Source organism: Palaemon carinicauda, chromosome 14 (genome assembly GCF_036898095.1).
Source record: "Palaemon carinicauda isolate YSFRI2023 chromosome 14, ASM3689809v2, whole genome shotgun sequence".
NCBI lineage: Eukaryota > Metazoa > Arthropoda > Malacostraca > Decapoda > Palaemonidae > Palaemon > Palaemon carinicauda.
In genome coordinates, this window is record NC_090738.1 from 136,087,372 (window position 1) to 136,148,319 (window position 60,948).

The following is a 60,948-nucleotide window of genomic DNA, read 5'->3' on the forward strand; positions in this document are numbered from 1 at the left end:
CTCCTGCATGATAATTATCCAATATTTTTATCATTACTTAAGCTACAAGCATAGTTGGAAAAGCCAGATGATATAAGCCCAAGGGCTCCAATAAGGAAAATAGCCCAACGAGGAGAGAAAATAAAGAATTGGATAGAATAGTGTGCCTGAGTGTACTCCATAAGAGAACTAAATGGATCTTAGCAAACTGCAAGGCCTTTTTATTTCACACTCAAAGTACCGCAGGGTCCACCAGGTCCCAAAGGACACCTACGAGAGTCCCACCAGCAAATGCAATGTTGATTGATTAGCCACAAGAAATTAAAAACTTGCAAGCAAACCTGTCTGTTGAATTCATCAGATCCTTTGGGACTTAAGCCCCTTCCACATTGGGTGTAAATGCAGGTCGGGGGACTCCTGATTTATCGTTAATTTTCCCACTTTGAAACAGTGTTAACAGATCAAACAATCCAAGGCAGGTTGTCGGCACAGGCAGGCAAACGTATGACTTGGGCCAGACACCGGGCAGAGTGCAGTCAGAATTGTGTCAAGCAATAGTCAGGCATCCATCCACTGCCTCAAAAACAGGCACTTCAATGGTTTTCCCGTGGTTTCCTCGTCTATGGCATCATCTACAAACGTGACAGCCATCCATTTTACAAAATTGATAAGTGTTTGCCCCTCGTGTAACAGGGCCTTTAGTAGATCGACTGTCCTCGCAAAATGCAAAGCAGAAATGTCACTTGAGGCCTTTTGGGTTATGGAGGAGGTCGATAAATTGCTGGCTGCAATCATGCCAGTGGCAGATACACATGGGAATTCTGCACATGCAACTCAATTGCATTCCTGCCTTCCAGCATGCATTAGACTATAGGTTCACCAATGACCAGTGGTTTATCAGATTATGAGTCTTTGAATACAATTAGAAAACTAGTAATATGGACATCCAAAAGAGCACTATAATGGTATGAGTTCTTTAACACTACTCAGGGACACAAGGAGTCCATTAGTGACTTATTTTGAAGAGCAATAAAAAAAAAAAGTTGTGTGAATTTCTGCATTCAGAGGACCCAACAGAATCAAAGTTGTTACCAAAATTTGTGCTTTGACAATCTTCATGACAGTTTCTTTGCATTTCAAGCCGTATGACAAAGCTTTGATGACGAGAACAGATGAACCTCAGCCATTGTACGGCAGGTACATTGGTGGTACGCGAAAGAAACACCCTTGGTGAGTGGTAGGGGAGATTTCTGTCCTGCTGAAGCAATTACATACAATACTAGTAAATAGGTCATTTATAAAGCTCTTGTAGAAGATATAAGAAACAGTAAAATGGCAATGAGGTGGCAACAATGTTGCTTGCTATGTTGATAAAAATGAGCAACCTTCCACTCAGATATCTGTGGAATGGTAAAATGTAAGTGTCAGGGCAGTGCCAGATACAAGTGCACAAGTACTGTACAGTACTGTCTACATAGCAGGTACCTCAGTACAGTAGCATCCTCCATAAATTTACGAGAGAATCAATCACAATGTTGCACAGGCATATGTGATGTTGCAAACTTACAATTGAAGTGCATAGATTTTGCTAATGTGCAAATAACACACACAAAACTGATAACGACACAGGAGTATTTTCTTAGTTCAGCCAAAAAGGTTTTTGTGTTGTTATCCACTTACAAAGAACTTTGTTTAGAGCACAAAGATTTCACATACCAAGCTCTCATGGTGGATGCAGTGAATGAAGACAACTGTTGCCCTCCTGGCAACATCAAAGCAAATGTGTGAAAGACAAACACCAGACCAAAAGAATCATCTGGACTTATATGATTAATGTCTAGGGGTCATCACTCTCCTCATGAATAAAGATTGGTTGGGTTTTTCTGCCTTCTCGATTGTCGTAGCAACCTCTGTAGAAGGAGAGAGTTGGGAAGTCAACAACATTCAAATTTCGTAGGTATAACGCATCTTTGCGAGACAACTGTTTAGAACACTGAGCCAATACAGCATCTCTGCAATAAAGGATACAGTTTTCAGAGTCGAAGAAAGAGGTGAAGGTGGTAATTTTTACAATATACTAGATCATAAAGATTTTTCAGCAGCTGAGACTTGTTTGCTAAAAAGATCCAGGGTATCGCGGGCCTAGTATGACAATGATACATCAAATCAATGCTTAGTACTGTGAGACTGGGGAAAGATGGCATCTACAGCATAGCACCTGCTCGTAACTTGGAGGCATACGGAGGGTATCTAGGCTGTCTAGACGGCAGATAAGGCTCATCACTTTGAGGAAATGGGATGTATCTGACGCAGACGTCGGAACTTCAAGAGGGGATACATCGGCGGAAATGGTGCTCGCACCGTTCCCGTAGCAGAATCCAGGGAGTCATCTATAACAATGGACGAAGCGTCATCTTGTGTAGGCTCCTGATTAGGAGTAACATGGCGAGGTTCCTTTTAAGGATTGATATCAGGAGGAAGGCCAAGGTTAGAGTGGATGGATGGAGTGAAGAAAGCTCTGGGTGATAGAAGTATAGATGTGAGAGGGGCAAGAGAGCGTGCTAGAAATAGGAATGAATGGCGAGCAATTGTGACACAGTTCAGGTAGGCCCTGCTGCTTCCTCCGGTGCCTTAGATGACCGCGGAGGTTGCAGCAGTAGGGGATTCAGCGTTATGAAGCTTCATCTGAGGTGGATAACGGGGGAGGGTGGGCTGTGGCACCCTAGCAGCACTAGCCAAACTCAGTTAAGTCCTTTGTCAGGCCGGGAGGAACGTAGAGAGGAGAGGTCCTCTTTTTGTTTCATTGTTTGATGTGGGCTACTCCCCAAAATTGGGGGAAGTGCCTTGGTATATATATGTATCATTAAGATTCAATCTTTCCATGTGTGTCCTTGCATTCCTGTCTATGATGTGAATACTAAGCCAAGGATACTGAAATAAAATGAGAGGAGATATGTTCACTCCAGCGATAAGAACGAGATGGTATAGCAGTACAGTAGTGTCTTTCAGAGCTAGACCTCTGTGAGGTAAAAGATCTTTCAGAAGTCCACCTGGAATATGTTTTGGGAAGCAGCCTGAAATGGTGGGGAAGCATGTCTACGGTGCCTTTTCAATGATACAGCAATCAGTGTGGGGGATAGTACCACCCGAGGAAAAGGGATAAGGGTTCCATCAGCCTTTTCCTTTCCGGCCTCTGAAAAGAAGAAACATCTAAAACAGAAACTACTGCTCTCTTGGCAGCGCTTGATACATTGGATACTCTGTCAATAGCATAAGGAATAATAGTTAAGATAGCAATATTTGTCCATGCAGACCTAGGTCAAATATTAGGTTTATTATTTTCTTTAAAAGACAGGTTAAGCTCAGAACGAGTTGGAGCTCGTGAGCTTGAATCCATATGATGATCAACCAAAGTTCCACATGGGCAGCCTTCACGGACGAGGCAATTCACATATGTACCTTAAAATCAACTCATAATAAACAAATCACTGAAAAGTAAAAGTGCCGAGAAGAATAACCCAGTACGGAGTTGTGATCGTAGCAAAGGATGGAGATCCGTCTCGGACGACAATCAGGAATAGTGGGTGAGCCTCGCATTAGCTCAAGTGCCCTGTCCAGTCTTGGAGTTACCCAGGAACTTTATCTAGCTACCGGTTAGGTTACATTTTCATTTATTATGGTTGTAGTAAATTGACTTAGGCATAAAACCCGCATAAATGAGTCAGAAGTTTGTATCTACATAGGAACAAATCATTTTTTCTTAGATTAACATAATAGAACCTCTTTAAAAATCCAAAGCTCTCACACTTTGTGATGATAATATTGAGTATTTAGCCATATTCCTGTAAGGGTAGTTAGCAACAAATTTTCTTTTTTCAACCCTATTAGTACAGTACCACTGCATAGTCAGGTCAACTGCTCAATTGGACTTTCTCCATATATTTCTTTATGAACTATGAATAGCCACACATTTCTTTTGTCCTTGCCTATATTTCCCAACAGCAAAATGTACTGCATACAATCGAAGTTCTTCGATCATACTGCACAGTATTTTATAACTACAGGTGGACAAAACAGTAAAGATTTTGTGGCAAACTTCATAGACCACCAGTTTAACAATATTATCTCATCCAATAAAGGATGTAGAGCAAAGTAAGATCAATTTTCATAATTTATTTTCCATTAATAGAAAGAAAAAAATAAGTTACTGACATGTACAATGATATTGTATCGCTCACTGAGAGATCAGCTATTTACATATTGGTACTTCATCCTAAAAAAAAAACATCCAAAATTTTACGGGAATGAAAAACAAGAGGTAGGCGAGTGACGACATTACTCCTTCTTTTTGGGGAATGACATGTCGTAGAAGAAGCTCAGGCACATGAAGAGGCCCACTGCATTCAAGCCGGCAGTCGCTGCGAACAATAGGGTGTCGACGGGACCACCTTTCAGGTGAATTGGAACGCCGTTGTTAATCTGGAAGATATTGAAAAACATCACTTTCTTCATCAACTAACAGTCTTGCCTTCATCACAAGGCTCAATACTACACAGTATTCTATAAGTTTTATTACAGCTATGACCAGATTTGTGGAATGATCTGCTAAAACAGCAGTGATATCGTTGGATGTTCAGAAGTTTAAACTTGCAGCTAATATTTTTAAGCTGAACAGGCTGACAAAAAGTCTCTCTTCGTAGTTTACGTACAAAGTTTTTATAGTTTATAAAGTGATATTTATTTCAATGTTGTTGCTCTTCTTAAAATATTTTATTTTTCCTTGTTCCCTTTCCTCACTGAGCTATTTTCCCTGTTGGAGCCCATGGGCTTTTAGCATCCTGATTTTCTAACTAGGTTTGTAGCTTAGCAAGTAATAATAATATAGTCTATGTTCATTATTCAAAATTCTAGATTAATACTACATAGTACGTATGTCACTTAAATCTAAATACCAATGTATCATTATTTTCTTTCTTAAACATGAACTATTAAAATAAAATTCAACCCTTCAAAAGCCGGATTAAACACCTCCCAGAAAAAAGAATTACATAATCATAAAAATGTATTACCGTCATCATTATCACTGGCTAAGCTACAACACTGGGTGGAAAAGCTGGATGCTGTAAGTAAATGGACTCCAACAGGGAAAAATAGCCCGAAAAGGAAATAATGATATACACTAAATGAGAAGTAACAAAGAAAGTGCAGGAAGGGAGGCTGAGATGGTATGGAAACCTGATGAGGAGAGATGAGGACCATGTTGGGAGACATACTATGGAAGAAGAAGAAGAAGAAGAGGGACACCAAGAAAGAGATGGAGGGACTGTGTGAGAGGAGACTTACAGGAGAAGGGGATTGATGAGGCAGAAGCGCATAATAGAAAAAGATGGAAACGGCTCATCCGCAACGGCGACCCCATATAAAAATGGGAACCAGCTGGGAAGAAGAAAGACTAAATGAAAAGTAACAAATAAAGAACGTAAAGCATCTTAATATCAGTAACAATGTTAAAATTGATCTGTCATATATAAACTATGATGAGAGATTTATCTCAGCATGTTCAACATCAAAACATAAAACAATACTGTATTATACAATTCAATGCCGTAAGCGAGACATTTTCATTACGAAACGGGACTAATTGTTCACTTTTGCAGCTGAAAATCCGTAGGCAAGTGACTTAGGTGAAGCCGTCCCCGGAACAAAATCTAATAAAATCAAACTTTCAAACAGCTTCTTAGAACTTAGTTCATAAGTTGAGGGCTTTCTGTATAATAATATGACAAATTTGAAGATAATTTGTATTTTTCCTAACCATACAAACCTTAGCTATTTACAAAGGGTATTACTTTTAGCGTAGCTGAAATGGCGAGCCATTAGAATTTAACGAGGGTGTATTACCCCCGCGCTAGTTAGCGGGGGGGTAGGGGAGTGGTAGCTAGCTACCCCTCCTCCCCCTCACACACAGGTGAATACTCACTTTCACTTAGAGGTAGGACTTGTCTTGGGGGACAGGGCTGGCGGGCAAATATGTGTAAATAGCTAAGGTTTGTATGGTTAGGAAAAATACAAATTATCTTCAAATTTGTCATTTGTTCCGTAACCGAAATACAAACCACGCTATTTACAAAGGGTGACTTATCCCTTAGGAAGGGTGGAAAGTCCCCAGCCATACTGGCTTTGGCTTTACCCGGGGACTCAGAATCCGAGTGAGTCGCACTCGAGAAAAGGAGTCCCTGCACCTCACAAGTTCCTTGCACCGCAAGGAACCATGTGGCCTACGTAAGCTTGTGTGTGAAGGAAGAAGTGTGACCCGTCTTAGGCAGTTGACCTGGAGTTCCAGAAGGAACTCTGGGTTAAGACGTTCCCAATACCACCTCGTCAGGGTATGGGGGACGCGACAGTATTGACTCAATACTCGGAACACAAGGAAGCATGGTTTACCTGCAGAGGTTCGAGGTCAGCTATGCAGAGACCAGGATGCTGCTTCCCCGTAGAGGGGATGATGAAGAAAGAAGTAAGGGCCAGACATACTTCTTTCGTTCATGCAGACTAAAACCTGATAACAATGCCCTCAACCTTCTGCTACCTGTCCAAAAAGGAGCCTGAGGTTAGACCAGCTGTTGTGTAGCCACCACAGAGCGATAGAAAACGTATCGAGACTCCTGTGGGTCACGCCCTGCAGGAAGCGGGCTGCGAAGGTCATCAGACGCTTCCAGACTCCAGCTTGTAGCACCTGCGTCACAGAGTAGTATTACTCGAAGGCGAGGGACGTTGCGATGTATCCAACATCGTGCTGTAGGGCGACGTGACGGGGGAGGGTCTGAAGACAGGTCGAGATGAATGTCCTTGAGTCCGGGCTGAAGAGGTATACTGGTGACTCTCCCCCCATGTCCTCCTTGTGTTCCCAAATCGGCTGCAACTGAGGCCAAACTGCAGCTGTTCCCAGCGCTAACCTCTCGATTCCTGTACTGGCAAGAAAGAGAAGGTCTTGGGACATCAGACACAGAATGGAGACTCAAAATCTTGAATGAATCGGACCGAAGGGTCGGGACCCTCAGATTCTGAGTCTAGCCAACAACTCAGGAGCGAGCCTGAATGTTGCCTTCCCCTCTTCCTTAGAAAGGGGGGGAGTAGTAAGAGACCAAGAAGATTGCTCACACACTGGCCGTGGCCAGAGTGAGCAGAAGACCCAGGGCGGAATACAATCCGAGGCCTGTCGTAAAAGGGTCTTGAGAAGATCTCTTAAAGGACTAAAAGTCCGAGCCATGCTCCAAGTTGGAGGTCTTCCTCCGACTAGGGCAGGGACGATCGTAGCTTCGCATGAGCGAGGATAGATCCAGCGGGCAGGAAAAAGTTATTCCTTTAAGCCTGAAGGTCAGGGAAAGGCTGAGCGACAGGCTTCATTGCCAAGAGCGGAAAGGAGTTTCCTCCCGCCGAAAGGCAATAAGACCGTTATTGCTGGAGAAGAGGCCTCACGGGAAGAAGTATATCTCCCACGGCACCAACCACCTTAGACTCTTCACTTTGCCTGGGAGACCCCTGTGGATGACTATCGCAGATGACGCGACCTCCGTACCGCGACTGTAGCGGGTTGTCTCTTCTAGAGGAGGAAGCGTAGTGTCTCCAGGCATGAAGCCGAAGCGACGCCCCGGTTCGGGAGAGATGTCGCAGTGTGGTTGCTTGAGTAGTCTGCGCCGTGGGAGAAGCTCTCCCGGGAGTTCCGTCAGGGGAAGCAGAGGGTCCAGAAACCGTTCTGCACATAGTCCCAGTGGAGCTCTCCCATTGAAAGGTTGACAGACAACCTGGTTTTGTTGAGACCCATTGTCCGCAGACAAAAAGGAGGGAAGACGCAGGCGTCGAAGTTGTCCCACCATCACCGGAATGCATCTTGCCAGAGTCTCGGGGTCTGAGACTGGGGGGAAAACTAGCGGAAGCTTGAGGTTCCAAGCTGTCGCGATCAGGTCCCCCAGACCAACACTTGCTGGTTACCCAAGGTCAAAGACCCCTAGGTACACTCTCTCTATGAGGCTCTGCTCGGATAGTCTGAGAGAGACATTCCCCTGCCTGGAATGAGAGAGCCGATGGTGGAATTGAGAGAATCTCAATCATCCCGATATCTCTACTGCAAGATGTGAAGGTGTGAAAATGCGTCCCCTGCTGGTTAGCATGAAGTCGACACGCAACGGGGCGACTTGGCAGGAGCGGTAGGATCTGAAGAGGGGCCAGACTAAGGCCCTTAAGCCTGCCTGAATGATGGAGAGGTATCCTTCAGGTCTTGACCATAGGCCTGGACCGGAACATGCCCCCCCCCCCCTTTCCTTTGACGAGTCCGAGAACCGCATCAAGAATGTGGGGAAAGGACGAGAATATCCACTACCATCAAGAGGCTCCATAGGTCAACACCCATTGCAGGTTTAATAGTTCCGCTGGTCCCATAGGGCCAGGGAGTCCGGTTAAACATTGCCTGAAGCCACCGGAACTTGGATCGCCCCACATGGAACTTATCCTGAGGCGACCGTTCGGACTATAAACGGGTCAATGAGGAAAGAAGAACTAGGAAACGTTCCAAGGTAGGGCTGAAAACTCTGCTTGACTGAGAACAGGTACTGCGACTCTCCTCAGTCTTGCCACGGTGAACCGAAAGGAAGGCTCGGAGGATGTGGTAACAGAATCTGGCGTCCCCAGGTGGTCACCCATCCAAGTACCGACGTTGCTTAACCTCGCTGGACGGACGAGAAGCGGGGTTTCCAACGTGGTAAGGCGGTTGACTCAATATCATGGCCAGATACTCCAGATGTTGAGGCAGAGGAAGAGAAGGCTCCAAGCAAAATACCATGAGCCCACACTCATGGTCAGCATTCGGAAGCTTTTCCCGGCGCTGAATCAGGTCGAAACCCGAGCCTACCGGAGTTGACCAGCCCTCCAAACAGCAGAGGAGGCGGAAGTCTGCACCTGAGCGGCCAAGAGGAAGGCAGGGAGAGTTCTCTGGGGAAACAAACCTGCTATGCCACGGCGGGATAGCCACACTGCATCATAAGCAGGAATACTTGCAGTTTAGGCTGAATTCGACGAGCACCCTGGAAGATGGATGGAATGGAAACTGAAAGTACCCGTCCTTCCGATCCAGGGTTAAAGGAGTCCTGTCGCCTCGTTACCAGTCTGATCGATTCTGCTGGTCTACGCTGGCCGAAGTTTGTTCGACAAACTTGATCAGGGCTGAGAGGTCGACTATGGACGTCCCCTCTCAGATCCTTCCTTACAAGAAAGGATCGACTGAGGGGGCCGGGGGTGAAGCCGTCGATGATCCTAAGGAAGACCTTCGCCTAAGGTATGGATCATTCTGCCCAACCGGGCAACTCTGCTGATGCTATGGCATAGAGGTTCAGAGACACTGAATTCGCTGACAGAGACGGCAGGCGCGATATCCTTGGCTACTCACAGAGATTGTGCGGGAATGGGCATCGGGAAGCTGTCATTCGGATGAGTAACCTTAAGCATCCTCCCGGCGAAAAAACCTGCAATCCTAGAGTTCGTGAACTCCTTTTAGGACTATGCCCCCCCCGGGGGAGTCTCCCGTGCCATCTGTTCCTGACAGGAGGAAACTGCAATTGGACACCTTGTCCCAGTTGTCGTAGCCGATAACTTAGGCCGACGTGGTTGAAAGAAAAGGGAGCTGGAGCCCTGCAGAGTCTGGAAGAAAGCGCCTTGGAGGAGTGAAACCGGAAGTCGATTTACTCCGCACAGCAGATGTTTAAGTCTCTGTCCTTGGGCAAAGACAAAACTCTTCTCAAGGATGGAAGGGTGTCTGAGGTCGTTGACCTCCACAGATGAGACACCCGAAGGAAGCCTTCAGTCAGTGCGTCCAGATGGTACAACATCGAGCTTGTCCGCAAGTAGATACTTAACGACGAAAGGCCAAGGTGCCTGAGCTCGAGAGGAGGAAAGTACCCTTGATCTTCCTGTAGCTTCCTTGAACCAAACCTCGGGCCGTAACCGAGGAGGGAAAGAACCTGGTAAGCTCCCAGAGGAAGAGGTAAGCAGTCACCCCTTGTCCGATGGAGAAATCTTCAACGGAAAGCCCCCCCGCCAAAAATCCTTCCAGGGCGGGAGAAGGAGAGAGTACTAGTGCAGGAGAGGGGACCCTCGAGACCGACCTCTTGGGAACCAACTTCGCCCTGGGGGAAGTCACCACGAAGTCCACTCCTCTCTTTCTCTTCAGCGTAGGAGAGACAGCCGCTGGTTTGTTACCCTGGCCGGTGAGTGCTGGTTTCATAAACCTCATTAACGCCCGTGCCAGCGGATCAAACCATGTCTGCTGCTCCAAGGACACAGAGTCCGAAATCCTCGCTAAGGTGAAAGGGATCGGGCGATCCTTTGGAGAGGACACGACGGTTCCTGCCTGAAAAGAAGGTGGGAAGAATGCTGTACTGACCTGTCTTCGTCCTGCACTACCAACCTGTGCTTGGATGGAGGTGATCCCGAGTGCCGCCTAGGAGCACGCGTCCCTGCTGCTACCACCGGCTGTGGAATTCGCCGCGAACTATGGTCGCGCGAGGGCGAACGGTCGCGCAAAGGCGAATGGTCGCGCGGGCGCACAGGCGAGTGGTCGCGCGGGCGCGCAGGCGAGCGGTCGTGAGGGCGCGCAGGCGAGCGGTCGCGAGGGCGTGCAGGCGAGCGATCGCGCGGGCGCGCAGGCGAGCGATCGCGCGGGCGCGCAGGCGAGCGATCGCGCGGGCGCGCAGGCGAATGGGCGTGACGGCGAGGGATCGTGCTGCCGCGTAGGTGAAGAAGATCGCTGGCGGTAAGCGATGGCGAGCAGCATGTGTAGGTGAATGATCGCGTGATAGGGTGCGATGGTGATCAGCATCCGCAAGAGGGCGATCGTTCAGGGTTGTGCGATGAGGAGCAGCATGCGAAGCGGGCAATCGTTCAGGGTTGTGCGATGGCGAGCAGCATGCGCAGGTGAATGATCGCGTGAAAGGGTGCGATGGTGATCAGCATCCGCAAGAGGGCGATCGTTCAGGGTTGTGCGATGAGGAGCAGCATGCGAAGCGGGCAATCGTTCAGGGTTGTGCGATGGCGAGCAGCATCCGCAGTTGAGGGTCGCGCGATGGCGATCAGCATCCGCAGTTGAGGGTCGCGCGATGGCGATCAGCATCCGCAGTTGAGGGTCGCGCGATGGCGATCAGCATCCGCAGTTGAGGGTCGCGCGATGGCGATCAGCATCCGCAGTTGAGGGTCGCGCGATGGCGATCAGCATCCGCAGTTGAGGGTCGCGCGATGGCGATCAGCATCCGCAGTTGAGGGTCGCGCGATGGCGATCAGCATCCGCAGTTGAGGGTCGCGCGATGGCGATCAGCATCCGCAGTTGAGGGTCGCGCGATGGCGATCAGCATCCGCAGTTGAGGGTCGCGCGATGGCGATCAGCATCCGCAGTTGAGGGTCGCGCGATGGCGATCAGCATCTGCAGTTGAGGGTCGCGCGATGGCGATCAGCATCCGCAGTTGAGCTAGTAGCTGGCGAACCATGTTCCTTCAGAAGTGTTGGAGAACGTTGGCGTGCCAGCTGTAACACACGTGGGCGATCCGGAGATCGCTGGCGAGCTGATGATCGCTGACGAGCTGACGATCGCTGACGAGCTGATGATCGCTGACGAGCTGATGATCGCTGACGAGCTGATGATCGCTGACGAGCTGATGATCGCTGACGAGCAGAAGGCTACGCGTGGAAGCCCGCGCAAAGAAGAAGAGTCCTTGACCCCGACCTGAACCTAAGTTCTAGATCGCGAGGGCGAACGTGGGCGCACAGGGCACGTAACAGGAACTGCAGGGAAGATCATCTGAAAGCGCTGACGAACAGGAGAGCGCTGACGAACAGAAGGGCGCGCAGGGAAACCCTGACACGCAAGGGAAGAACCCCCGTGGGGGCAACCCTTTGCCCCGAAGGGATCGTTGTCCGCCGGGAGACTGATGTCCGTCGGAAGACCGCTGTCCGTCGGGAAGACCGTTGTCCGTCGGGAAGACCGTTGCCCGTCGGAAGACGAGATTAGACTGCTGTCCATCTGCACCAAGACGGAAGATCGAGAAAAAGAAGTTGTAGGCTGCAAACGGAGATTCAAAAAGGCGCCTCAAACACCCTTATAGGGAGATGAGAGGCCCTTACGACGAGGCGGACGGAGGGCCTTACGGCGAGGGAGGCCAACAGCAACAGCAACAGAAGAAACCTCCGAAGAGGAGTCTCTATGAGTGTACTCTCTCGCGAACGAAAGAGAAACACTTCGTGGAAGAGACTGGTCAGCCAGTGACCTAAAAGGGGCAATCCTCCGAAGAGGAGCTCCTGCAGTTGCCCAGCCCCTTGAGCGAAACTGCAGGTGCGACCGCTCAGCACCAAGAGCATAGTCGCACGAAAAAAAAAAAAAGGCAAGAGAAGAACCCCCCAAAAGAGGAAAAGCTCAAGCCTGGACAGGAAAAAACTTCCCTCGGAAGGAAAGTTATCCGCCCAAGGAGGCAAGCCTCCTGACTGTTCTAAAATGAACTGGAGAGCTGTCCGTCGACACGGGAGTACTACCAGTAGAAGGAGACACGCCCCTGACGACAATACAAGGGGGAGGCAGCAACAGCCGAATCCCCAGGACTCAACCAGACAGCTCACACCGTTGCTATATTACAGAAACGAACTAGATCGGTAACTGTAAAAAATAAAACAAATAATATTAGTACACATTCATTCCCCCGGGAAGGCTCCGAAGAGGAATCCCGAGGAAAAGGAACAAGAATTACACAATAGGCACGTGCCCTCACAACCACTTACACTCGCGGAAGGAGAGCTGTAACCAAAACAGAATTATAACAATTATAATTATGTAACTATGTAATTATGTAATTTAAAAATGAATGAACACTAAAGAAAAAAACGAAAACCCCGAAAGGAATCGTTCTACAAGCTGAAAAATTAACAACTACAATTAGATTCATAAACTAATTGAGACAAAATGTACGGCGTAGCAACCCCACCCACACGGGAAGGAAGCTACAAGGGCGTAGTAAAACATAGTAAAAGGGTGAACGACCTCAAGAGAGAGAGAGAGAGAAAGACCGAAGTCAAACTCGATCGCAACCCATAAAATTAGGCCGTGGTGGCCTAACTGCCGAGGCCTCCACGTAGATATCGTACACTACACCCACACATCTGAAAAGGAAACTTACTTATTTCTATACTCAAATATATATACAAACATGAAAACATGTTTACATATATATTGAGTAAAAGAAAAGTAAGCGATTAAGTAAAGACAAAACAGACAATGGCTGCCAAGCGAGGACCAAGACAGAGACGTCTGTCACAGTCCGAGCCAAAAGTGAAAGTGAGTATTCACCTGTGTGTGAGGGGGAGGAGGGGTAGCTAGCTACCACTCCCCTACCCCCCCGCTAACTAGCGCGGGGGTAATACACCCTCGTTAAATTCTAATGGCTCGCCATTTCAGCTACGCTAAAAGTAATACCCTTTGTAAATAGCGTGGTTTGTATTTCGGTTACGGAACAAAGACAATTTGCATACAAAGTTCTTCACTGAGACTAGGGTAAGATACAGTAAAAGTAACGTACATAAAACACGAACACTAATTACCTGGAAGTATTGCATCTTGGAACGGATTTTGGAATAGCCCCCGTGGACCTCGGTCCTTCCCTGACGAGCAACTGTGGTGCTCAGAGTGCGCACGAGAGCCTGTAAGAGTCGAGAGAGAATATGAGAACGATAACGAAGATTTTAAAGGTTCTTCAAACTTACATCAGTACAAAAAGTAAACAACTTGCCATGTTTTGTTATGTCAGGTGCTGGCTTACCACAATATTTTTACCCGTATATATTAAGATATAGGTATCATTTAATAGTTACCAAACATTTACACTTTAAAATTTTAACCCTTTTACCCCCAAAAGGACGTACTGGTACGTTTCACAAAAGCCACCCCTTTACCCCCATGGACGTACCGGTACGTCTTTGCAAAAGAATGCTATAAAAATTTTCCTTTTTCATATTTTTGATAATTTTGAGAAAATTCAGGCCTTTTCCAAGAGAATGAGACCAACCTGACCTCTCTATGACAAAAATTAAGGCTGTTAGAGCAATTTAAAAAAAATATACTGCAAAATGTGCTGGGAAAAAAATAACCCCTTGGGGGTTAAGGTTTGGAAATTTCCAAATAGCCTGGGGGTAAAAGGGTTAATATAAACAGCATTTTCTTAACCTCATTGTTACAAAAATATTTTTTCACCCTGATGATAATGAGATATTAATTCAACTCATTTCCAAAACTCCCTTTTGCCCTAGGAAGCAAAAGTAGTTTATGGGCAGGTACTCTTGTTATTTCAAATAGGCACACGTTATGGTGTCTTGGGTAAGGACAGAAACTGAGGCCAGGGGTATATGGACATTAGGAAGGGCAATTTTTCTTATACAATATCTTAGTTGGGTTGTTGAAGCTGTAACTAAAAAAAATTTTAATTAAAAACTTACACGAAAATAAAATATATATAGTCAATTTTTTTTAGTGAGGCATATTTGAACAGACTCGCAAGGCCGCCCTTTTAGCTCGGATCAGTTTCCTGATCGCTGATTGGTTGGACAAGATAATTCTAACCAATCAGCGATCAGAAAACTTTTCCGAGCTAAAAGGGCACCGCTCCGAGTCGGTGCAAATCTGCCTCATTAAAATAAATTGAGTATAGTGTAAGTTGTTGCTGTAAATTTGGCGTATTAAATATCAAAATCCATCCAATCTGAATAATACAACTGTAGAATTAATAGCAATACACAGCAAGATATAGTATTTCAATTTCTTGCCAAATACTCTTAGAATATTTTTTCCCTTGTTTCCTTTCCTCACTGGGCTATTTTCCCTGTTGGGGCCCCTGGGCTTATAGCATCCTGCTTTTTCAACTAGAGTTGTAGCTTAGCAGTTAATAATAATAATATATTTTTTCAATTGGATATCTTATCCATTATTCATTTTAAATGCTCTATTCTGCATGTCTTTTAAACCAACTATTTTGAATACCATAATCTATAGTTAACAGCTGCTCCTAACCTTGATATCTATTTGCATTAAAAATTCCCTTGGACTCGAACCATTCTGTATTTAACTAAAGTTTATACTTTTGTGTCTCTTTTCTTGCCCAGTCTCCTACCTCCACATCTACTAACCCAAGGTATGTCCCCAACAAAAACCAATTCTAAACTGTACTACTATACCTTGATACTCATTTTAGAGATTTGCTTATTACGATCATACCATACAAATGGTCATTTCCAAACTAGAGGGAATAAGAAGTATATATTTATGGGAGTTTTGAACGGTTTAGGGAACTCTTGTAGTTAGTTGGGAAAGACTGGGTATATATTTAAGGGATTTTGAACTGTTTAGGGAACTTTTATAGTTAGTTGGGACAGACTGGGTGTAAAATTAATACTGAAAAATCACACTTTAAAATGGAAAGAAAACACAAGACATCATCTAACCTAGGGTTCGCAACCTAACCTAACATAGGAGCCATATTGCGACCCCCCTTAGACCGCCATATCCTTAGCTTACCCTAAGACCGAGTCTCGTTTCAAAACTGGTTTCACTATTAGCATATTAACACTAAATTATAAAACTAGCTTCATAGGGTGATTAAAAAAGAATAACCTTATTTTATGATAAAAAAATATTTCGTAAGTAAATGTATGAATGGGAATGAGGGAGTGGGTGTTTGAAAGATCACATTTCCCAGTTTTTTTTATAATTGTCACGTGACGCTAACAGACCCTGCAAAAAAAAAATGGCATCACAGTTTGTGATTATTTTCTCTGGGGGTTTGTAAAAGGTAAAGTCTTTGTTCCGCCATTACCAATTGACCTGGAAAACCTAAAACACTGAATAACAACAGCGATCAATTCAGTTGATCCTGCTGTGCTTCAACGTGTTTGGTAAGAATTCTCATATATTGATGTTTTTCATGCTGCAAGGGGGCCCCATATTGAGCACTTGTAACATGTGAAATAAAAATTCTCATATCGTATTGATGCTGTTCGTACTGCAAGGGGAGGGGGGAGGGCATATTGAGCACTTGTAACATGTGAAATAAAACTTGACTGTTAGTAGAATACTTGTATTATAAGGTTCATTTTTTTCTATTTTTCCTTCATAAAATATTTAATCATGAAATAGGGTCATTCTTTTTTAATCACCCAGTATTTCAGACATTATAATAAACTGCCAACTGAAATGAAGGACCTAAAGGGAGCAATTGAATTTAAGAAGAAACTAAAGACATTACTTTTCACAAGATCATATGATTTGGAAGATGCTACAATCAAAGAATTGTATAAGATATAATGAAAATGTTTCGTTAGATAATTGATATGGACCCGCCCGAGAAGTAGTTCACTCGACTTCAGTGGAGGGTTGGATTTAAACCCAAAACAAGTAAACAAGTACAGTAATATGAAAGTCTATGCCTCTCCTCACGAACTACATTAATCCTCGCCTATGATGAAATTGATACAGAAAAACTTACTTTTCAAGGTTAACAAACTAGGAAATAGGTCCTAAAAACCAAGTTTCCGAAGGAAAACCGGTTACGACTTACTTTATAGTTTAAGCTAAGGTCCCTTCAATAGGGATTGAAGGATAAAGATAAGAATCGTAGATCAGGTCACGTGGGGAACCTTGGCTCGGGTTGTAAACTTGTTCAAATAACTTTTCAAAACTAGTTTTACAATTGCAACTTATATTATTAAAATGAGATTAACCAGCCCAATGAGTCAAAGCTCGACTCCATTGTAACTTAAAGAATTTTAAAACTATAATTTGAAAATTAAAGATTTTGAGAAGTGTGTAATTGGTTGGGTCGCAGATTTTTTTGTACGCCAATATACTCAAACTCGGCTAACACGCGAAGCACAATGTACCACTTCCCAGAACAGCGGAGTAATAAAATAAAGTTTAAATGCAAGTGTAGCGAGCCATGGCAGAGTGAATAATTAGCGTTAGTTCGTTTAACCAACACACTCGTAGATACAAAAAAAGGAGCCTTTGTATATCAGCGGCCAGTTCCTCACACTGATTATAAAATGGATATAAACTAACTTAAACTTTCCCCCCTAAACTAACCTACATGCCGTGTCCTTACCTACTTACCTAACGAGGGGGGAGGCTGACGCCCCGTGACCCCCCCTTACACTGCCGTATTCTATGTTAGCTGTAATAATACATACAGGTGGCCGCTATCGTACATACACCCCCAAAAAAATAAGGGTGACAACGGACACAAATAGGGAGAATTCTCGTTTTCTATGCGAGCACCAGGCCTGGTGAATCAATGATCTACACACGTACCCGGATTTCAACCAAATATTTATCAGAAATACCAAAAGTACCTACAAATACAGTACAGTCCACCAAAAGTTAATATTACAGTAGGGTCCCACCTAGCGCCATTACATAGGAGCTTAATGTTTTTATTTTATCACGAAAGCGAGCGCACGGCGGAGCAAGAACTATTAGATTCCGGTAATATTCCAATAGAGTTTTTGCTCGGCATTGTGCGAGCGAAAAAGAAAAATTATCAAGCTACTATGTACAGTAGTGGCAAGCAGTAATGGCGCTGGGTGGGACTCTACCGAAATATTACCCACCAAAAAAACCATCTTCATTAGGGTTACTATACTATAACTTTCCTGAAACCTGAACCTAGCGCATATATAGAAATACAGTTTGAATAATGGTTTGAGCGTTTCATTTCAATAGTTAAGTTTCATTGACGGCAAAGTGGAGTAAAATTTCAATCCCGAGACCAGGACTCTTTAAAATTTTAAATGATCTCTAAACCCTCAAAACAAAATTTGATATATCAATGCTAATAGGCTACGCTGACACCATGCAACCTTAATTTCAATGGTTTTAGTGTTATAGAAAAATATCCCACACAAAATGACCAGCATCAACGCCTTCCGCTGTCCTGTAGCCTATAGAGGGATAGTTATTGTTATTATTATTATTATTCGGCTCCTCACCTATCCCTCTCCTTATATTCCTAGACTGGGTTAAGTCTGTTAGGGGTGCAGACATCTAAGGTTATCTACTGATACGTCCCTGATTATACACGATATCTTAGGATAGACGTTCCAGGGGTTAGAACCCCGTGATGCCTGACGGTAATTCTCTTGTAATATCACTCGCAGAAATATTATACAGTAGGAAGCTGCCGGAAGGAACTTCCATCAGGACATGGTTATGTCACCCAAAAATAGATTTATCCTACATCAAAATCCGTTTATTACTTGCTAAGCTACAACCCTAGTTGGATATGCAGAATGCTATAAGGTCCAGGGGGTCCAACATGGAAAACAGCCCAGTGAGGAAAGGAAACAAGGAAAATTAAAATATCTTAAGGAGAGAAATGGACAGAACATTTTACTTAGTAAATAAATATATATAAAAAAAACGCTAAATTACTGACACTACTTAGTAAATATATAGAAAAAAACCTAAATTACTCGTAAAATCAGACTAAATAAGACTCAATGATAATTAAGAAAGACCAAATTGGTATTCTCGTCTGCCTAGCCACCGTAAAACCGAGCTTCTAGGCATTATAAATAATGTAATCTGAACGTCAAATATGAACAATAGATGTAATTAGATTATATCAAAGAGCCTAAAGGCTTTAAATAAGAAATAATTGATTTTTAAGCAAGGTATATTGAGCCGGGGTTTAGGGAATCAGCTGATTGCATCACCGAAATCACTACGCCACCCAAAACAATTTAGGTCAAATGACGTTTATAAAACCTGTGGAATAATTAAATGCTTAATATTTAGATAGAATAAACCATTTTCTTTCTTGTGATATGATAAAAACTTGATAATTCTCACCCGAGTGGCGTTCATGATGATAAATTTGGTCGGGATCTCGAGCGAACGGTGGGCCTGAATGTGGAAAGTGCCTGGTTCCGTTCAGGAAGTGTTTATAGCTCACAAAGTTACAAGGTGACGAACTTGTTCGGGTGTTATAGCCTCTGGCTTTGGATTCAATAAATAGCTAAATTAATTCTAAAAGACATCTTTCAGAGTTTTAAATGCATAATTTTTAATTAAAAATAAATATAATTTATAATTTAAACACAACACTACTCTTTTACAAAGTTATACTTATTAGAATTTTTATAATAGAAGTCAATAAAACAGAATAAAAAAGCTTACAGGGTGACAAACTTGTTCGGGTGTTATAGCCTCTGGCTTTGTCTTCGATATATTATTAATTAATTCTAAAAAACATATTTCAGACTTGAAAATGCATAATTTTTAATTAAAAATACGTATTATTTATAATTTAAACACAATATTACTCTTTTACAAACTTATAATTATTAGAATTTTTATAATAGAAGTCAATAAAACAGAATAAATTAATATGTTCTGAACATCAAACCCATTCCACAAATTTAGACAGTTTCTGAACATACCCCATAAATAGTCAAGCTAGCATTACTAATATCATTGCAAGAATATTCTTTCTTCAAATATTGAATATTTAAATACAAATATATATAAAATAATATAATATTTAAGTATTATACAACACTTTGAGTTTATTTTACCTTAATATGAGGAATTATTTTATACAAAATATAGTTTCTTCTCTAATCCTTTGACCTAAAATTTTTAAGGCCATATTTTTTATATCATTTATCGCTCTGAATATTTCAATAAAATAAAAATCCTAAATCTGAATGTTCAATACACATTTTCACCTATTTTTACTCGTCTTAACTTTATCATTACTATGGGGTAGTAGGTTGGCCAGCGCACCAGCCACCCGTTGAGATACTATCGATAGAGTTACGGGGTCCTTTGACTGGCCAGACAGTACTACATTGGATCCTTCTCTCTGGTTACGGTTCATTTTCTCTTTACCTACATATACGCCGAATAGTCTGGCCTATTCTCTCTCTCTCTCTCTCTCTCTCTCTCTCTCTCTCTCTCTCTCTCTCTCTCTCTCTCTCTCTCTATATATATATATATATATATATATATATATATATATATATATATATATATATATATATATATATATATATATATATATATACTCCTCTGTCCTCATACACCTAACAACACTGAAATTACCAAACAAATTTCTTCTCTCAAGAGGTTAACTGTTCCACTGTAATTATTATTGTTATTATTATTATTATTATTATTATTATCATTAATTGCTAAACTACAACCCTAGTTGGAAAAGCAGGATGCTATAAGCCCAGTGGCTCCAACAGGGAAAATAGCCTAGTGAGGAAAGGAAACAAGGAAAAATTAGATATTTCAAGAACAGTAACATTAAAATAAATGTCCTATATAAGCTATAAAAACTTTAACAAAACAAGAGGAAGAGAAATAAACTTAAGGAATATTCTTTTAATGTTATTATTATTATTACTATTACTAGCCAAGCTACAACCCTGGTTGGAAAAGCAAAATGCTATAAGCCCAGGGGCTCCAGTAGAGAAAATTGCCCAGTGAGGAAAGGAAATAAGGAAATAAATGAATGATGAGAACAAATTAACAATAACTCATTCTAAGAACAGTAACAACGTCAAAACAGATGGTTAGGGGAGACGCTTCAGACATTATTATTATTATTATTATTATTATTATTATTACTATCCAAGCTACAACCCTAATTGGAAAAGCAAAATGCTATAAGCCCAGGGGCTCCAATAGGAAAAAATAGCCCGGTGAGGAAAGGAAATAAGGATATAAATCAATGATGAGAACAAATTAACAATAACTCACCCTAGTTGGAAAAGCAAGATGCTCTAAGCCCAAGGGCTCCAGTAGAGAAAAATAGCCCAGTGAGGAAAGAAAATAAGGAAATAAATGAGAACAAATTAACAATAACTCCTTCTAAGAACAGTAACAACGTCAAAACAGACTGCTTTTTGATGAGAATAATTTAACAATAACTCATTCTAAGAACAGTAAAAACAGACTGTTCTTGGATTCCTTACTCGCTGTTCTGCCCAGCAGCAGTTTGGGCTTCTAGGACCCACCAAAAGAATTCCTTTGCTCAATGTCGGCACAGGACTCTGTGGCTCATTTCCTTCATGATTTGTCTATAATGGAATTCTGATGGTGACATTTTTGGGCTGCATGAGACGAAGAGAAAAAGTCTTGAAGAAATTGCAGACGAATTCTATGGTTCCTGTTTTCCTCTGGAAGGGGTCACTTGTGAAAATCTCTTTTCTGTCAAAGATGAACGGGAGGGAAGGGCTGAAGGGAGAGAATAAAGTAGAAGAAGGTTATTGTCAAAATCTAATTTTTTTCGTTATCCTCTTATGAGATGAAAACCAAGTCTAGAAAAAGAGCAGTTTATTGGCTAAAACTTTATAATCAATTTAAGAATAACGAATTTCTTATCCCTATTCAAAATAAGCTGTTAAAGAATGCTACCTTCTGGATATGAAATCTCTTTCTACCTGACTATTTTTAGTCCTATGTTACTTTCCTTATATTTTATTTGCTACTCATAATGCAACAGTGGGCATTACATGTATGATATGAATATTGATGTAGAGATATTCATCCTTGGTAGTTAAAATTGATACATATGCGTCCATATGTATGATTTTCATGGATGATTTTTCAGTAAATTTTCGTATTTTCCCAAACGATCTTCAAATATCAGAATTTTTACCTATGATTGAAGTGGATGCAAAAGGTATTATTTTTTTTTTTATTTATTAAATAAAACTAAGATAATACATTGTTTTTTTAATGAAGACGATAAATATTTATTTAAATAGAAAATTACTAATGAGTTAGAGTTCTCTTGCTTGAGGGTACACTCGGGCACACTATTCTATCTAATTTCTCTTCTTGTTTTGTTAAAGTTTTTATAATTTATATAGGAAATATTTATTCTAATGTTTTTACTGTTCTTAATATTTTATTTTCCTTGTTCATTTCCTCACTGGGCTATTTTCCCTGTTGGGGCCCCTGGGCTTATAGCATCTTGCTTTTCCAATTAGGGTTGTAGCTTAGCAAATAATAATAATAATAATAATAATAATAATATAATCAGCACCCAATCCTCCTCTCCCTCTAACCTATGACCAAGGTGGGCCAGGCAATGGCTGCTGATGTCTCAGCAGATAGACCTATAGGCTCCCCCAACACCACATTCTTAACTCACAAGGAGGGTGAGGTTGCAACGACCAAAGAAACTATCGTGTTTGAGCAGGACTCGAACCCCAGTCTGGTGTTCAACAGACAGGGACGTGTTCAGTAGGCCATGGTAGCTACGTATTTTGTTAATATGAAAAGTATATAATTAAATAATAATTAAATTGTTCAAAAGTATTTTTTTTTCTTTTTAGAAAAATATACACAAAGTTAATAACTTAGAAAAATATACACAAAGTTAATAACTTAGAAAAATATACACAAAGTTAATAACTTAGAAAAATATACACAAAGTTAATAACTTAGAAAAATATACACAAAGTTAATAACTTAGAAAAATATACACAAAGTTAATAACTTAGAAAAATATACACAAAGTTAATAACTTAGAAAAATATACACAAAGTTAATAACTTACAAAAATATACACAAAGTTAATAACTTAGAAAAATATACACAAAGTTAATAACTTCATGTAATAACTATAGCATGTTTGTAACAAATCATGAAATAGAAGGAAATTAATTTGCTAGCACATTCGACTATCGTTTTTATACTCACACAATTAAATAGATTACATTTATCATTACTTCTAACTGAAAAGAATCAAATATCTTGAAATAAAGAAAATATATTGAGTCACTGACCTATATTTAGCAGTAGACTTAAAGCAAAAATTTGAGGGAAAAATGTTCTGACATTTAAGCAGACTACTACGTTGGAGAGAGAGAGAGAGAGAGAGAGAGAGAGAGAGAGGTCTTCTATTGCTATAGGATTCTAACAACAAATGATAATCTGTAGAAATTTCAAGAAAAACTAATCTCATATTTTAGCAGATATTACGTTCAGAGAGAGAGAGAGAGAGAGAGAGAGAGAGAGAGAGAGAGAGATCTTTCTCTATTATTTTAAGAATATTTTAACAACAGATGTTATTAAAGCTGTAAAAATGTAAAGCAAAATATATTATAACTTTTTCAGCAGACACTACCTTGGCTGAAGAGAGAGAGAGAGAGAGAGAGAGAGAGAGAGAGAGAGAAAGAGAGAGAGAGAGAGCTCTTTCTCTATTATTTTAAGAAGATTTTAACAACAGATGTTATTAAAGCTGTAAAAAAGACACTACCTTGGCTAAAGAGAGAGAGAGAGAGAGAGAGAGAGAGAGAGAGAGAGAATTTAAGCCCTCTATTATTTCAACGTTAACCACAAGCTGGGCTCCACAAGGCACTAGAATAGTTGGAAAACCTAGGCCTACATGGCTGAGGACTATGAAGCCTGAAGTAGGAGATGATGAATGGAGAAGTATTGAATTAAAAAGGTTAAAATAGAGATAACTGGTGAAATCTAACCGAGGCCCTTTGCGTCAATTTTGGGAAAATTATAGCAGTCTTCACCAAGACTTCTTCGCTGGTTTTAAAGGGGCATTTGCGTTCTCTCTCTCTCTCTCTCTCTCTCTCTCTCTCTCTCTGGGGTTGTGAACATAATGTTGCTTTACATATCGTTCAACAATCCTTACTTCTCTCTCTAGGGTGCGGGCATATATATTTCATTATTTATCGTTCATAAATCTCTCTCTCTCTCTCTCTCTCTCTCTCTCTCTCTCTCTGGGGTTGTGAACATAATGTTGCTTTACATATCGTTCATAAATCCTTACTTCTCTCTCTAGGGTACGGGCATATATATTTCATCATTTATCGTTCATAAATCTCTCTCTCTCTCTCTCTCTCTCTCTCTCTCTCTCTCATGCATATTGTATCGTTTCGTTCACATGACAAATTCGTCATGTTTCTCATATTAAGATATGAATAATGACTTTCATTCTTTCTTTCTTTATCGCTTATTCTTTTATACTTCCTTTTTTTCTGTGATTTATCTGTTATTCCACTCTTTCTGCTTTTATTAATCTCATTACTTATTCCGTTCCATCAGCTTCAATTGCATATTCTATTAGTTACAATAGATTTTTTTTAATTGCAAAAGAGAAAGATTTATTTTCAGCATTTTTGTATACAGTTAAGTGTGTTTATACGTCATAAATTCTATGTATTCTTTTATGTAATTTTAATATATTCTATGTTGTTTAGTTTATAATACACCAGGTGTATTTGTATACATTCACTGTATGGTTTTGTATACACACGGGGCCAATCAATAAGTAAAAAAAAAGAGAAAAAAACTTTTTTTTAGGCAACTCCATGTAACTCGTGAGAAAGCATGGGCTATTATTATTATTATTATTATTATTATTATTATTATTATTATTAGCTAAGCTACAACCTTGTTAGAAAAGCCGGATGCTATAAGCCCAAGGGCTCCAACAGAGAAAGCAGCCCAGTGAGGAAAGGAAATAAAGGCATTAGATAAACTATATATGAGACATCACTTTCGAAAATCAATGCCGAGAAGTTTGCAACTGATCTTAGGTGTCTGGTGTGGTCATCAATGGGTAGCAAATTGACCCTAAGAGCCAGAAGGGTGAGTAGTACAGTACTCAAGTCGCGTTTAGTAGGTCGTGGGTGGCTCCCAGTCTACCAGTCACCAGTTTACCCTACTGTTTCTAGTTCACTGCAGAACAAAGTCCTCAGACATACCCTTAATCATGTCTGGGGTTTGACCAGTTTTCATCACCACGCTGGCCAACTGTGGATTGGTGATGGTGGGAGACTTTAGTCTGATCTCTCACAGCAAACCAACTTAGTATGGTTAGCCTTGACTTGTACAGCTTTGCTGATCGCGGCGATGCACAAACCATTTCACCACGATAAGGTATCACCCGGTTAAGAAGGGTTCACTGTATATATATATATATATATATATACATATATATATATATATATGTATATATATACATATATATATATATATATACATATATATATATATACATATATATATATATATATATGTATATATATATATATATATATACATGTATACATACATGTATGTATGTATGTATGTATACAGGCTATGAAACGTATATATAAATATACTTTGAAAAATATATTAAGAATAATTGGTTTAAACTTTAAAGGCAATGTGGTATTATCCCCATTAAAATTTCTCGAATGTTCATCTCTCTCTCTCTCTCTCTCTCTCTCTCTCTCTCTCCCTTACATCTCATTCCCTCTTTCCTTCTTCCCCTATCTATTTAACACTCTCCCTTCCCCTCTCTTTGGTTTCTTTGTTTGAAATTTCCACTTCTTTTTTTCCTTATCTCTCTCTCTCTCTCTCTCTCTCTCTCTCTCTCTCTCCTATAGGTGTGGTCAAGTATTATTTCTTATTATTCTATTCATAAAAAGTTCTTGAACGTGGAAGTTATTTCTGCTCTTATGAAAATTCATTTTTACCAACCCTTATCTGGCATTTCCATATATGAATTAAACGTAGTTTGTAACCACACACACACACACACACACACATATATATATATATATATATACATACATATATCTCCCCTATATAATATCGAGCACGTGACTGACTATATATATATATATATATATATTACAGAGAGAGAGAGAGAGAGAGAGAGAGAGAGAGACGGCTTACATAATTGTGTGTGTCACAGCAATAAGAATTAACGTCCAACGCTATTATTTAATGTTATTTTGCATTAGAAAATCATTAATGTACTTTTTTGGGTTTTTGAAACATATCCTGGCTCTTAAATGAACCACCAGGGACAAGCACAGAAGTAACAAGTGAGCAAGTCCTGAACGCGGACATGGTCCTCGTAGAGGACATACCTCCGCCAAGGTGACCTAGAGCGCCATATGTCCTAGAATCATGAATTGATGTGACTTCGACCTTCACATGACCTTGACCTTCACGTGACCTTCAAGTGACCTTGACCTTCACGTGACCTTGACCTTCACATGACCTTGGCTTCAAGTGACCTTGATCTTCAAATGTACTTGACCTTCACGTGACCTTGACCTTCAGGTGACCTTGACCTTCACGTGACCTTGACCTTCACGTGACCTTGACCTTCAAGTGACCTGCTTGACTTTTGACCTTCAAGTGATCTTTGTTCATTTGCCACTGATACTTAATATGACATTGATATAATGCACCAATATGACCTTGACCTTTGACCTTTATAAATTTGAACATCACCCATGGGTTGCGCCTGGACTAGGACTTCCCTGTTGGCTTATGCAAAAGTCAGTGCTTTATTTCTGTCTCTTGATATGGCCACTTATGTCATAGTGACACCAGTGACCCCTGTGACCTTGACCTTGGGGTGACCTTGACCAAAATTTAATCAGTTCTTCCATACACATTGGGGAACTACTTGGCCAAGTTTGAAGTGATTCCGTGTAGAAATGTGGCCTCTACGTTGTCCACAGACAGACAGACAAACAGAGAAACAAACAAACAAACAAACAAACAAACAAACAAACAAACCGAACCGAAAACATAACCTCCTGGCGGAGGTAACAATTGAATTCCGAAGTTTTAGGGTGAATACTGACTTCTACAATCACAAATATACGGTAATATACACGGTAATATTAACACATACGCTGTATGTATTAAATACGTTCTTGAAAAATGTATTTGAATTGTCTAGGGTTCGATCTCAGTATGAGATAGAAATTTATATCTATTTGAGCACCATATTGCGTTGATTTTCATTCATATTTATGTATATTTGTCGAGAGAGAGAGAGAGAGAGAGAGAGAGAGAGAGAGAGAGAGAGGAGCACGATATTGCGTTGATTATCATTCATATATATGTATATTTGTACGTATGATGATGAGGAGAAGAGAGAGAGAGAGAGAGAGAGAGAGAGAGAGAGAGAGAGAGAGAGAGAGAGAGAGGAGGAGGAAAGAAATTACTCGAGAGAAATTTCGGAGAAGAAAAATAAGAGGAGACACATAAGGAAAGGACGAGAATGGGGTGAGAGAAAACCCTTTTCTGAAGTTGGTACAGAGATTAGCATAGGGAATAGTCAAAGAGGGGAGAAGATAAAGAAGGGAATAGGGAAAAGGGGAGGGGTGGCGTTATGTAAAAGAAGAGGGAAGGATCGATGAGTATGAGGGAAATGGAACGGAAGGGTAAAGACGGGGAAGAGGACAAAGGGGAATAAGAGGGAGGGCAAATAATAGATGTGGGGAGGGTGGGTAAAAGAGATTTTTTTCTTCTCCGAGGTTGCCATATTTAACTTTCCCGTCAGATTTAAGGAAACATTATATGCCAACCATATTATTCCTTAGGATCTATAATCATTGTTTATCAACTTTATTTTCTTGAAAGAAAATTGTCTTACCTCAAAACATACCAGAAGAAAATTTACTACACAACTTTACACTTTTTACTAGAAAATATCTACGGAACATAATTTGAAATACCCTTCCAATATTTTCGTTATATATGCGTTTAATGTAATTTTTAAATTACGAGTTAGTAATTCAATTGATTTATATATAGAATAATGTTTTGCTTCAGGAATTAAAGCTGCCATCGTGACATTTTACTTATTGCAATTACAAATTTAGGAGGGATGTTGAGGCTATGATAAACATTTTTGGTGTCCTCCTCTGGGTGGTGGTGATACAGAGGGGGAGGTGAGCTCCCTTCTAGATTATATACTATTTTACTACTATACAAATGTGTAAATTTGAGTTATAAACCATTATTATCTATTTAAATTACCCCCATATTTAACAAGAATGATCTAGTAACCTTTTAGAACAAATCATTCCTTGCAATAATTTTATGATGTAAAATGTTTAAGAATGAGACATTTATTAAGCGAGTTGGTTCCGTTATGTATGATCATGATCTTATAGTATAAGAATATTCAAAGATTTTGGGGTATTTATATCATAATAATAATTTTCATATACTATTAGTATATTTTATAAATTATTTAAACTATTATTTATACAATTATACCTAAAATATTGTATTTATTAGATATTTTAGTTACATTATTGGCATTTTTTCGTAAAATGTTTTAAAGTAACGATCCCATTGAACTAGAATTCGGCTTAAGTTTGAGTGCAAGTTACTAAGCGAGTTGGTTCCGTCATGTATGATAATGAGCTTATAGTATAAGAATATTGAAAGTTTTATAGTAAATATATCGTGATACTAATTTTTATATTATTTATAATATATTATTTATATATTTATACCATAAATATTATATTTATTTGGTAATTTGTTTACATTATTGGCGTCTTTTCGTAATATTTTTAAAAATAACGGTTCCATCAAGGCTCGCGATCCCGCTGGAACGCGCCAACAAGCCCTTGTCTCTCCATTAGTGAGGAAGTTCCCTCACAACACTGGCCATCAGGCGGGAGTGAACCAAAATCAAAAATGAGTTCCACTAGGAGAACTCTACTGACAGATGGCCTAACGAACGTCGTCGTGGAGTTGTCAGAGAAGGAAATAGAAAGGATGCAGACAGGTGAGAGAGCGTAAAGGAGCCGGACAGTGACATAAGTAACGGTTATAAACGTATCCTGTGTGGGGCGAAATTCGAGTCTTACAGCCGCCGCCATACTTAAAGGGGCAGGATTAGTGAGCGCATTTGGCCTCAATTATGATGTAGTTTTGACATCTGTGGTAGTGGCATTGTGGGCTCCGTCGAGGCCTGTATTTTTGCCGACGGTTGTGAAAATTTTGACGTTTGAGGGGTGCTCTTAATGTCAATTGGGGTTCGACACGGGACATGGGTCACAGGGAGGCGTGTAAGTCGGTTGGGGGAATTTTGACGTTTGAGGGGTGCTCTTGAATGTCATTTGGTGTTCGACACGGGTCACTGGGAGGCGTGTAAGTCGGTTGGGGAAATTTGACGTTTGAGGAGTGTTCTTAATGTCATTTTGTCTCGACACAGGTCACAGGGAGGCGTGTAAGTCGGTTGGGGAAATTTGACGTTTGAGGGGTGCTCTGAATGTCATTTGGTGTTCGACAGGGGTCACAGGGAGGCGTGTAAGTCGGTTGGGAAAATTTGACGTTTGAGGAGTGCTCTTAATGTCATTTGGTGTTCGACACGGGTCACAGGGAGGCGTGTAAGTCGGTTGGGGAAATTTGACGTTTGAGGAGTGCTCTGAATGTCATTTTGTCTCGACACGGGTCACAGGGAGGCGTGTAAGTCGGTTGGGGAAATTTGACGTTTGAGGAGTGCTCTTGAATGTCATTTGGTGTTCGACACGGGTCACAGGGAGGCGTGTAAGTCGGTTGGGGAAATTTGACGTTTGAGGGGTGCTCTGAATGTCATTTGGTATCGACACGGGTCACAGGGAGGCGTGTAAGTCGGTTGGGGGAAATTTGACGTTTAAGGAGTGCTCTGAATGTCATTTGGTGTTCGACACGGGTCACAGGGAGGCGTGTAAGTCGGTTGGGGAAATTTGACGTTTGAGGAGTGCTCTTAATGTCATTTTGTCTCGACACGGGTCACAGGGAGGCGTGTAAGTCGGTTGGGGAAATTTGACGTTTGAGGGGTGCTCTTAATGTCATTTTGTCTCGACACGGGTCACAGGGAGGCGTGTAAGTCGGTTGGGGAAATTTGACGTTTGAGGAGTGCTCTTAATGTCATTTGGTGTTCGACAGGGGTCACAGGGAGGCGTGTAAGTCGGTTGGGAAAATTTGACGTTTGAGGAGTGCTCTTAATGTCATTTGGTGTTCGACACGGGTCACAGGGAGGCGTGTAAGTCGGTTGGGGAAATTTGACGTTTGAGGAGTGCTCTGAATGTCATTTGGTGTTCGACACGGGTCACAGGGAGGCGTGTAAGTCGGTTGGGGAAATTTGACGTTTGAGGAGTGCTCTTAATGTCATTTTGTCTCGACACGGGTCACAGGGAGGCGTGTAAGTCGGTTGGGAAAATTTGACGTTTGAGGAGTGCTCTTAATGTCATTTGGTGTTCGACAGGGGTCACAGGGAGGCGTGTAAGTCGGTTGGGAAAATTTGACGTTTGAGGAGTGCTCTTAATGTCATTTGGTGTTCGACACGGGTCACAGGGAGGCGTGTAAGTCGGTTGGGGAAATTTGACGTTTGAGGAGTGCTCTTAATGTCATTTTGTCTCGACACGGGTCACAGGGAGGCGTGTAAGTCGGTTGGGAAAATTTGACGTTTGAGGAGTGCTCTTAATGTCATTTGGTGTTCGACAGGGGTCACAGGGAGGCGTGTAAGTCGGTTGGGAAAATTTGACGTTTGAGGAGTGCTCTTAATGTCATTTGGTGTTCGACACGGGTCACAGGGAGGCGTGTAAGTCGGTTGGGGAAATTTGACGTTTGAGGGGTGCTCTTAATGTCAATTGGGGTTCGACACGGGACATGGGTCACAGGGAGGCGTGTAAGTCGGTTGGGGAAATTTGACGTTTGAGGGGTGCTCTGAATGTCATTTTGTCTCAACATGGGTCACAGGGAGGCGTGTAAGGCGGTTGGGGAAATTTGACGTTTGAGGAGTGTTCTTAATGTCATTTTGTCTCGACACGGGTCACAGGGAGGCGTGTAAGTCGGTTGGGGCAATTTGACGTTTGAGGAGTGCTCTTAATGTCATTTTGTCTCGACACGGGTCACAGGGAGGCGTGTAAGTCAATTGGGGGAAATTTGACGTTTGAGGAGTGCTCTTAATGTCATTTTGTCTCGACACGGGTCACAGGGAGGCGTGTAAGTCGGTTGGGGAAATTTGACGTTTGAGGAGTGCTCTGAATGTCATTTGGTGTACGACACGGGACACGGGTCACAGGGAGGCGTGTAAGTCGGTTGGGAAAATTTGACGTTTGAGGAGTGCTCTGAATGTCATTTGGTGTTCGACACGGGTCACAGGGAGGCGTGTAAGTCGGTTGGGGAAATTTGACGTTTGAGGAGTGCTCTTAATGTCATTTGGTATCGACACGGGTCACAGGGAGGCGTGTAAGTCGGTTGGGGAAATTTGACGTTTGAGGGGTGCTCTTAATGTCAATTGGGGTTCGACACGGGACATGGGTCACAGGGAGGCGTGTAAGTCGGTTGGGGAAATTTGACGTTTGAGGGGTGCTCTGAATGTCATTTGGTGTTCGACACGGGTCACAGGGAGGCGTGTAAGTCGGTTGGGGAAATTTGACGTTTGAGGGGTGCTCTTAATGTCAATTGGGGTTCGACACGGGACATGGGTCACAGGGAGGCGTGTAAGTCGGTTGGGGAAATTTGACGTTTGAGGGGTGCTCTGAATGTCATTTGGTGTTCGACACGGGACATGGGTCACAGGGAGGCGTGTAAGTCGGTTGGGGAAATTTTGACGTTTGAGGGGTGCTCTGAATGTCATTTTGTCTCGACACGGGTCACAGGGAGGCGTGTAAGTCGGTTGGGGAAATTTTGACGTTTGAGTGGTGCTCTGAATGTCATTTTGTCTCGACACGGGTCACAGGGAGGCGTGTAAGTCGGTTGGGGAAATTTGACGTTTGAGGAGTGCTCTTAATGTCATTTTGTCTCGACACGGGTCACAGGGAGGCGTGTAAGTCGGTTGGGGAAATTTGACGTTTGAGGAGTGCTCTTGAATGTCATTTGGTGTTCAACACGGGTCACAGGGAGGCGTGTAAGTCGGTTGGGGAAATTTGACGTTTGAGGGGTGCTCTTAATGTCATTTGGTGTTCGACACAGGACATGGGTCACAGGGAGGCGTGTAAGTCGGTTGGGGAAATTTGACGTTTGGGGAGTGCTCTTAATGTCATTTGGTGTTCGACACGGGTCACAGGGAGGCGTGTAAGTCGGTTGGGGAAATTTGACGTTTGAGGAGTGCTCTTAATGTCATTTTGTCTCGACACGGGTCACAGGGAGGCGTGTAAGTCGGTTGGGGAAATTTGACGTTTGAGCAGTGTTCTTAATGTCATTTGGTGTTCGACACGGGTCACAGGGAGGCGTGTAAGGACGTCTGTAATGTCAAGTTAGGCTGGAATTGTCTGTGTTCACGATTGTGGTTTGGTTTCAAATTCTGTTTCCAGTGTGAACAAGATAGTTTAAACTTGTGCGTTAGCTTATTAAACTGGCACTGTCTAATCTAGTTGAAAGTTTAGCCTTATTTTAGATATTTTATTCCCTGTATGTTTCATAGAAAAACCTAACTTCATATTTAAACATTCTTATATCATATTGTAGCCAACTTAGCCCTCTTTAGGCTGTTGTTTCTGAATCTGAGCCAACTTTGACATCAGAATTCAACTGACACGGCATCATTATTAATAATAAATTGATAAATATACCCCAAAACCAACGTTGGGGGTGTATCTATGATAGCGACCTCCTGCTAGGAGTGAAACAGGTTACGAACCAAACTCAGGATAAACTAATAATACGACAGTGGATGCCGGGAGGGGGGGGGGTTGTGTTAGCCTGCCCGCCCATTAGGTCAGTACATAAGGGCACGGCTTGTAGGTTAGGTTAGTCATGCAGGAGCCTTTGTATATCAGTGGCCAGTTCCTCATGCGTTGATTGAAAATGGACCTAAACTTTCCCCCCTAACCTAACCTACAAGCTGTGGCCTTACCTACATACCTAATGGGGGCGGGGGTTGACACCCCCCTTATTACACTGCCGTATTCTAAGTTGGCCATAATAATACATACAAGTGGCTATTGTCATACATATACCCCGTTATGCAACGTCTGCATATGGCAAATTGCCGTACTTGCTCAAGTCTGTTTTTGCTGAAAATAATGTTATGTAATTTCTTCTAATTATTTATGCAGTTGATAAAAATTCTTAGTTCATAAATACCAATTTAAGCTTATAATAAAATTGGGTTACATATTTTTCTGTTATTATAGTACAAAACTTTTACTTTACTTGCGTTAACACATAATTTGGTTCAAGTTATACTGTATATTTTGCTTAACTCATTTTAGCATAAAAACTATGAAAATTTGATCTTTAACTTATTTTTTTAGGAAAATTTGGTCTTTAACTTAGTTTTTTTAGGAAAATTTGGTCTTTAACTTAGTTTTTTTAGGAAAATTTGGTCTTTAACTTATTTTTTTTTTTTTAGGAAAATTTGGTCTTTAACTTAATTTTTTTTAGGAAAATTTGGTCTTTAACTTACTTTTAAAGAAAAATTTGGTCTTTAGCTTATTTTTTAAGGGAAATTTGGTCTTTAACTTATGTTTTTAGGAAAATTAGGTCTTTACGAATGTTTTTTACCACATAGGTGAACAAATTAAATTTTTTTTATATATATTATTTTATATATTTGATGGAGTTTTCATTTATGATAGTGTATATCATGAGTATAAAGAAATTCAAAGACGTACGATGAAACGGAAGGCACCCATGAGTGTTTACAGTGATGGATTAATGAATAATTTGACAAATATTATTCCTGGAAAGTATGAAATTAACCTCTATTAGATTCAGAAATTGTAGATGCCTCCTGTCAAAAATAACTAATACGGCAAGAAAATTTGAGTAACATGTTAGGGTCTACAAATATAGTTAGCAATCAGGAGGTTCGTTGATTATACTGTACTCGCTCTACTCCAATTGCAAGGGTCATAGAAATACTGGATGCTATGTAATTTGTATTACCACAAAAATACTGTTTAGTGAGGCATTATATACTGCAGAAGTTTGTATGAATATTATTTTTTGCCTGATTAAAACATTGTGTACAGTATATGTAAAAAATGAAAATAAAAATCCTTGAAATTTACTGCTAGCTGTTCATTTTTAACAGGAATCAAAGACTGTAAGAACACACCACAATAATTTATTGCTACTCAGTTCATGAAAAAATATTCAAAATTTGTTGTTAAATTACTAAATGTCATTTTCAATTCTAATGTGTAGTCATAGATCACACTGTGTATTTACACAGGGATACAGCTAGGAACCCAAAGGCATTGTCATGGTTGAATTTGTTGCCAAAGGTAAAAACATCCCTTGATAATTAATATTAAGACCTGGGGTTACTACACTATATAGACCTGATGTAGACTTCCAATCAAGTGAAAAGTTTTTATTTTTTAAAGTAATTTTTTGATAGATATGAAAATTTTCATTATGGTAAAAAAATAAGCCCTAAAAATCAGGGTGAAAAAATAAGAAAAAAAAAAAAAAGGATAAACAAGGGGGAACTAATGGAAGGGATAGAATTTGAAGGTCAATAAGCAACACATTTTACAGCAAGCATCTCGTATTGCTGTACAGTATGAAGAAATTTGCCCTCATATGTCTAGGGTCAGTAACTTGAGAAAGGTTTTCTTATAGAATTTAATTCATATATTTACTAGGACTAGAGAGCTTTGCCTGTTCTTATGTGCTTGTGAGGTTCCATTCTCTTATTTTAAATTTTATTATGAACCCTACAATTATATTGCTTATTTCCCTTTGGCCTCAATATTTGCTTTGGTGGTTTCTCATGAAAAATTAAATGTACAGAATTAATATTATCCAATGTAAATTACGTTTATTCCTACATGAATAGAAAACCTTGTCTGTTAATATGAGACTTTCAGCTTGGAAGGAACTTTGGCTGGTGAAGTTTCTAACGAGGTGTCGCTAGTTTAGACACTTTGTTTTCAGCTGCTGAAGAATACAGACATACTGTCAACTGACTGTTTTAATTTTTTGTTTTTATCTTCTAGTTTGTGTTTAGAGTCAAGTCCGAGGAAATTTAAGGAAGACGAAGGGTTTTGCAGTTTTCCCAAAAACTGTCACTGACTGATAGTATCTGTGTAACATGCAGATTTACACTTTTGTTCATGTTAACAGCATTCCTGTTGCTGTTTGTTCCTTCATCAATAGCCGTAGGAGGAGATGAGGACACAAACGGGAGTCCTTTGTATTTCACTTTCCGCCTCAACCCAGCAAGCCCTAGGTGTACGGGAGGGGGTTGGGGATTCCCCACCACCCGCCAGTAACTGCTGACCTAAAAGCCTACAGCTTTGCGTATTTGGGAAAAATACAAATTACTTTTAAAATTTATGGTCATATAGTTTTGCACATATTCCCATAGCAAAAGCAAAAAAAGTTAAACAAATATGTATCATTATGAAGTACAGTACATTACATGTCAAACAAACTGTGACCTGACTTTAGTGATTATTCAGAAAGCATTTGCCTGAGGTCAAGCTGCCGTTTTAAAACTAAATTTCCCTGAGAACTGTTTAGGTTAGCAGTCGCGGAAGCTGTCTGTGGAGTCCTTACTGATACAGCATTCTATTCTCGTATGAAAATGAGTTTCAAGACGATTCTAACCATTTCTTTCGTGGTGCAATTTTGGATGTTTCCATTTATGGCAATCACACTTTCTCTCACTTCTCTTGCTTGAGGGTACACTCGGGCACACTGTTTTATGTAGTTTCTCTTTCTTTTGTTTTGTTAAAGTTTTTATAGTTTAAATAGGAAATATTTATTTTAATGTTGTTACTATTCTTAGAATATTTTATTTTTCCTTATTTCCTTTCTTCACTGGGCTATTTTCCCTGTTGGGGCCCCTGGGCTTATAGCATCCTGCTTTTCCAACTAGGGTTGTAGCCTAGCATTTAATAATAATAATAATAATAATTTGCTTTTAATTTAGACCAATCTAAGGTCATCATAGAATCAAAATAGGAAAGCGACTAAAAGGACAGCTGCTGCCTTGGAGTCTTGCTTTTTAGCAAAAGGCTACGTTTAATACCAATAACTGCTGAAACTACTGCAGTTGGACTGTTTAGTCAAAGGTTGGGCCCACTACCAATAACTGAAAACTGTTGCCTTGCAGTTGCACTATTTAGTCATTGGTTAGGTCCACCGCCAATAACTTTGGTTGATGACTGCAAGGACATGGAAACGTAAAACTCCTCGACCAAATTATAAACCATACCTGATGCTGCATCAGGCAACCAACACCTTGGTGTAGGGATAACGGTGAAGAAGAAATGTCAAATTTAAAGGTCCTGTAGCACTCGCTAGGGATGTCTCCATTCATGATAATCACACTGTTTCTCTCACTTAAGATTTTCTTTTAACCCTTTTACCCCCAAAGGACGTACTGGTACGTTTCACAAAAGCCATCCCTTTACCCCCATGGACGTACTGGTACGTCCTTGCAAAAAAATGCTATACAAATTTTTTTTTTTCATATTTTTGATAATTTTTTTGAGAAAATTCAGGCATTTTCCAAGATAATGAGACCAACCTGACCTCTCTATGACAAAAATTAAGGCTGTTAGAGCAATTTAAAAAAAATATACTGCAAAATGTGCTGGGGAAAAAATAACCCCCTGGGGGTTAAGGGTTGGAAATTTCCAAATAGTCTGGGGGTAAAAGGGTTAAGATTTGCTTTTAAATAGTGGAGAGCAATCTAAGGCCACCAGAATCCAAAATGGATGTAATTAATATGTATGATTTTCATTGGTTACGGTTGTTTGAATATTCATCCTATCATTTTTACTATACTTCCTTCAATGATTAGAATACTTATGTCCTTATTTGTGGATTTTGGATCATATCACATGCCCTATTTAACTAAACTCAGTCCCAGTGGCCCCAATTAATTTTTGGCGATTGGTTAACTGTTGTCTGGAATATCCTCTTGTGTAAATGGCTATTTTACAAATTTGTTTTCCTGTTTTAGATTTTGATTTTATATCAGTTGAAACTGTATGTGAGGTAGCCATCAGAATGTCAATTTGTTTATCTTGTGTTTATTCATTTAGTAGGCAGTAATTTTGACATAAGAATCTCGGACAGTAATACTGTGATGAGCTCTTAAAGTAAATATGATGGAGTGAAAAAATTGGGAAGAAATTGTAGTCAGAAACACTTAACATTGAGGTCTCTTAAATGCACAGAACACTGCCTCTTATGAGAAAATAAAAATGATCTGTACCTAAGCCCAAACAAAATTTGGTTGTCTACCTCAACACAAATGATCACAAAGTGATATCGAAGGTATGCTTAGTGTAGATTAATAAGGTCTAAGTCCACTTAATGGTCTACCAGTGCTTACATCACAGAAGAGGGGGGCATAGTAGTCATCAAGGGGAACGTCTTCGCAATGGAAGGATGTGCAGGATGTCCCACATGCTTGGGACTCTGGATCATTTTGCTTGGCTTCTACTAAGGCATTGTAATATGATCATTGGTAAAAAGGATTTAATTTTTCCAGGTTCATGTTGAATGGTGCAGTTTTGTTCAACCATGGCTGAGAGATGTCGGTTTTGACGGACTAACAAGGTGTCTGACTGTTCAGCGTGTGTGTGCCCCAAAGGCATGTGGTCTGTATGAATGACGAAGGGTGTACCTTCTAAAAAGTGGAGAAAGTGCTGGGAAGTTAAAGGCAGCGACAACAATCCGCTGTTGAAGTAGAGTAGTCAGCTTCTTAATGTTAACAGAGGCATTCTTGGAAACTTATTCAACGTTTAGCATTCAATTCCTGGGGAGAAAAAGATGATTCATATAACCACTATGCACAAGAATAAACATACATGCTATATATATATATGTAACCCGGCAGGGAAATTACCTTATCACAAAAGATTTCATCTTAGCCTTGGCTGAGGTCTGTCTTCAATTTGTCTTATGGATGGAATAATGACTACTAATATCCAAGCCCCTAATCGTGTCTTCTAAGGAAAGCATACGGCGTTCCGTTTTTAACAGACTTGTTATAATCAAGCAAACTTCAAACAACATTGCCTGACTTTAGAATATCAGGCCTAAGAAGATGGCTTGACCATGGTCGAAATATCAGGCCTAAAAAGATTGCTTGACCATGGTCGAAATATCAGGCCTAAGAAGATGGCCCTGGTTGAAATATCAGGCCTAAGAAGATGACTTGACCCTGGTCGAAATATCAGGCCTATGAAAATGGCTGCCCCTGGTCGAAATATCAAGCCTAAGAAGATGGCTTGACTCTGGTCGAAAAGGCTGCGGCTGCCATTCCATGCTTTTTGCCGCCTTCATTTTCACGAAATCTATAATATGAGTAGATTTAACCAGTCTTTGTATTTCACTCTTCGAGGTGGATTGACAGCTTCGTCTGTAATCAATTAGAATGAGATCACTGTCTCCATAAAACCCTATTTAAGCGAAATCCAAAAGTACACCGAGAAAAACACAATCGACCGATTTGGAACTGGTGCTAAAAAGGAGTGATGGGCAAGCGTGGGTAGAGTTAGTAGTACTGGTCTGCGCGGCAGGGGAGGTTGAACCGCACCTCACTATTGAGGGATTTCAAAGAGGAGATGTCTAAATGGTACGAGACCTCTGGTATATTTCGCCCCAGTTTATACCGACACCAATAGGTGAGCGAGCTAGTTCAACCTAGCATTCCTATACATTTTTTCTCTGGTAATATTAGCAGTTATATTCCTTAGAAATGGTGCAATAGCAGCATTTCACTGGCCGGCACAGGTTGAGCCCAGAAAAACCCTATTTAAGCTCGGGTGTAAAGTTTGTTGACTTTTAACGGAGGTTTGTGTGTTATAAAATATTACATAATTATTTTAAGGTTTGAAAAGAATGCCGTACTGACTTTTTAACTGTTAGCAAGGGCATTTCTCTGTTTTTAACCGGGATATCTTGGTTGATGCTACCTAATATTTCACAATACTTACTAATGATTCATTTGTATTAATATTAACTTTATCCACATCACTCTTGCAGCTGTAGACTTTTTATGTAGATATTGAAATTAACAATCTAGAGTTGAAATAATTTTATGATGTGAAAAGGTTATGTAAATTGAAAAGTAATTATTGTTAGCTTATTTTATATCATAAGTGAATAGTCAAATTTCTTGATGCCATTTTAAATGTAGAGGTTTTAGAAATGATTTGGACTTAAAATTAATTTTTGTACAAATTATTACAGTATTATAAGATTAAATTACGCTTAAAAACCTCGCTTGTAATTCTATTCCATATATCATTTGGTCATAACTCATAAACAGGGGTATTTTTTTATTTGTTTTTTTATTCTTTTTCCATATACAGGTATGTAACAAGTGAAGCTTTGAAATTAATATAATGGGAAGTCAATATTGAGAGAGGGAAGGTAGGTGACTGTCCTCTTAAATGACCGGGCACCTGCGAAGAGGCTTGACAAAGCTTGTATACGCACATAATTTTTTTTGCAATCCACAAAACATCTTTGTGCTTATCATCCTAATTTCCTCACACTTGCTTTTTTGTTCTACACTTTGTTTTTTAAGTTATGTAAAGTACTTTGTCTACAAGATGTCCATAGTGGATTTGTGAAGGGGTCTGGCAAGCATGTCTAGGTTTTGCGAGTGTTTTCCGTCGTCTCACATAGTATCTATTTTTTCAGATGCAGAATATTGTCAGCAAGTTTTCAGTAAACATTCAGCTAATGAATCGCCACCCGTTCAAGGTATAATGTGGAGCTATTAAGTACCCTGAAGTAGATTTTAAATTTGTATGATGACTTAGTATTGTAGCACTGTAATGTTTTATGATGAATTTTCGAGTGTGTGTTAGTCATTAAGGTTTGAGATATAATTTTGTTAGGAGCACTATTTTTATTAGATGTAGCACTGTCTTTGCTTTAGGTATAGTTTGATGTACGGTGTTTACTGTACACTTGAAACTAAATTGATTACTGTATATAGAACAAGTAGAGAGAGGAATCAGAGATTTCATACCTCCGCCAATGATGATCGTCGTCTTTTTACTCAAGTCTACGGACTAAGCTTTTCCAGATGTCGACCGTGAATATACGGTATAATAATAACAATGTCAACCAGTATCACATCCTTTATCCGGATCCCCTCCAAAATTTAAATAGTTTCTTATGGAGCATAATACCTAACTGTCGTTAAATTTTATTGGAATCCGTCAAGAAGTTTTGACAATCCTGCCAACAAACAAATGATTAAACGCAGGTATAAATATAATCTCTTTGGCGGTTAAATTTTATTGGAATCCGGCAAGAAGCTTTGACATAAATCCTGCTAACAAACAAATAATTAAACGCAGGTATAAATATAATCTCTTTGGCGGAGGTAAAAAGAACTTTGCTCCTTGTATGACTATAGTTCATGCATCTTGTGTATAGAGCACTGTATATCATTTCATCTTTTGTGATTAACATAGTTTCAATGTATAGTAGTTATTTAGAATACTGTATAGTTTTAATGTATAGTAGTTATTTAGAATACTGTACTTGTATTTGATCCTTAGAATTCTTTAATTAATCCTCTAGTTAGCATGTAGACTTGTGTTGAATTCTTTTTCTAGTGCATGACTTAATTGCAGGTTTTATAGAATTTGATGAATAATACTTTGAATGAATAGTTATGAATCATGATGTCTCTTCAGCCACTAGCTGCTACTTTCGGAATATGCCATAGCAATAAAATATTATGCTTTCCTGCGTCCTTATATAATAGTTGCTATGCAACGTACTGTATGAAGAAGAAATCTTCATCTCTTCAGCCACTAGCTGCTACTTTTGGAATATGCCATAGCAATAAAATATTACGCTTTCCTGCGTCGTTATATAGTTGTTGCCATGCATCATACTGTACGAAGAAGTCTAAGACTTACTGTATGCAGAACATCAAAGAGGTTTTTTTCTTTTGACTGTTACTCTGTTCAACACTAAAGAAGTTAACTTTATACTGTATAAAATTCCTCTAGTATTCCTCTTTAGGTAGTATACATTTACTTTACTCTTTGCGAGTACGCGTTTCTTCACATACTCAAGCTCATATACCCGTTTTTCTCCTCGGCTAATCTCGTCTCTTCTTAGCTATTTATGTTTTTCATTCTGTCTCTAACCTCATTTTTCTGTACCGTTTTACAAACCACTAATGTTTCTCAATCTCGTCCGCACTTGTGCTACACTTTGCCCTTGGTCACTGGATTCTTTTTCTTGCTACAGGGCTGTCTAATGTGCACATTCTCACATACAAACTTTCCTTTATAAATATGTGGCCTCCATTTTCTTCATGCAGTAGCACACTTGTCAAAGCTATATCTATTCATTTGGAATTTATAAATGTACGGTTTTTTTTTGCACTTGCTATAGTTATACTTCATTTCCATTTTCTTCCATCTCACTTTCTTGAGATATGCTTCATTTCTCTTTTTGTGCTTTGCCAATGCTCATTTTCTTAGTTTCCCCTTAATTCTACTAGTGTTTTGGGGCTATTTTCTTCAGCTAGTAGGACCTGTGACATGTTTACAATAGTGAACATACAGAATTTTTTTTTGTTAGTCCTGCGTTTGTTTATCGAGTGGCTTTAGCTTATAATATTTTTAATTTTATTTGGGGACATGATTTATGTTTGTGATGTCAGCAAATAGGGTTGTGTCCATTATGCATCTTTACTCTTTTGCTACCAATTTTATTAGCTAAACTTGAGTGTCAAACTTCACAAGTGCTGGATTAGTTTTGTATATAATTTTTTAAAGAATTTTATGTGTTCTTTAGCCCTTTCACCCCCAAAGGACGTACCGATACGTTATTGCAAAAGACTGTTAATTACATGTTTTTACATATTTTTGATAATTTTATGAGAAACTTCAGGCATTTTCCAAAAGAATGAGACCAACCTGACCTCTTTAGGACAAAAATTAAGCCTGTTAGAGCGATTTAAAAAAAATATATAGCAAGATGTGCTCGAAATTTAACCTTATGGTGGGGGTAAAAGGGTTAACTCCTTTTGGCAGAAACTGGACTTCTATTGACCATGGTATTGTGTTATTTCCCAGTAGTTTTGGCATCATCCTGTTTGCCAAAACTAACATCTAGCTGTATGATAATGTTCAGAATCCTACTTCTGTTTTAAGGGACGGAGGTGTTGGCACTGAGGATTTTTTTAAAATAGTTTTTTCATTTCTGTTATTATTATTATTGTCATTACTAGCTAAGCTCCAACCCTTGTTGGAAAAGCAGGATGCTATAAGCCGAAGGGCTCCAACAGGGAAAAATAGCCCAGTGAGGAAAGGAAATAACTAATCAGTATGAGAAATAAACAGTAACAATATAAAAACAGGTATTTCACACATAAACTATAAAAAGACTCATGTCAGCCTGTTCAACATGAAAACATTTGCTGCAAGTTTGAACTTTTGAAGTTCTACCGATTCAACTACAGGATTAGGAAGATCATTCCACAACTTGGTCACAGCTGGAATAAAACTTCTACAATACTGTGTAGTATTGAGTCTCATGATGGAGAAGGCCTGGCTATTAGTATGTTCCTTATTTATGAAGTCTTGCTTCAAGGATAGGTTTAGAGAAGCAAGTTACCTTTATAGAGCAAGGTAAGCCAGGATGGGTAAATACCAGTTATTATTATTACTGGCTGAACTACAACCCTAGTTGGAAAAGCAGGATGCCATAAGCCCAAGGGCTCCAATAGGGAAAATAGCCCAGTAAGGAAAGGTAATAAGGATAAGGGAACTCAAAGAATAGTGTGCCTGAGGGTACTTCAACCCACACCACATTAAGGAGTTTTTCTTACTGCAGCTCCTCCGACCATGACCGAGTCATTGCCTCTACTGCGTTATATAAATCAAGAAAAAAGGCTGAAACTGTCTAAACTGGAGATGGTAGCCATAGATAAGTTCTTAATTTTATTCATATAGCTTTGATAAAGTTTAAACACCACTTGCCATTAAAAGGATTTCTTAAAAGGTTTTTAAAGGTGGCTTGTGAATGGCAAAGGCAACGTACAGAACAATGTCCTAGCGACTGATTAGATAAACATATGATCAGTGTCCAAGTTCCCTCTCCAGCAAACCAGGACTGGGGAAGGACAAGCAGTGGATGCTTTTGATTCAACAGGTAGACCCATATGCAAGCCTCAAATACCCTCATCCATAGCTCACAAGGATGGTGAGGTTGCAGACACTAAAAACTATTAAGAGGCGAGAAAAAGCTGCTGCTTTATAGCGCCAGGGTTCTTTATTGCTGCATGGAGAGAAGAGATGTTGCTCTCTTAACTGTTTCATTTACCATTTGTTCCAACACGGAGTACTTACCTCGAACTACTTCCTTAGGAGTATCTGGGATCTCCTCCCAACCGACCAGGGTTTTGTGTAGTTTCCCCTACTCCTGTTTTCTGTGAGGGTTAACCTCGGGCGGAGTGATACGCGCCCTGAGGCTAACCCCGGGTCAGGGAGCATGCTTTCTCAGGTCTCGACCTCCAGTAAGTTCTCTGGTCGCGTCGCGATAACATCTCGACGCTCTCCTTATCCCAGTGTGACCCTTTGTGTCCCCGACCCTTTGTGATTTTCATTGGATTTATGGATTTGGTCCATGTAGTTGGGATCATGGAATGCCATTCTGTGCCCAGAACCTCATACATAGTTATACATACATATACCAAGGCACTTCCCCCAATTTTGGGGGTAGCCGACATCAACAAATGAAACAAAACAAAATAGGGGACCTCTACTCTCTACGTTCCTCCAGCCTAACAAGGGACTCAACCGGGTTCGGCTGGTACTGCTAGGGTGCCACAGCCCACCCTCCCACATTATCCACCACAGATGAAGCTTCATAATGCTGAATCCCCTACTGCTGCTACCTCCGTGGTTATCTAAGGCATCGGAGGCAGCAGCAGGGCCTACCGAAACAGTGTGGAGAAAAAGCCAAGAGGTTGAATCCCCTAAAAATGGATGCTTCAAAGCCCCAGATTTTGCTTCCAGCTGCAATGAAATCTAAAAGACTTGATTTTCGTAGGTCCAATTAATGATAAAGACCTACATCTTTACGAGAAAGATGTTATTCACTAATGAATGTTAAGAGTTTGTGAAATGATCGAGCAAAAATATATGTTCAAAGTTATCTTTCTTGACTGAGTGTGTCCATTTACTTTACAGTTGAGAATTTAAGATTGTTTTCCTCTGCATTTAGTGATAAAAGGTTTAACAAGTAATTTGTTAAGCTTCATACATATTCACCGTCTTATTCACCACTGAGAACAGTGCATTCTCTAGCAAGTTTCTCGTCATAGTAAATGCTGATTGCTCCACGAATTTTCTTATATAGCAATTCCGAAATAAGTAGTACCTCATGATATCGGTTCTGTAGTATTTATTATTACTAGCAAAGCTATAATCCTAGTTAGGAAAGGAGGATTCTACAAGCCCAGGGGCTCCAACAGGGAGAGCAGCCCAGGACAGAAAGGAAATAGAGAAGTAACTATAATCCTAGTTAGGAAAGAAGGATTCTACAAGCCCAGGGGCTCCAACAGGGAGAGCAGCCCAAGACAGAGAGGAAATAGAGAGGTAACTATTAAGCTATAAATGACAATAAGAAAATATATGAAATGTTTTACGGTCATTCATATAATCTATGAAATGAGATTCGTGTCAACCTGTTCAACAGAAGATTATTTGCAACAAGTTTGAACTTCCAAGATTCTACCAATTTAACTGCCAGATTAGGAAAATTGTTCTACGATCTGGTCAAGGCTAGAATAAAAATTCTAGAACACTTTGTATAGTATTGAACCTTATGATGATGAATAAGACTGTTAGAATTAACTGTACACCTAGCACTGCTTACAGAATGGTAGTATAATTTTCAAAGATCTGAATGCAAAGAGTATGAAGAATCTTATGCATCATGCACAAAGATCTAAGCTTTGGGAGTTTTCCAGTAGGCATCAGCAGAATTCAATTTCTTGTCCAATTTCTCGATTCTACGGACAATTCTCTTTTCAGGGTTGCTACATTCAGCTAGCAAGTTGGCGAAGTTCATCAGGTGGGTGAAGGATACAATTCAGGTTAAGGCTGGATGTAATTAATACAAGTACAAGTAATACTCGAAGATTACAACATGCAAAGTCAGGAGTGGATTGCGACAATGTTTTCTACTTTGAAAAGAGGAAGAAGGAGGAATAACTATTGATAGATATGGGTTTCTTTGTTTCAAAGATACTTGCATTTACTCTGTTCTGTTTTCCCACTTGCTCTCATTGATTATTCCCCCGAGTCTCTCTAGATTAAGGAAGATACGGTTTCAAATCAATACCTAAGCCGCCTTTTCATCGAGCTACGACCATTTAAAGGTTTAAAGGCTGCTCATGAATGGCAGAGGCGAGGGACAGGGACGTTATCCTAGAAAGCAGGACAACGTCGTAGAGACTGATCATATGTACATATGATCAGCGCCCACGCCCACCCAAGCTAGGACAAGGGAGGCCTGCTGGTGACTTACTTGGTGGACCTATAGGCTCCTCCACATCCTAAGCTCACAAGGATGGTGAATATCATGTAACACTGTATATAATAAGTTTGGAGACTTATCATGCCTTGCCAACCTATAAAAGATTAAATACTGTACATCAGTAGATTTCCTGAGGAGTTCTTCTTCTTCTTCTTCTTCTTCTTCTTCTTCTTCTTCTTCTTCTTCTTCTTCTTCTTCTTCTTCTTCTTCTTCTTCTTCTTCTTCTTCTTCTTCTTCTTCTTCTTCTTCTTCTTCTTCTTCTTCTTCTTCTTCTTCTTCTTCTTCTTCTTCTTCTTCTTCTTCTTCTTCTTCTTCTTCTTCTTCTTCTTCTTCTTCTTCTTCTTCTTCTTCTTCTTCTTCTTCTTCTTCTTCTTCTTCTTCTTCTTCTTCTTTACTGTAGCTCCTCTGACCATGAATGTGCGTCATTCTTGCTACGGTGTTATACCAAAAATAAAAAATAATTTAAAGGTTGCTCGTGAATAGCAAAGGCAAGAGACGGTGACAATGCCCTAGAGACTGGCCATATATACATGTGATCAGTGGCCAAGCCACCTCTCAATTAAGCTAGGACCAGCGAAAGCCAGACAGTGGCTGCTGATGACTCTATCGGTAGACCCGTAGTCTCCCCAAAACCCCCATCCCTAGCTCACAAAGATGGTGAGGTTGCGGACCTCGAGTGGGTCTTGAACTCCCATCCAATAGATTTCCTGTCAGAGATCTATCCTATAGTCTCCCACAACCTCTATTTGTGATGATTTTTTTTTCTGCATGGTCAGCAGTTACAGGATCAGTCAATATTTTTTTATAGAATAAAAGCTGAAATATTTACCAGACTCGAAGGTCCTTGGCAAATATATTTTTTACTACTAAGTATTAATATTATTAAACAGGATATGATTAATGTGTACATTTGAATAGGCCAATAGTGTCTTCTTGTACTTGGTGTTATTCAATATTAGCAAGCATGCTCTCTGACCCGGGGTTAGCCTTAGGGCGCGTATCACTCCACCTGAGGTTACCCCTCATAGAAAACGGGACTAGGGTAAACTACACAAAACTCTGGTCGGTTGGGAGGAGATCCCAGATACTCCCAAGAAAGTAGTTCGAGGTAAGTACTGTTAGGAAAAATACAAATTACTTAAAATTTGTGATTTTTAAATAAATTTAGATTAAATCTGGGAAGTTGATAAGAAAAAAAAATTGAAGTAACCGCTGAATTGACGGAATTTAGTAATGTCATTTCTGTTTATTAATCTTTTCCATTTCCTCCAACAGCAGGGACACCGACAGAAACCGTAAATGTAAAGCCATCCACAGAGGGACTGTTTCAGAGCAGACGACGGTCATTTAAAGGTACATGTATGTGAGAATCTGTTATCCGTGTTAGTTTGAGGTGATGAATATTCTTATGCTTATGCTTTTCTATTTTCTCTCCCTTTATCTTCCCCTCTCGAGTCACACGGTACTGCAACATCTATGGGTGATACTTTCTTCATTGTCGTGTCAATCAGATTGACGTTTATTGTCTTGTCAATCAGATTGACGTTCATTGTCTTGTCAATCAGATTGATGTCTGGTTGACGTGCTTATATCAACTTGTCTGGCCTTTCTTTTTATCATATTATCCCTATAATTGAGAGAATGGAAAGTGGCTGTCTGCTAAAGGAGGTGATGAATGCAAGAGTTGATGGGAGAAGTACAAGAGGAAGGCCAAGGTTTGGGTGGATGGATGGAGTTAAGAAAGCTCTGGGTGATAGGAGGATAGATGTGAGAGAGAGGCAAGAGAGCGTGCTAGAAATAGGAATGAATGGCGAGCGATTGTGGCGTGGTTCCGGTAGGCCCTGCTGCTTCCTCCGGTGCCTTGGATGACCGCGGAGGTAGCAACAGTAGGGGATTCAGCGTTATGAAGCTCTATCTGTGGTAGATAACGGAGGAGGGTGGGCTGTGGCACCCTAGCAGAACCAGCTGAACTCGGTTGAGTACCTTGTCAGGCTGGGAGGAATGTAGAGAGGAGATGTCCCCCTTTTTTTTTTTTTTTCATTTGTTTGATGTTGGGCTACCCCCCAAAATTGGGGGAAATGCCTCGGTATATGTATGTATCCCTATAATGTATGAACATTTACTTGGCATATCACACAAATGGGTTATATATTTAAGTGTAGGCCTTTACTCTAAATTTACTCATGCTTATTAATACTGTATGTCCAAGATAGGTGTCTGTGAAGCTTATGTCGTGTGCTACTGTACAGAAAATATATTTATATTAAACTTTCAAATATTCTCCCACAGCTTTAGGAACTGATCGATCAACCACTTTGTTACTTTATACTGTAAAGAAATAGTTTCAATATTGATCTGTTAATGAAGTCAGATATTTGGAATTTTGAAAAGTTATGAAATTGGTAAAGAACTTCTGTTCACGTAACGAGTCGCCTCAGCCTTGTGAAGTCCAATGAAGATAAAAGCAAGCAACTTACTAAATTGCTTTTAATAAATAGTTTCTTATTTAGACAACCATTCCTTGGTATAGCTAACATAGGAATTATTAAATCTTGAAATATAATTTCATCCAGGATAAGCATGGCCTCTTTAGAGAAGGGATTTTGACGAAGGAAAAATCTATTGATTTTGACGAAGGAAAAATCTATTTCTGGCCGAGGGACCTGTGTCGCTCTGTGAAATTCTCCTTAAAGCACCGTTTCAAAGGTATAAATACTGCTAAATATACCAGAGAAAAAAGTTGCATGGAATGCTAGGAATATATCCAGCTCGCTCACCCCTAAAGGGTGTCGGAATTAAAACTGGGGCGAGTGATACCACTACCAGAGATCCCTTTCCAATCAGACCTCTCCTTCCTCAAAATCCCCTTTAGATATACAGCTTTCAACTGAGGGCAAATGGCTTGCGTTTGAAACAAGTTAGTTCTGGGGTATTCTTTTCACAAACTTCATTGTTTCCTGTTAATCTGCTATTACATTTAAAACAGTTGCTCTTTATTAAATCAAATTTAATTTTAATGTTGCATAAAAACCATGAATCCAGCTCTATGAAGGTCAAGTATTTTAATGTCCAATTCCTCAATCTACTGCTAACATTAATAACGCCCATGCTTGTGTGTGTACGGTTGATTTCATTCATTCCGGTTTACTTCACAGGAAGACGTCTGACAGCTGTATATTATAGCAGGTAACCCCATGTTTAGCAAAAGAGAAACTGTTGGGAAGGTTGCCGAGTCTGCATTAATTTCATGAAGTGCTATTAATTAATAATTTTTTTCTATGCAGCACTTTAAAATTAATAACAATGCTTTTGATCACTTAATTATAAGCTCAGCTTTTTTATTTTACAAGCATCATATAAACAATTTATCTTTTATTAAACACATTGTTACCTATTAAAATGTACAGCCGTCAGACTTCTCCTTAGCTTCCGGTGAAGTGTACTACAATCAATGAAGTTAAGTATACCAGTCATTTATTTATTCATTTTATTATTATCATTATTATGAAGCTTCATCAATGGTGGATAACAGGGAAGGGTGGGCTGTGGCACCCTAGCAGTACCAGCTGAACTCGGTTGAGTCCCTTGTTAGGATGGGAGGAACATAGAGAGTAGAGGTCCCATTTTTTGTTTTTGTTTTGGTATATGTAAGCTAAGCTATAATCCTAGTACAGTATGCATTCATCCTTAGATACACAAAATTTGGTGTTATTTATCTTGCTGTGTACCTTGCAAAGTCCCATTTCCATCTCCAGCTACATTACTTTCTCATCTAGAAGTGTGGACTCACAGGTTGCCCAAAGCACTTCAAACTACTATTGTCCATAAACAATAAAAGCAAATCTTTGGTGTCAAACACTGCAAGTCAAGAAATGTTGCAGTGATCTGGATCAACTTGATAATGGTGAAAATGGACTGCCTGACACAAAGGTCTGCACTATGTCATTTGAATTCATGACTCCAAATATTCTTTTTCTTTCTCTACAAGCTTGTCCCTTTAACTCATGGCTCCAAACATTCTTCTTCTTTCTCTACAAGCTTGTCCCTATTTCGGGTCGCTGTATGATTCTTCAACTCATGACTCCAAATATTCTTCTTCTTTCTCTAAAAACTTTTCCCTATTTGTGGTCGCTATAATGATTCTTCAACACGTTTCTCCATTTCCGTTGGTCCGGTGCATCTTCCTCGATCAATCCCAACTCCCTCATATCGTTTTCCACTCAGTTAATCCATCGCAATTTTGGTCTACCTAATCTCCTCCCACTAGGTAGTCACATATCCATCATCTTCCTTATCTGATGGTCTTCTTCCTCCCATCTCTCTACATGTCCATACCATCTCAGTCTACTTTTACCTTGGTTGAAGCTGGTGCTACTGTAAGAGTGCCTCTAACATGTTTCTTCTTTACTTTATCCTTTCATGACTTCAAATATCCTGGTTTAAATTTGTTACCAAGTCTTTTAACCCTCTTGAACATCCAATGATGCATAATGGCGTCCAAAGTTCATGCAACCTTAAGTGCTATATAGAAAATTTCTTCAACTTTCTAATTATTATTGTTATTATTATTACTAGCTAAGCTAAAACCCTAGTTGGATAAGCAGGATGCTATAAGCCTAAGGGCTCCAAAAAGGAGATTAGCCCAGTGAGAAAAGGAAGCAAACTACAAGAGAAATAATGACCAATTAAAATGTATTTTAAGAACAGTAACATTAAAATAGATCTTTCATAAATAAACTATAAAAAGAGACTTGTGTTAGCCTGTTAAAAAAAAAACGTTCACTACAAATTTGAACTTTTGAAGTTCCACTGAATCAACTACCTGATTAGGAAGATCATTCCACAACCTGGTCACAGCTGGAATAAAACAATGCTGCCAGAAAGTTAGAAAAGTTTAAGTGACTATATTTGCTATTGAAACTAAGGAATTAGTCCTAAATATTAATTTTCGTAACGTAAATTGATTGAGGGTACATACATACATACATATACCAAAGGCACTTCCCCCAATTTTGGGGGGTAGCCGACATCAACAATGAAACAAAACAAAAAGGGGACCTCTACTCTCTACGTTCCTTCAGCCTAACCAGGGACTCAACTGAGTTCAGCTGGTACTGCTAGGGTGCAACAGCCCAACCTCCCACATTATCCACCACAGATGAAGCTTCATAATGCTGAATCCCCTTCTGGGCATTAAAGGAATTGAAAATGTTGGCACTTTTACTTAGAGTATTTGTTTGTATTGTGCTCCTTTTAGCTCTATAAACAATTTTGAAGGTCTTAGTGTAATTCTGTAGTTAATAGAATGGTTACAAAGTCCCTTAGTAATAAAAATGGTAACCAAACATTAAATCAACTACAGAGGGATATGGAATTCATTTGAGAAAGGTTATAGTACCTGTAGTTTTGTCTCATATACTAATAGTTTAAGAATAATTTTTGACCTTTTGATGAACACCCATCTTAGTACATTTTTCAATTATCATCATCAGTGAGTCGGCTATGAACTTTACTATAGGACCTGTGTAAGAATGTTTGAATCCTGAAAAGTTTCAGTTCATCGAATTAATTTTTTTATTCATTAGTAAATCTACCAGCTGGTATATAACCAATGAAATGTATTTTTTCAATTTAAATGTCTAGGTACAATGTCAAGTATCTGTACCAACCGTGTGTCACATGATTGTACATAGTTCATTTTGTGTATATATTATGCTTGTATCTTCGCTCTTTCCTCGCACTAAAAAGAGCCTGAATAAACATGTCTCTTTTTCTCATCGGTAATGGTGTCAATCTTGAAAACTAAATTTCTTGTTGCTTTGAGCTTTTGTATATAAAGGAGTGTTCTATAATAAACTCACTCAATTGCTTTCATCCTGTCTTTGAGTCACAACCTTCTCTCGGCTGTCACATATCCAATCCTATCCTATATCTTTCGAGACAAGGTTAACCCTATTCAGGGAAGGATAGCCGTGGTTGTTTTAAACACGTCCCTGTTACATACACGATATCTTTCAGGATATTCGCTCCAGGGGTAAGAACCCTCTGATACCTCTCTAAATAAAATCCTTTAGTATATCACTCGCAGGCAATATCCCAAGTAGAAAGCTGCCCTGAGGAACTTCCATCAGGACGACATGGCTCTCTCACCCAAAAAAACCTGTGGTGAACGACACCTCGTAGTAACGGGGCATTTTGAGGAGGGAGAAGTCTAATTGGAAAGGGACCTCTGGTAGTGGTATCACTCGCCCCAGTTTTAATACCGACACCCTTTAGGGGTGAGCGAGCTTGGTATATTCCTGGCATTCCATGCAACTTTTTTCTCTGGTATATTTAGCAATATTTATACCTTTGAAATGGTGCTTTAAGGAGCATTTTACGGAGCGACACAGGTTGAGCCCAAAAATAGATTTTTTCCTGTCAAAATCCCTTTTATGAAAGTTGTGGTTTACATGTCAAATGTTTACGAATGCTATCCCCCATCGTCTTACCCCCCCCCCCCCCCCTAATAATTACAGCACAGATTAAAGTTCTTGCCCTGATTGCAAGTGTGTTCATTCATATATTTATTTTCATCTACTTGTCATGATGATTTTGAAAAACTATAAGTAATATTTAGCCAATTTTTTGACCTTATAATCAACCATTTAATGGCTTCCCTTTCATCTAGAGAAGCATTTGGTATTGGTTGGATTCACAGAGGGAAAGAAAGACCTTCAATACTAAGATAGCTGTTTGATTTAATGGCTTTTCTTACATGAAAAGAAGCATTTAGTTTAGAGTTAAATACAGAGTGAGAGATTATTGTTATAATTATAATTTCATGTTGAATTAGGACATTTTTATTGAAGCTGTCTATGTTCATTTATCTAATTTCTTTTAACATCCGTTTTTCTTATACTTGAAAAGAAGCATTTAGTTTCAAGTTAAATACACTTGAGAGATTATTGTCGTAATTATAATTTCATGTTGAATTAGGACATTTTTATTGAAGCTGTCTATGTTAACTCATTTATTTTCTTTTAGCACCCATTTTTCTTATATTTGAAAAGAAGCATTTAATTTCAAGTTAAATACACCGCGAGAGATCATTGTTGTGGTTATAATTTCATGTTAAATTATGAACTTTTTATTGAAGCTGTCTATGTAAACTCGTTTATTTAATTTCTTTTAGCACCCGTTTTTCTGATACTTGAAAAGAAGCATTTAGTCTCAAATACACCGCGAGAGATCATTATTGCAATTATAATTTCATGTTAAAATTATGAACTTTTCATTGAAGCTATCTTTTAACTCATATTTCATTTCTTTTAGCACCGTGGGACTCGGAAATGACCCACTTTTTCATCAGCGAATACCGCAATGTCCGGGGGATAGTTGTCAAAAAGAGGGAGGCTTTCTTACACATAGCAGAGAAGATGAACGCCAAAGGGTACGACGTGACTCCTTATACAGTCGAGAAGAAGTGGCACAACCTCATTAAGACTTATAAGAACGTGTTAGATCGAGCCCTTTACAAAGGACAAGAGAAGATTTGTTGGGAATATTTTGAAGTGAGTATGACTTTTTTTCTCTCCTAAATTATTACTTATTAACCCTTTTATCCTCAGGCTATTTGGAACTTTCCAACCTTTAACCCCCAGGGGTTATTTTTTTTTCAAGCACATTTTGCAGTATAATTTTTTTAAATTGCTCTAACAGCCTTAATTTTCGTCATAGAGAGGTCAGGTTGGTCTCATTCTCTTGGAAAATGCCTGAAGTTTCTCATAAAGTTATCAAAAATATGCAAAAAAAAAAAAATGTAAATAGCAGTTTTTTGCAAGGACGTACCGGTATGTCCATGGGGGTAAAGGGATGGGTTTTGTGAAACGTACCAGTACGTCCTTTGGGGGTAAAAGGGTTAAAGAGCTAATGTTACTTTTAAAGAATGGTTGTGAAAATCATCCTTAAATGTATTACAAATAAATAAATTGCTTGATTTAAACAGTAGAAATTGTACTGATGAGAAATTGAATTTCCAGGAAATGGATGAAATAATTAAAAACAGCACCCCGTCGTTACCAGCTCCAGGGAACCTGAAAGATCTCGCCAAGACTAGAAAAGGGAACCCAGATGCCGAGAGTCCCAACGTGAGCGCTCCACAAATGGCAGAGACTTTATCCGTCTCTCCGGACATCGGTTCCTGCCCTCCCTCTCCGGAACTGATCATCACCACGCCACGAAGTTCCTCCCCGCCACGTTCAGACACATCCAATTCGTACTATCAAAATATACCCATAACAAATTCTTGTCAGGCATCTACACCGTCGTCACATGTACAAAGTTACACTTCACCAGCTATCGTCTCTTCCTCCGCCATCGTATCGTCGTCGTCGACGCCCCTTCCGTGCGGAGAGCCGCAAAACATGTCTTGTACTGTCCATTATGAGCAACCTATTCATACTAATGTCCCGGGCATGAATCCCCAAATTTCTAACTCCACGGCCGTTCAAGTCGGTCCCAAAGTCGAGTGGGGAGGACAGATACAGCCGCAGGTTTCCACTAATATGGAAACTCAAGTTATACCAGCGCAACAAACTATGGTGTCCGTGCAACATCAAGGCATGACGTCGCCATCTTACATCACCGTTCCCGAAGTCCAGAACCCGAGGTTTGCCAAACCAAACGAACCCGTAATGAAGACAATCCCCCAGGGAGCCCTAGATCCAGGGAGAAGAGACATGAAGCGGAAATGGCCCAACGAGCAGCCGAACGAAGCCGGCCATTCGAAGCAGGACAAAATCAGAATAACGACGGAACCGCCGCAGTTCCCAGATCCGGACCTACTCACTGCCCAAAGAGAAACGAATTACCGGTTAAAGACTCTCAACTCGAACATCATGAGCATGGGTCACACGCTGAACGAGAATATTCTGGGCTTGAAGAGAGCCGTTGAAAGCATGGTCTCGATCATGATTCAGAATAGAAATAATGTATAGAAAATGGAAGTTATTACCCTCGGCTGAAGTTTGTCGATATCGGGGCTCTGTCGGTCCTTCCCAACTGTCTTGAAACATGAAGGAAATTTGTTTATTCAGTACGTTATAATTTAAAGTCGAGAAAATTGGCATCACGGAAAATACCAGTCGGTCCTATTTTCATTATCATGCATAATTCTAATTATAATAATACAGTATTTACCTATTATAATTTTGAAATTATTGTTCAGAGATTTATTTTGTCAATTTGTTTTAAATTAAACTATTGCAGTGGTATCTTAGAGTGAAAGTTCTCACGACCACAATCATAATTGCATATAATTTTGAGGTTCAATTCAAGAGTATGCTGATGATTATAATGTGACTTAACATTGCTGAATCTGTGATAGTTGGGAAGTAGTTGCGCTGTGTATGGAGTTCCAAATCTGAAGGTCATGGTCTGCTAGACTCACCAATAAGCAATCTCTCTCTTTTGTAGAATGATAGATGGTTTATTTTGATTAGAAATCTTTAAAAAGGAGTTACTTTGGAATCTTAAGTACAAATTTTTTTTTTTCCCGTAAAGGTAGATGTGTGCCGAGCCAGATAATTTGGCTGTTATATTATAGTCAGGGGGTCATTTACCACAGTATAGGGGCACTCATTCTTATCCTTTTTACCTTCATTGGTTTTAGAAAAGCCAGTCGTTTTTATTTGTCCGTCAATTTTTTTACCTGAATTTTTGTATTTAATAGTGGTGACATGCCTTGATTTTTACATTTTCCCGTGAAAGAATAATACCCTTATGTTTTTTCTCTACAAATGAGTATAACCTACCTGTTCACGTACCATTACTCGAATTTTATTTTTCCCACGGCAGTACTCTGCCAGTAAAGCAACTGTTTTGTTTTTCCTCTTGTGTGACAGGTGTGGCAATTGATAGCGGAACTGAATACTCATCAATCATACTTGGCTATCTGCGATTGGAAGAAAGTAAGTTCACATCCAAAGGTCATTCGTAACGGAAACTGTAATTTTGACGTGCTCGGCCAATCCCGAATTGGGCGGGAAGTGGCAAAGCGAAGAAGAAGGTACTATCCTTCTCAAAGGGGTATGTGATAATGGTAATCTTAAGGTAGATTTGGAATGGGAAATCTTTTGTCTCTTTTTTCCATACAAAAACCGACACTTCTGTCATTGTACAGAACACCTGTGGTGCAAATTGTATGGATAGACCTTTTAATAATTAATTGAACACATCCTCCTCCCCCCCCCCACCTTCCCACTTTTCCTTTTTTTATATAGAGGTTGGTCAGTATTTGATTACTGTAAGATGTGCTATATATATTGATATTTGTAAAAAATAAATTAACATAGGCTTTATAAATAAGTGTTTCTAGGAATTTTTGTATAATTGCCAGTGATAAAATATGATTATTTTGAAAGCTTATATAGAATATAGTAGCTTATGTACTGTAAGTGTTGAACAGGGGGGATGAACAGACTACATTAGTCATTCTATCGTAAAGGGTACGTTGCAACCCTTCAGTCTTGCTTACTTAAATACTGGACCTGCTTCACCTCACCATGCATGCACAATCGTTTGATATTCCTGGACCTGCCGCCAAGTCCCTTCCATCGTTTAATCATTGAGTTTTCCCGAGTCCATTGCATAACGACTGCATCGGTCGCCATGTTTTACAGTATACTACTTGATATGCAAATAGTCTCATGAGGTGTGGAGTGCATTTATCTTGATAATCAGAAAACTGGTAGTATGGCTTTTTTTATTTCTTTTTTACCTTTTTATTTTTCTTTTACTTTTTTTCTTTTACCAGGTCTGTGATGCTTTTGATACGCTGAAAATGTTCCTCTTAACCCTTTTACCCCCAGGCTCTTTGGAAATTTTCAACCCTTAACCCCCAAGGGTTTTTTTTTTTCCCAGCATATTTTGCAGTATATTTTTTTTAAATTGCTCTAACAGCCTTAATTTTTGTCATAGAGAGGTCAGGTTGGTCTCATTCTCTTGGAAAATGCCTGAATTTTCTCAAAAAATTATCAAAAATATGAAAAAAAAATTTTATAGCATTGTTTTGCAAGGACGTACCGGTACGTCCATGGGGGTAAAGGGATGAGTTTTGTGAAACGTACCAGTACGTCCTTTGGGGGTAAAAGGGTTAATAATTTAGATAATCATGTTACTTGTTCATCGAGGTTTACCTCGAAAGTAATTTGCAATAATTTGTGTGAAGTACTGTTATTGTCCGTCTAAGCAAACTTTTCACTGCAGTGATTACATCACAGATTTTCACAAGAAAAAATAGTTTATCTACACGAGATGTGAATCGTGTTAACCCGGAAGATTGGGCGAGAAATCCGAGGGAATTTGCAACTTTGTGGCGGTGCTATTTCAGAAGTGTAATGTCACCACTTAGTCATAAGGTGTATTGTGGTTATCGTTCCTTGCAATCGTCGGGCGATGCGACACTTTCCTGTCAAAGCGAGAGAGCCTTGTGGAATATTGCCAGGGTCATGTTTAACAAAGCAACACTTAAGGTAATGCACACCAGTACTGCCATATTTTTTTTTTTTTTTTTTTCACCGACAAGGTTTATTATGCTTGCACACAGTCTGCATCATTACCAGTACAGTTTGGGGGCATTAGTTGCATTTTATCATAAGTAGCTTGGAGGCAAATTGGGTACTGCACATGCTGTAACATTTTTTAGATAATGTGCAGGAGTCGACAGTATGTGAAAAAAAAATTTTGTGCTCTTAAGCCCTGTCCACACGATCGAGCGTGCCCGACGGGAAAACGGCGATACCAGACCACGATAGTTAGTAAGAATGAAGGAAAAACCACTGACGGTGATCTGGCGTCATACAGTGTTGCCAGATCCCTGCCTTTAGTTTTCCCGCTTCTGACGTCAACAATAATTTTCACTAACTATTGTGGCCTGGTATCACTGTTTGCCCATCGGGCATGCTCGATTGTGCGGACAAGGCTTTAGTCATGATTTCATTTAATGAAATTAATGCTATGTTTCTTCTCTCCTTGGACGAGGGATTTTGAATATTTTAATATTTATGGAATTTGAAAAAAAAGTATATAGATATATATATATATTTATTGTAGTTTTAACTTAGGAAAAACCGTCATATTTTCAAGTATTAAATTGACATGTTTAAGCTGTCTTTAAGTTTAAATTCATTAAGAGTTTATGATCCAGTTTAGACATTAGTACAGTACTGACTTTTGCCATGGACATGTACAAAACAGGATGATGCCTTTGAAAGCCAGCTTACGTCCTTTGCTACAATTTAAAAGAAGTTGCTGTTTAGATTACGACTGTTCAGTAATGGAATTGCTCTAGATAATTAAGACGTGTCTTGCATTTCAACGTTTAGATTACGACTTCAATATGTCTTGCATTTCAACGTTTAGATTACAACTTGAATAATGGAATTGCTCTAGACAATTAAGACGTGTCTTGCATTTCAACGTTTAGATTACGACTTGAATAATGGAATTGTTCTAGACAATTAAGACGTCGACATTTAGATTACGACTGTTCAATAATGGAATTGCTCTAGACAATTAAGACGTGTCTTGCATTTCGACGTTTAGATTACGACTGTTCAATAATGGAATTGCTCTAGACGATTAAGACGTGTCTTGCATTTCGACGTTTAGATTACGACTGTTCAATAATGGAATTGTTCTAGACAATTAAGACGCGTCTTGCATTTCAACGTAAAAAATTTCAAGAAACGGCTCTTCGATGAGCAGCGATGTAGTTGGCTTTCGAAAGTGCGCACACACTCGTAGTTGATATGGATGTACAGTACAACAAAGTCTCCCTCCTTAAGTAATTGAATGTTTCAGCTGCCTGGGATATCAATATTTGTTGCAAATGCTTTAATTTTTTATTGAAGTGAGTTATTTTATGTCATTGGCATCACACAGAAAAGTAGAATAAAGTATTTTTTTCATGTAACGGAATTATATTTTATTTTGATGTAGAATAAAAAGAAAATATTTAGACCTTGTTTTTACCCTTTTGTCTTTTTATGCGGACACTTAGGAAATTTAAGGGATTTCCACGTAGGAAAAATATATTTGTTCCAACACGAAGTACTTACCTCGAACTACTTTCTTAGGAGTATCTGGGATCTCCTTCCCATCCGACCAGTGTTTTGTGTAGTTTACCCTAAACCCATTTTCTATGAGGGGTAACCTCCGGCGGAGTGATACGTGCCCTGAGGCTAACCCCGGGTCAGAGAGCATGCTTGCTCAGGTCTCGACCTTCAGTAAGTTCTCTGGTCGCGTCGCGATATCTCGCCGCTCTCCTAATCCCAGTGTGACTTTGTGTGTCACCGACCCCTTTGTGTCTCACACGGTACCCACGTGGTCCCCTTGTGCTTTCTCTTTGTGCTTTCCCTGTGCGTGCTTGTGTCTCCGCACACTTAGGAATTTTAAGGGATTTTGACGTAGGAAAAATCTATTTTTGGGTGAGATAGCCATGTCGTCCTGATGGATCTCAAAAAAGGGAGATTGTTCCTGAGGTTGGCACTCAGCCCAAGTGGGTCCTTACACCAACCGACCATAGGAGGCCCTTCATCTCTGCTTCAGGTAGTGCAGAGTCTTTTCACTGTTCCTCGCCAAGTGACTTCTTTTGAGCTCCAAAAGGACTTAAGTCCTAAAATCAGCCTGTTGGAAACACCTTCCTGGTCATCTGTTGGAGAGGAGTTTTGACACGCTCAAGCTCTATAGTTAATGGTAGTATGTACAACTTTGCCATCCTTTTGGGCTAGGGATGGCAGTTTATAGTTCTACCTGCCGAGTCATCAGCAGCCATATCCTAGCCCTCCATGGTCCTAGCTTGGGAACTGATCGAATAAGTATATGATCAACTTCTTGGACATAGTCCTGTTCCTTGCCTCTGCCATTCATGAGTAACCTTTACAACCTGTAAGCGTCAAGGGAGATTACAATATTGAAAATGGTGCAATTTACGACAAATATATATACCCATCCCAGCCATTAATTCACTGTTATTTGTAAACAGTTGATTCATATGGGCCTGTTCTAAAAACAAAGGACGCCTCACACGTCTTGAACTGTCAACCTAACCGTGCCAGGACTCCTTGCTGCTGTGTGGAAGGATTTTGGTGATTGGTACAACACATAAACGTACGCTACCTGGGTCTAAGCGATGTCAGGCAGGGCAGCCAATTAGGACTACAGACTACCCCCAAAGCAAAGTCCAAAAAGACGGCAACCGTGTTTACCCCGTAAAAATGGGAAAAAAGTACATTAATAGAACAATAATTGATGGGGAGATAGGAGACAAGGTGACTTGAATAGGTGGAGCAGGATACACATAAATATTGGAAGTGTTAATGTCTACAAGTCAACCGATTATTAAAAAAGGGATTTTGACGAAGGAAAAATCTATTTCTGGGCGAGGAACCTGTGTCGCCCAGTGAAATGCTCCTTAAAGCACCACTTCTAAGGCATAAATATTGCTAAACATACCACGGAAAAAAGGAATGCCAGGAATTAACCCAGCTCGCTCACTCATTGTGTCGGTATAGTTACTGGGGCGTGATAGAACCACGACCATAGGTCCCTCACCAGTTAGACCTCTCCTTCATCAACATCCCCTACTACGACTATCCTCCCTTCACCCCTACACCTCCCCACCCCCTTCATTCCTCCATAGCACCAGCGAAGGTTCAGATGTGTTTTTCATTGCTCACATTAAGTATTGTACAAGATAAGAGACACGGTGAGGCAGGATACATCATATATATTGGAAGAGTTAGTGCCTAGAAGTCCATTTATTTTTAAGAATACATTTAAGTATTCTACAAGAAAACATACGAAAGGCCAACAGGGGAAAAGAATTATTCGATGCAAAACAGCTAAGCAAATACTCTACTGAAATTCAAAGGTAGCACTTCCCTGATAGGCTAGAACAGTGAACCAATTATAAATCAAAGACATACAGTGTTCCTGTTAAAGCTTGGACTTCCAAGTTCTCTAGAAATCCATCAAAGCAGAACCATTACTGCTTCCAGGAAAGAAGCAGTGCCGCTTGGGCATTTGTTTACCACTGGAAACCATCCTTCCCAATTAGACTAGGCATCTTATACCCTTCAGTAAATGAGTCTAGGGAGGCGGAAGGTGTTTCGGAACCCCACACTACCTCCCCCCCCCAAAAAAAAAGGTTTTTACTTTGTCAAAACCACTTTTTATTATTACTAGCTCAGCTACAACCCTAGCAGGAAAAGCAGGATGCTATAAACCCAAGGACTTCCACAGAGAAAAATAGCCTAGGAAAGAAAGGAAATAAATAAACTACAAGAGAAGTAATGAACAATTAATATGAAATATTTCAAGAACAGTAAAAACATTAAATAATGTTGTATATAAACTATGAAGATAGACCGTCAGCCTGTTCAACGTAAAAACATTCGCTCCAAGTTTGAACTTTTGTGTGCTCCCCAAGAAGAGAACCAAACATAAAAAGGTAGACTCGTGAACCACAAGGGTCAAGTTTGCTATAAAACCCCTACCAAAGGAACAGCTCAAACTTGCATCGTATGAGTGGAGAACTAATAAGTGAACGCACTCAACTCGAGATGAGAAATCTGCCAAGG

General features: G+C 39.8%; 2 protein-coding genes across 5 annotated transcripts; one reads left to right on the forward strand and one right to left on the reverse strand.

Annotated features, from left to right (window-relative positions):
• Positions 1–4,137: 4,137 nt before the first annotated feature.
• LOC137653794 (cytochrome c oxidase subunit 7A, mitochondrial-like) lies at positions 4,138–19,004 on the reverse strand. The gene is made up of 3 exons (XM_068387443.1): positions 18,902–19,004; positions 13,609–13,707; positions 4,138–4,458 (listed from the first exon to the last, which is right to left on the reverse strand). Exons 1-3 carry the CDS (start codon positions 18,914–18,916, stop codon positions 4,315–4,317), a joined length of 258 nt encoding a protein of 85 aa, XP_068243544.1. The 5' UTR covers positions 18,917–19,004; the 3' UTR covers positions 4,138–4,314.
• A 9,475-nt stretch (positions 19,005–28,479) lies between these two features.
• On the forward strand, positions 28,480–55,568 carry LOC137653795 (uncharacterized). Of its 4 annotated transcripts, none has more exons than XM_068387444.1 (5): positions 28,480–28,625; positions 39,449–39,511; positions 46,601–46,684; positions 52,640–52,878; positions 53,347–55,568. In XM_068387444.1, the coding sequence occupies exons 1-5, from the start codon at positions 28,535–28,537 to the stop codon at positions 54,301–54,303; spliced, it is 1,434 nt and encodes a 477-aa protein (XP_068243545.1). In that variant the 5' UTR covers positions 28,480–28,534; the 3' UTR covers positions 54,304–55,568. The 4 variants fall into 4 exon arrangements, with proteins under 4 accessions (XP_068243545.1, XP_068243546.1, XP_068243547.1 ...); XM_068387445.1 differs by having other exon boundaries at positions 46,601–46,678; XM_068387446.1 differs by lacking the exon at positions 39,449–39,511.
• Positions 55,569–60,948: the final 5,380 nt, after the last annotated feature.

Coding starts and splice junctions, on each gene's coding strand:
- LOC137653795 (XM_068387444.1), top strand. CDS start 28,535: ATGAGTTCCACTAGGAGAACTCTACTGACAGATGGCCTAACGAACGTC. Junction 39,512..46,600: donor TGAATCGCCACCCGTTCAAG/GTATAATGTGGA, acceptor TTCCTCCAACAG/CAGGGACACCGACAGAAACC. Junction 52,879..53,346: donor TTTGTTGGGAATATTTTGAA/GTGAGTATGACT, acceptor TTGAATTTCCAG/GAAATGGATGAAATAATTAA.
- LOC137653794 (XM_068387443.1), bottom strand. Junction 4,459..13,608: donor CCAAGATGCAATACTTCCAG/GTAATTAGTGTT, acceptor AATATCTTCCAG/ATTAACAACGGCGTTCCAAT.